Source organism: Aulostomus chinensis, chromosome 1, assembly GCF_037954235.1.
Source record: "Aulostomus chinensis isolate RoL2024-O1b breed Wild chromosome 1, RoL_Achi_v1.0, whole genome shotgun sequence".
In the NCBI taxonomy this organism is placed as follows: Eukaryota; Metazoa; Chordata; class Actinopteri; order Syngnathiformes; family Aulostomidae; genus Aulostomus; species Aulostomus chinensis.
The window spans coordinates 15,642,653-15,714,741 of NC_141320.1; the positions used below are offsets into that span (position 1 = coordinate 15,642,653).

A 72,089-nucleotide genomic window follows, 5' to 3' on the forward strand; every position below is an offset into this window, starting at 1 on the left:
GTGATGTAGTTAGAATTGCTAATGAACTCAAAATGATGCTAACAGTAATGGAGTGAAAGTTTCGAATAACCTCAAAGTGATGCTGACAGTCATGTAGTAAGTGTTGCTACGAACCTCAAAATATTGCAACAGCGATGTCGGAAGAATTGCTAATGAACTTAAAATGATGCTAACAGTAATGCAGTGATAGTTGCTAAGAAACTCAGTGATGCTTACAGTAATGTAGTAAGAGTTTCGAACAACCTCAAAGTGATGCTGACAGTAATGTAGTAAGAGTTGCTACGAACCTTAAAATAATGTAACAATAATGTAGTAAAAGTTGCTACGAACCTCAAAATATTGCGACAGTGATGTCGGAAGAATTGCTAATGATCTCAAAATGATGCGACAGTGATGTAGTAAGAATTGCTAATGAACTCAAAATGATGCTAACAGTAATGGAGTGAAAGTTTCGAATAACCTCAAAGTGATGCTGACAGTCATGTAGTAAGTGTTGCTACGAACCTCAAAATATTGCGACAGTGATGTCGGAAGAATTGCTAATGAACTCAAAATGACGCTAACAGTCATGTAGTGATAGTTGCTAATTAACTCAGTGATGGTTACAGTAATGTAGTAAGAGTTGCTACGAACCTCAAAATATTGCGACAGTGATGTCGGAAGAATTGCTAATGAACTCAAAATGATGCTAACAGTAATGTAGTGATAGTTGCTAATTAACTCAGTGATGCTTACAATAATGTAGTAAGTGTTTCGAACAACCTAAAAGTGATGCTGTCAGTCATGTAGTAACAGTTGCTTCTAACCTCAAAATGATGCTAACAGTAATGTAGTGATAGTTGCTAATAAACTCAGTGATGCTTACAGTAATGTAGTAAGTGTTTCAAACAACCTCAAAGTGATGCTGACAGTCATGTAGTAAGAGTTGCTCCTCACCTCAATTTTATGCTACAATGATGTCTATGAATTGCTAATAAACTCAAAATGACGCTAACAGTAATGTCGTGATAGTTGCTAATAAACTCAAAATGATGCTAAAAGTAATGTAGTGATAGTTGCTAATGAACTCAAAGTGATGCTGAAAGTCATGTAGTAAGAGTTGCTCCTAACCTCAATTTAATGCTACAGTGATGTCTATGAATTGCTAATAAACTCAAAATGATGCTAACAGTAATGTAGTGATAGTTGCTAATAAACTCAAAGTGATGCTGACAGTAATGTAGTAAGAGTTGCTACGAAACTTTAAATAATGCAACAGTAATGTAGTAAAAGTTGCTACGAACCTCAAAATAATGCGACAGTGATGTCAGAAGAATTGCGAAAGATCTCAAAATGATGCGACAGTGATTTAGTAAGAATTGCTAATGAACACAAAATGATGCTAGCAGTTATGGAGTGAACGTTTTGAATAACCTCAAAGTGATGCTGACAGTAATGTAGTGATAGTTGCTAATTAACTCAAAGTGATGCTGATCGTAATATAGTAAGTGTTTCGAACAACTTCAAAGTGATGCTGACAGTCATGTAGTAAGAGTTGCTAATGAAGTCAATTTAATGCTACAGTGATGTCGTAAGAATTGCTAATAAACTCAAAATGATGCTAACAGTAATGTCGTGATAGTTGCTAATAACCTCAAAGTGATGCTGACAGTAATGTAGTAAGAGTTGCTACGAACCTCAAAATAATGTCACAGTGATGTCAGAAGAATTGCTAATGATCTCAAAATGATGCGACAGTGATGTAGTAAGAATTGCAAATGAACTCAAAATGATGGTAACAGTAATGGAGTGAAAGTTGCGAGTAACCTAAAAATGATGCTGAGAGTTATCTAGTAAGATAATAACCTAAACCTAATAACCTCAAAATGATGACAGTAATTTAATAAGAGCTGCTAAAAACCTCAAAATAATGCTACAGTTATGTAGGAAGAATTGTTAATGAATTCAAAAATGATGCTGACAGTGATGTAGTAAGAATTGATAATAAACTCAAAATGATGCTGACAGTGATGTAGTAAGAGTTGCTAATGATCCCAAAATGATGCTAACAGTAATGTAGAAAGAGTTGAAACTAGAACAACAAACTGTCCTCTGATGGTTGGACAGGTTGCTTTGGTCCGTCCTCTCACTCATCATTAAAAGCCCTTATTACTCATCATTCATCCAATCTGACACTCACGTCTGCAGTGGGGAATCCCCAGCAACCCGCGGCCCACATGGAGCAGTCTCGGCCAATCACATGGGGCCTGCAGCGGCACCGACCACCAAATGACTTTCAGGTGTCACTCTCAGCTCCAACCTCATGGCAGGCACAAGGCAGGGCGCCATTGGTGAAGAGAGCCCAAGAGACACAGCTGAGCTGAGACAGAATGGAGACGAAGGACAGGAGGGACGACAGAGAAAAAGGAAACGTTAGCGAGACATTTTAGGAAAATTAGTTTAGTGGGGAAACGGTTCTTAGCCAAACTTGCTAAATGGAAGGACAACAAAAAAACAAAGATCTTAACAAGAAAATTTGCACAAAATGAAACCCTGCAAGAGAAAGTAAATCAAGAACTAAATATTCTTGAGGCTCAGGTCTTTAGTTCCAATGCTTGTAAATGACATCTGAATGCATTCACAACCCAAATCTGAGCAGACAGAAGCGTCCCAGTCAGGCCCAGTTTAGTTCCTCTAGAACATTCAGGGATACAGAACAGGGACCAACTCAGGCTGAGAGACACCGACTTGACATGAAAGCTGTTGAGGCCACAGTTGCTGATGAAGTGGTCAGATTTCTCCAGTGGTTCTTGGTTCAGGGAGCTGGAGCTGGAGCTGCTCTCAGGCACCACCAGGACGTGATCCTGGAGAGACAGAAGGAAGAAGTCCAGGCCTGACAGAGGAGAAGGAGGCACAGAGTAGAAACAGCAGATACATGTGGGGAAAGGGAGAGGGTATCAGTCCAGCAGAGGAGCAGGAAACCTACCACCACAGGGCTCTGCCTGCACAAACCTGCAGGTGAGGAGGACCTGGTGGTCCGGCACATCCAGAATGATCTGGTTTTCAGACACCGGCACGTTTCGGCAGCCATAAGCGTGGGGACAGAAGGAGGCGTTGGCGTGGCCTGAAAGACACAAACAACCATCTCCATTTTAATGTTTCTGAAACAGCCGGAGCAGGAAAGCTAAGATGAATCAAAGATCCTCCACCCTGCCAGATCCGACCCTGGTAATGTAGACCTGCACAGGGTGGGTGGGGTGGAGCGGCTGGTGGTGGTGGAGGATGAAGACGTATCTGCCCAAAGCCTGGACACGGTGGAGTCCACCGCAGCGTTCTGAGTAGAAGGATGAGAGCGATGTTCAATGGTACATGTTTTCTTTGCTGAACCGCCGATGTTTCCAATCACGAATCTCAGTCATGAGATTTGAACATCATGGAGGAGTTCAAAAGTGTCAAACTGGGCCGGTCTCCATTTTATGAGTCCAGAGACCGAGGATAAAACTACAAGTCCCTGGTTCAGATTTGACTCGTCTGAATCCAAACACAGCAGTGTTCTTCCACCAGGCCAGAGGAGTTGATCATGATAACAAGATATCTTCATGCTACTACAACACACAAACTCATCACCAGAAAAGACTTCATGGTGGAACAACAAATCTCCTCCCAATGGGAAAAACATTGAGTTGAACAATCAACTTTTCCATGATGACATGGAGAGCTTGGCAGCAGCAGCAGGCTTCCATTGGGGGCTGATATGCCAGCTCCACTTAGCCTTCTTTGGAATGGTTTCACCTGGAGTGATGCTGTTATTGAGACCTTTTATCTGGAACAACACCACCTGCATGGAGACTGAGGACTTCAACAGATGCAGATGTTGACCCAGAATAAATCTAAATATTCCAGATGTGTTAAATCAATCCAGCAGCAGTGGTGGGAGCGTCGTAAACTCACTCACTCAGCAGCCGTCAGCCTCCGTACCTGCACGGAGTCCAGCCTGATGTGGTCTCTGTTGTCTGCTCCCAGAGGTGGTCTGTCACCTCTGAACCAGGGGGCTCATCTCTCTGGTGGGAGGTCAGTGGAGGAGCTGCAGCGGGGGAGGCCAGGATGGGCTCCTGTAGGAGGAGCTCTAGCCCTCCTTCAGCACCAGCCAGTGGGAGGGAGTTTGGAAACGTGAGGGGACACAGGAGGAGCTACAGGGGGAGGGAAGGTGGATCAGAACCCTTCTAACAAGAGCGCTGAGGGGACACAGGAGGAGCTACAGGGGGAGGGAAGGTGGATCAGAACCCTTCTAACAAGAGCGCTGAGGGGACACAGGAGGAGCTACAGGGGGAGGGAAGGTGGATCAGAACCCTTCTAACAAGAGCGCTGAGGGGACACAGGAGGAGCTACAGGGGGAGGGAAGGTGGATCAGAACCCTTCTAACAAGAGCGCTGAGGGGACACAGGAGGAGCTACAGGGGGAGGGAAGGTGGATCAGAACCCTTCTAACAAGAGTGCTGAGGGGACACAGGAGGAGCTACAGGGGGAGGGAAGGTGGATCAGAACCCTTCTAACAAGAGTGCTGTCCCACTAATGTTCCTCACCAGAATCCTCCTGTCAGGGGGGAACCGTCCATGGGTGCTGATGCAGCGGACTGAAGGTTCAACGTAGTCCATGCTGAACTGGTCTTTAGGCCAGCAGAAAAAAAAGACAAAAAGGGGAGAATTTTAACAAAAGTATGCAAATGAGCTGAAGATCAAAATACAAAAAGTAAATCAAGGTTTTTTTCAAATGATTGCCAGCTATTTAGCTAAGAGAAGGACAAATGTCAATCAAGATGTCAGAATGGAACGATCCCACTGGCTTCTGGTCAAGGGAACCATGGAGATGCTAACTTCCTGTTGGACTATCAGGTTGTCTCATCCCTGACATGCTAACTTCCTGTTGGACTATCAGGGTGTCTCATCCCTGACATGCTAACTTCCTGTTGGACGATAAGCGTGTCTCATCCCCGACATGCTAACTTCCTGTTGGACGATAAGCGTGTCTCATCCCCGACATGCTAACTTCCTGTTGGACGATAAGCGTGTCTCATCCCCGACATGCTAACTTCCTGTTGGACGATAAGCGTGTCTCATCCCCGACATGCTAACTTCCTGTTGGACGATAAGCGTGTCTCATCCCCGACATGCTAACTTCCTGTTGGACGATAAGCGTGTCTCATCCCCGACATGCTAACTTCCTGTTGGACGATAAGCGTGTCTCATCCCCGACATGCTAACTTCCTGTTGGACGATAAGCGTGTCTCATCCCTGACATGCTAACTTCCTGTTGGACGATAAGCGTGTCTCATCCCTGACATGCTAACTTCCTGTTGGACGATAAAGCCTGATTTAAGCCTGATTTATGCTTCTGTGTCGAGTAGTATTCGTACCTCCGCCGTCGACGCAGACCGTACGCCGTAGCCTGAAACGCGCCTCCAAAAAATCCTGCTTACGCATCGCGTCGACGCGTGGTGACGTCAACGTCGAGGACTGTGATTGGTCCCGCTCAGAACGTTATGTCCGGTTCAGCCGCGGCACAGCAACACCACCATTTTCAAAGTTTCTGTGGTGAAGGCTCCAAGAAAAAATGGACCAAGCTGAAGAAAGGATGATCGAGGAGGTGCTCAAGTACGACCACCTCTACAACTCCTCTTCGCGGCACTACAAAGACTGACAAATGGCCAACAATTGTTGTCTGTGACCGGAAGAAAACCGAGGAATCCGACAAGAGCCCCGTAAACAATACAAAGACAAAGCCACACCCCCTAGCGGCTTGGCGGTGAAGAGCAGAGCAACGCGTTCCCTCGACGCAGAATAAACCAGGCTTTTCAGTCTCACCTGTTTTACGCCCCCGTGCCAGATAAGGACCCCATCGGGCTGTGCCACTCTGGAGGGAGCGGTCTCACAGTCAGTCAGCGGAACCATGCGGATCCGGGCCGGAGCTGTGGGAAGGAGCGCCAATTGTATCGGCTTGTTGTTTTCTGGACTGCAGCAGAACAGGAGCAGCCGGGACTGGAATGTAGACGTAGGTTATCTTGAAGTTGACTCAGTTATGGTGAACGATATTGTGGTTCAACACTTTAATGAGCTTTAAGGCAAACATATTTCATGAGGAAACAACGCCGGAATTGGACGGATTTCAGCGGCACACAACAACGTATCCGATACACCTCATTGGAAACCTGGTGGTCTAAGACTAAGAAACACCAGTCACCATGAAGAAAGGAACTTTTAGCTGAGTACTCATGTTCTTTTCTGCAGGTTGAATGTGGCATTTGTTGGACAGAAGCGTCTCATCTCAACAAAAGCACCTCTTCAGTGCTGAGGCATGATGGGGCCAGGCATGAGAATGAAGTCCCAGATCCACCAGGATGAACTCAGGTGTACAGCCACTCTCCAACTGACTCACAGTTGCTTCATTGATCATTAATTCCTATTCATTTCTTCTCTCCTTCATCTTTAACCATCCAGCTTCCAGGAAGCAGATGCTGGATGAGGCTCTGCTGAATTTGATCCTGAAGGACTGCCAGCCCCTCAGCACTGTTGAGAGGGAAGGGTTCAGGGAACTGGTTCAGGTCCTTGAGCCTCATATGTTTGCCAACCAGAAAGGTTTGTGTGGAAATGATCTAAAGCAGTCCTTGATATCTCCAGTTTATTTCATCTTTAATTTCAAGCATCATTTTCAAGATTTTAGCAACTCTCACTACATCACTGTAGCATCGTTTTGAGGTTTTTAGCAACTCTTACTACATCACTGGAGCATCATTTTGAGGTTCGTAGCAACTCTCACTTTATCACTGTAGCATAATTTTGAGATTTTTAGCAACTCTTACTACATTACTGTCAGCATCATTTTGAGATTACTATCAACTCTCACCACATCACTGTAGCATCATTTCTTAGGTTCATAGCAACTCTCACAACATCACTTTAGCATCATTTTGAGTTTAATAGCAACTCTCATTACATCACTGTAGCATCATTTCTTAGGTTAGTAGAAACTCTCACTACATCACTTTAGCATCATTTTGAGGTCTTTAGCAACTCTCACTACATCACTGTAGCATCATTTCTTAGGTTAGTAGAAACCCTCATTACATCACTGTAGCATCATTTTGAGGTTTGTAGCAACTCTCACCACATCACTGGAGCATCATTTTATCCTTGAGATTGGGGACCAATAATTTTATTGTCCATTTTGGGGACATGTACTGTACACACACACACACACACAGATTTATGAAAGTCTCTTTCAGGTGCCTGAAATTCCTTTGGGGACTAAAGTCTAGAAAAGTAATTTCAACATTTGTGTGTACTTTGTTTATTGATGATAAGATTTACACCGACCAAGTCAGCCATATTGGCACCACAATCCAATTGGCATGTCAGTAAACATCACCCAATAAACCCAGGTCTTCTGTCTAAATGTATGTCACTGAAACATACTGTATTGTATTGCCTCACACTTACAGCATACAAGGATGCATGGCGTGGGTGGAACTGCCTGAATCTCTTCTGCAATGGAAGTTTGGTCAACCGTGTGGAACATTCCTGCACGATCCCCTTTGAGTGGGAAAGTAGCATCAACACAGCACCACGTGGTCCACCAGCAGCTTGGATTTCTGCTCCTCGTCTTGTAGTTCCACTTGACTTCTCCAAGGAAAGAGACTGCAAATAGTCAAGAACTCTGGGAAATTTGGTGGCTGTGGCCTCCTCAAATTCCACATTGATGTGGACACCAGTTCAAAGTTTGAAGTGCAGTTATCAACTCTGCACTGAAGTTGTTTCGTTAAAGGATAAATGATTTCCATTGTCCAATGATTATTTTACATTCCAATCCTCTAAAGTGATGGACTGATACTGTCAATATGCAGAAATTCTCTATTGTTCAAAGTACAGATTCTGTGTTTATACATGGTTGTAGTTTTTATACTTGGAGAAACCAGAATCTAACAGGAAATCACTGTAGAAAGTTGGCTCAGTTTCATAAAGTAACAACTAAATAGCTTCAATTGACAGTGATTGACCTTAAACTTGGCTATTTTAATGCACTATGCTTGCTTTTCCACTGTCAAATGAACTTTTTAATGGGAAATTCCTGCTCATAGACTGGTTTGTTTCATACATGAACCAGTAAGAGCCCTGAACTTAGAGAAGAACCTGAAAGGTCCTTGTTCTTCATGTGTTTTTCCATGATGGGCCTGTTTTCCTGCAGTTGAATGCACATTTATCAACACTAAATGGACTGTAATTTAATGAGTCCGGCCTGTGAAACCTGCTGTGTATTTTTACAGTTTATTCCATGTAATTTTGTGGAACAGTTCATTACTGTAATTTGACGGTATTCGTCTGGAAACTCTGCTGCCAGACTTTTTAATGTTTTTTTTAATAGTTTTTTTTCTTGACAGTGTACACAGAGGTCTGGTGGTTGAGCCGGGGCATTTTTACAAGCTGCTACCCAAAATGAACGCATTTCTTCATTCAAAAGACAAAACGGCCCCAGAGCTGATTGACCCAGAATGGAAATGGCACCTCGCATTTTGTGTTTGTGCCCCACAACATTGTCTGGCAGACAGTTGACCTGTCAATCACACACAGAGTCCCGCCCCCACACAGCTGAGAAACGCAGCTCTGAGCAGCTGCCTCAGTCACACAGAAGATAGACGCGTTTCCTGGTTGGTGAGTGCAGACACAACTTCTCTGAGTGCAGGATTCACTTCTCTCATTGCTGTTTGTTCACTGTTGAGGTTTTATTCCTCCACCAACCTGCTTCTGTCTGGAAAGAAACAAATAACTGGAGTGCTGTACATCAACAGACGTGGAGTTTGGACACGGACGAATGAAGTTTGGCTTTTTGTTTCTTCCATCAGATCAGAGCTGATAGGAAAAACAATCAGGTGGTTTTATTAAACCAGCAGTGAGCTGGACTTCAGCCCAGGTCCACAGTCCCACTGTCAGTTCACTTCAACATGAACGAACAAAATCCAACCCTCACCTGGCCTGGAAATAAATAACAATTACATAACAACTCCTTTATTTCTCTCCTGTTCAGGTCCAGTTGGACTCCATCCATCGTCATCTTCCGCTTATTCCTTACTATTAAGGGTCGCGGGGGGGCTGGAGCCTATCCCAGCATCTACGGGCAAGAGGCGGGGTACACCCTGTTCAGGTCCCAGTTGGACTCACTCATCTCTATTTGGTAGGATTTCACTTCATGAGTTCAGAAGCATCTTCACATGAGACGCTGGTTCCTCACATTGATTGATAGTTGAATTCTGTGTTTGATGTCTGAATTCTGTGTTTGATGTCGGAATTCTGTCTTTGATCTCTGAATTCTGTCTTTGATCCCTGGGCTCTGAGCATTGATCTCCTGCTTCAGTCTTTGATCTTTGACTGATTCTAAACTCATCAAAGGATCACATCAGCATCTTGGTCCAGACTCCAGATGGTGGTTTTACCAAGTGCACCACAGTCCTTGTTGCTGTCTGCTGTTGGGTCACAGCAAAGTAAGGAAACAGCCTGACGGTCCTCAGGAGGAAATTCAACAGCCTCCAAAGATGGAGGTGAATCTAGACCCTCTCATGTTGGCCATCCTTGATGAACTTGGGCGGTACTCTGGTGCAGGGATGAGGTCATGGAGCTGATCTGGGAGCAGTCCTGATGTTAAATGCTGTGATGAAGGACAGTGTGGAGGCAAAATGGACAAAATGTGTTAACATAAAATAAAATTGTAAACCTGTTTGAAGTCTTATTTTGTGTCTGATGGCCATTTTTGAAATCACTCATGATTTTTTTGACTGAACGTCCTGGATCCTGTGGTGCCTGATGAGGAGACAACTTGAGTACAGAGTTGGAGAAGAGGGTTTTTGGAGGGGGGATGATTTTTGCAGTGCTACAAGTCAATAAAATGTCATCATGTTTCAAAATGTCCTCACTAAGATGGTTATTAATCCCTCATTCTCAGCTGCTACAGCCTTGAAAGAAACCCTTTGACTGGTGGATCTAACAAAGATCAGATGTTGTCTCCTCTAGAACATCAACAGCTTAACGTTGTGGGCAGGACTCCTACCTGAGCAGGGAGACCCCAATGGATTTCTAGTCCTGATAGGGAGAGGGAGCCTCCTGGGTCACGGAGTGGGGAACCTGATAGGGAGTGGGACGATCCGCCCATTGTGGGTGATTGACAGGGCAGGTTTGATCTATGTTTTCATTTTCAAAAGTAATTTTGAACATTTGTGGACAGTTCGCCCACCTTGAACATGTAGAAGATGTCTTCTGATAGTGAATCAACTGTTGTCACATTTAAGGATCACTTTAGCTGACAAGATGAAGGCTACACAGGACCAGCTGGAGATGCCGGGGATTGAACCCAGGGCCTCACACATGCTCAGCATGCGCTCTACCACTGAGCTACACCCCCTCTGGTAGAGTCACTGTTTAACTGGTGAATGAATTTCCAGTTGATTTTAGGAAACCTAGAAGTTCCTCAGGTGCCATCAATCTTAAGTCACTCCTTCACTTTGTGTGTGGTTCAAAGTCAGTGGTTTCATCAGAGCTCAACAACAGAACAAGCTGAAGTCTTCTGGAGAACGAGGGCACCGATCCCACCACCTCTCACATGCTAAGCTAGCGCTCTACCATTGAGCTCCTTCCTCTGCTCAGCAACATAACAGATAATGCAGGTTGACCTTCAGGCTGCTGGGAGGTCAACACCTGAAATATTTCCAGGATTCTGTCGTGTTGGTAGAAACAGTTTGAGGAAAGAAAACCCTCAAACATGATGATGTCATTATTGAAGGCTTTACTGCTCCTAACCTTTGCTTGTTCTTCTGTGGTTGTGAGAGGTTCTGAGTGATGAATGGAAACTGAAGGTTTAGGCATCAGTTCAAAGTAGCAGGAGCTTAAGGGGACATTTCAGATTTGTTGAAGTTGAGTCCGACTGCCTTCTTGTTCATGACGATGGTGATGTCAGAGTTCTTGCTCAGAACGATCCATGCTGTTCCTCCTATTAGTTCTGGAAAGTTGGAGCAAAACGTCATGCAGGGTCACAAGGTCACGTGTTTTGTGTTATCAGCAGATTTAATCTATAGAGTGAGTGACGTGTGGTGTGTTTGTCAGCTTAAAGACCAAAGTTGTTGACGTACAACTTCATTTTAATGAGTGAAACTGAAAATTAAGAGAAGAGTGACAACAAAAATGGAGTCAAGAAGTCGTCTTCAAAACACACACACACACACACACACACACACACACACACACACACACACACACACACACACACACACACACACTCACATAGTCATATACACTCTTCTCTTTATGTTGCCCCCTGCTGGACAATAGGTTTAAGGTTCATGTGGAAAAAAAGCAGACAATAAATACGACTGAACTATTATTGAAATGCCGGCGACTTCATTCGATCTGAAAGTTCATTGTTGACCAAACAGACACTGATACAACAGGCTTAAAGTCTACCTCCATCGGCTAAAGATGCCCCTGGATCATAAAGCACAGCTCGACTGCTGGCTAACATGCAGGCGTGGGCCCATCACTGAAATCAGCAGTCATGAAAAACTGTGCTAGGCCTCCAGACCCAAGCTTGAAGAGGTTTGAAAACTGGACCCAGGAGAATTTTAACTGAAAACCCCTGCTCTAGAGGATCTGAGGGATGCATGACTGCCCTCTGTTGACCCGTTTAATACAGGAATATCTGAGAAGTACTGAGGACGGCAAAGGGTGCTGATTGGCCAGCAGCCCCACACAGGTCAAAGGTCACCCCCACGGCGGACCAGTTTATTATAATAGTCACGACACCATCCGTTACAGTTGGGTTGGGTTCAGGCTCTTCAGCGCTTCTTATTTTTCCGTGAGCTCCTCCAGCTGCTGGTCCGTCTCTCCTCTTTTCTTTCTCTTCTGCTTACTTTTTTGTTTCTTTGTTCTTTAACTTTAAACAGAACTTCTCCTCTCCCCCTTTTCACGGTCACAATACTGTTGACCTCCCGTGAGCCTTGAATCTCCATCCTGACCAGCGGAGAGAAGCCCCCTTGTGCCTGAGAAGAGCATCGCGGATCCCAGTGGGAGCCACGGTCGTTGAGATGGAGGCTTGGTAGGCCGTCCCCCCACCAGGTCGTTGGAGAGGTTCCGTACATTGATGAGAACAATCCAGCTGAGAACGTGAGCAGGTCCTGTTGGTTGTCGTGCTGTCACAGTAACAAAGACCAGTGCTGCATCTGTTCAGGCCTCAACTCCTGTCTCACTGCCAGCTCCACCTGACTCCTCAGACTCTGCTCAACCTCCATTCAGTAGTTTTCTTTGTTTGGAGGTCACTGACCCTTCATCCTGAACACCTTCTCACCTGCTACCTTTGCCGTCCACTTGAGTCTCAGATAAATCTTATGATTCATGTCTGATCCTCCATGTGCCTTCATTGCTTTACTGGTATTATTCCTCTGTCTTACACGCTTCCTTGTTTGTATTCAATCCTCTTAAAATTCCAGGAAGTGTTTCAACTGGTTTTTATATTTGTATGTAAGTCTCTGACCCTCAAAGAACCCACTGATAAGCTGGAACCTGAGACTGAGCGTTTCTCATTGGACTCTAAATCACAACCAGCGGTGCCCTGAGTAACAACTGTGTTAGCATCCTAAAGCTACATCATCACCACCAGCTGATCAAGTCACTACTCTGTACACAAGTCACTGTAACCTAGCAAAGTTGAACCTAGAGGAAAAGTACAGTTGAAGCCAGATGCAAACAGATGTTGATGTTTACTCTGTAGTCCTGGCAGCAAGTGTCCTTGGAGACGTCACTCCAGACACTCGCAGAGTTGACAGAGATGGTTTGACACAACTCATGATGTTACTGCACTGCAACAGTAACGGACCATCGATGGCATCGCGGTGATGGAGGAGGACAAAGAATTCTGTCATCAAGTTTTGTTCATGTTTTGTAAATGTTCTTCTTGATCTCAGAATTTAGTCTTTGATGTCACAGTGCCAGAACGGACCAAAGCTGCCTGTGTCAGAGGAAGCAGAATGACATCAGCATCAGGACATTCAGAGCCTTCAGAAACGTGGTGATGGTTTCACCAAAGAGGGACCAGTTCAGTAAATGTGGTCAGGCTTCTGAGAGTCTGGGTTCAAGATGGAGTTCGGGGTTTTAGCGACTCAGAAAAACTGTTTGTGGCTCAGAAAGCAGAGGAGGGCTGATGAAGAGACCTCAGCCTGACTTCACAATGACTGTCATCAAGGAGGAGGAGGTAGTAGACATCACATGGGGGGGGGGGGGTAGAGCAGCAAGAAGAGAGAGAGGAGGAACAACTTGATTGAATAAAACAAAGACAAACAATCAAAGAGAGTCAGAGCAGAGGAGCGGCCCTGAGTCACAGTGAATGGTGGAGTTTGATGATCCATCATTCATCTCCTTTAAATGCTGTCAGGGAGGGAGAGCGGTCTGCTGGTGGTGGTGTTCATTCCTCAGTGGGAGCCTCTATGGTTGATGTTCTACTGCCCTCTGGTGGTGAGGCAGTGGGGATGCAGGTGATCTGCTGGTCTGGTTGAACGTGAGTGGACAGAAATCTTGTTGAGGTGACTGGGAGTTCCTGACTGTGGTGAGCTGCCTTGCTTCTCCTCAGGTCTTCATGGTGGCTTTCTGCTGGACTGTTGTTGAAGGGAACATGGCATCCTATCATTTTCAGCTCTGACATCTGGACAGTGGACAGATGTGACATCATCATGGTCTCACTGCCTGCTTTGTTCATGGATCAATGGAACGTTGTGTTGGAACCTTTATTGTAGAACTGCTATGAGCTGAGATCTCAGTGTTGTTGGAACAACGCAGCTCCACATGGGACTGATGTGATGAAGAGGTTTTTATTGAGCTGAAGCTGGAGAGCAACAATCAAAATGGAGCAGCAAACATAATGTCTGGTCTCTCTCTCTTCTCTTCCCCACCTCTCTGTCTCCTCTCCTCCCTAACCTCCATCTCTCTCCAGCCCTTTTTAGACAGAAAATGTGCCAAATTTGCCGTCTTGTCTGTGTGAAATTGAGGCGTAATATTCCTCTTTTTGAAAAGACACCCCTTGGTGGGCATCAACACTTGATGTGATGTGCAGCTCACACAACCTCAGTCATTGACAACGCAATGACTGAGGTTGGCAGAGCGGGGCAACAACAGACTCTTGAACTGAAACCCAAGATGGAAACCATCTTGGAGCAGTTGGCCGCTTTGCAAAGAGGAGAGTGATGTTGAAGACCAGAAATTTAACTTTACAATTTGGATTGGACTGAAAGAGAAGACAGATTGGAATGTGTGCTCCTCCGCCCAAACCCACAGCTTCCTTATCGGCTGCCCCATTGTTTATCCTCCAGGAGAACTCCTTCTGCCTTGGTGACGTAAATGGCGTGTACTATCCTCCCCTCCCCTTCCCCCGTGTGTTCCTGACCCCTGCCTCTTCCCTCTCCACCTCCCTTGGGGTGGCAGCGCCGACCTTGTAGTCTGGCTGCAGGCCTCACTCTCACTTGCCTCCATTGGGACAACGGACTGTTCAAGTTCAGCGTACATACACAACAAATGTATATGTGCTGTCGTTAATTCTGAAGTGTACCATTATTACGATTAAACTGTGCATTCAGGGAACATTAAAGTGGTTTCAATCGTATTCATCAGGTTGATTTCAGTTTGTAGACGTTAATGATAAATCTTCTATACAACCCAAAGTTAAACACGGTGTTCCTCAAGGTTCAGTGCTGGGGCCAATACTCTTCACTTTATGTATGCTTCCTTTAGGTCATATTATTGGGAAACAGTCCATAAATTTCCATTGTTACACAGATGATACTCAATTATATTTATCAAAAAAGCTGGATGAAGGCCAGCAGTTGTCTAAAACTCCATGTATGAGTTCCATCTAGGCTGGACTTTTGTAATTCTTTATTATCAGGCTGCACCAACAAGTGATTAAAGACTTGACAGCTGCACATGTATTGACAGGAACCAGGAAGAGAAACCATCGTAACAATAACATACACTCATGTAAGATAGTCTGAAGAGTTTAGTGTAGTGTTTATGGCACTGCATTTTGTGTCGCCACCCAAAATGTTGCAGTTCCTGCCCACAGCCGCGGCCGGGATTGGCTGTACCGGGGGTGCTGGCTCTCACGTCGGGTGGCTGACAGGCATCGCTTCTCGGCCTTTTGGCTGAGATCAAGTGTAGTATCTGTTCTTATCAGTTTAATATCTGGTACGTTCCCCATCCGGGAACCATATATTAAATTGCTTTTTGGAACAGGGAGATGGAACGGGAGCTTGCTCCGTCCTTTCCACGCATCAACCTGGTATTGCAGTGTTTCCAGGAGTGGTGCAATGCCCCGCATTTCTCGTCGGAAATAAAACAAGCCTCCGCCAGACACTCGCTCACCTGCTCCACCCAAAGCCGGACCAGGGTTCTCCTCCTGCACTGCAGCTTTTCCTCAGCCTGCAGCCGCAATGGCCTTCCAGGAACAGTGCGGGCCCCTCCCCTTTTGTCAGGAGCAAATCCCGTGCTCTTCAGGCCAACTCTCGAGTGCTGCACATGAGGCCGGGGCTGGATTTCCGCCCGCGCTGCCGCTGGGCGTCAAGTTGTGGCTCCGTTTGCACTCCAGATAAGGATGGAGGTCCGCTGACGGCACTGCTCTCGGAGCCTTTCCCAAAAGGCTTTGGAATGCACTCTGAAAGACCTGAACCTTCAATGTGCCTGAGCTTCCCGGGCTTGGGATATCCGACATCCGGCATCGTTGTGAGAAACAAAGGGGGCTGCGCACGCGGCAGATTGGCACAAGGTAGGAAAGATCAGGCGCTGTGTCGGCCTCCCTGCCTGTCAGTCAGAAGGCTGTGTCCCTGGAGCTCATGTCTGTTCCTAAGCTCAGCGAGTCATACTTACCTGGCAGGGGAGATACCATGATCAGCAAGGTGGTTCTCCCCGGGTGAGGCTCAGCCATTGCACTGGGGCTGTGCTGACCCTGGTGAATTCCCCAAATGTGGGAATCTCAACTGCATAATTTCTGACAGTGGGGGACTGCGTCCGCGCTCTCCCCTGTGATCGTGTGAAAAAAGGAAAGAAAGAAAGAAAGGCCGACCACGGCGGCAACAACAACAACGGTGACCGCCTGTCCCGGCCAGTTGGCGGTCTCCTCTTGTGCTGGCCAGCCTGAGGAGACCGCGGAGGACGTAGCCTCGATGAGCTCCCAGTATCTCTCACACCTTCCAGCCCTAAATGAAGAGGGCAGGGTTTCTGCCACATTTAGTTGAGGGTCATGGTATCTGACAAGCCCTGGGCTCAGGACAATACATCCACGGCTCGTCTTCGCAGTAAGTGGAATGATACCAGAGAATTCATGCGTGGGAGGAGATCAACTTGGAAAACCCAGACTCCAGGATGAGTCGCTGGCTTGTGGCTTTGAACACCGCTTTGTTTTACTTTGAGTCGCCCCACTAGCATAGCAGGGTGAAGGCACCGATTGCCTTTGCTTTGGATAGCAGTGGGGACAACCAGTGTGCCAGATGTAGTGTTTATGGCACTGCATTTTGTGTCGCCACCCAAAATGTTGCAGTTCCTGCCCACAGCCGCGGCCGGGATTGGCTGTACCGGGGGTGCTGGCTCTCACGTCGGGTGGCTGACAGGCATCGCTTCTCGGCCTTTTGGCTCAGATCAAGTGTAGTATCTGTTCTTATCAGTTTAATATCTGGTACGTTCCCTATCCGGGAACCATATATTAAATTGCTTTTTGGAACAGGGAGATGGAACGGGAGCTTGCTCCGTCCTTTCCACGCATCAACCTGGTATTGCAGTGTTTCCAGGAGTGGTGCAATGCCCCGCATTTCTCGTCGGAAATAAAACAAGCCTCCGCCAGACACTCGCTCACCTGCTCCACCCAAAGCCGGACCAGGGTTCTCCTCCTGCACTGCAGCTTTTCCTCAGCCTGCAGCCGCAATGGCCTTCCAGGAACAGTGCGGGCCCCTCCCCTTTTGTCAGGAGCAAATCCCGTGCTCTTCAGGCCAACTCTCGAGTGCTGCACATGAGGCCGGGGCTGGATTTCCGCCCGCGCTGCCGCTGGGCGTCAAGTTGTGGCTCCGTTTGCACTCCAGATAAGGATGGAGGTCCGCTGACGGCACTGCTCTCGGAGCCTTTCCCAAAAGGCTTTGGAATGCACTCTGAAAGACCTGAACCTTCAATGTGCCTGAGCTTCCCGGGCTTGGGATATCCGACATCCGGCATCGTTGTGAGAAACAAAGGGGGCTGCGCACGCGGCAGATTGGCACAAGGTAGGAAAGATCAGGCGCTGTGTCGGCCTCCCTGCCTGTCAGTCAGAAGGCTGTGTCCCTGGAGCTCATGTCTGTTCCTAAGCTCAGCGAGTCATACTTACCTGGCAGGGGAGATACCATGATCAGCAAGGTGGTTCTCCCCGGGTGAGGCTCAGCCATTGCACTGGGGCTGTGCTGACCCTGGTGAATTCCCCAAATGTGGGAATCTCAACTGCATAATTTCTGACAGTGGGGGACTGCGTCCGCGCTCTTCCCTGTGATCGTGTGAAAAAAGGAAAGAAAGAAAGAAAGAAAGGCCGACCACGGCGGTGGCAACAACAACGGTGACCGCCTGTCCCGGCCAGTTGGCGGTCTCCTCTTGTGCTGGCCAGCCTGAGGAGACCGTGGAGGACGTAGCCTCGATGAGCTCCCAGTATCTCTCACACCTTCCAGCCCTAAATGAAGAGGGCAGGGTTTCTGCCACATTTAGTTGAGGGTCATGGTATCTGACAAGCCCTGGGCTCAGGACAATACATCCACGGCTCGTCTTCGCAGTGAGTGGAATGATACCAGAGAATTCATGCGTGGGAGGAGATCAACTTGGAAAACCCCGACTCTCAATTCTGACGACATCACTGTCGCATCATTTTGAGATCATTAGCAATTCTTCTTACATCACTGTCGCATTATTTTTAGTTTCATAGCAACTCTTACTACATTACTGTGTCATTATTTTAAGGTTTTTAGCAACTCTTCATAAATTACTGTCAGCATCACTTTGAGTTTATTAGCAACTATCACTACATTACTGTCAGCATCATTCTTGAATTCATTAGCAATTCTTACTACATCACTGTCACATCATGTTGATATCATTAGCAATTCTTACGACATCACCGTAGTATTATTTTGAGGTTAGTAGCAACTCTTACTACATGACTGTCAGCTTCACTTTGAGGTTGTTCAAAACACTTACTACGTTACTGTAAGCATAACTGAGTTTATTAGCAACCATCACGACATGACTGTCAGCATCACTTTGAGTTCATTAACAATTCTTCCGACATCACTGTAGCATTATTTTGAGGTTATTAGCAACTCTTACTACATTACTCTCAGCATCATTTTTAGGTTACTCGCAACTCTAACCAGGTGACTGTCAGCATCACTTTGAGGTTATTCGAAACTTTCACTACATCACTGTCGCATCATTTTGAGATCATTAGCAATTCTTCTGACATCACTGTCGCATTATTTTGAGGTTCGTAGCAACTCTTACTACATGACTGTCAGCATCACTTTGAGGTTATTCGAAACTTTCACTACATTACAGTTAGCATCATTTTGAGTTCCTTAGCAGTTCTTCCGACATCACTGTCGCATTATTTTGAGGTTCGTAGCAACTCTTACTACATGACTGTCAGCATCACTTTGAGGTTGTTCGAAACTCTTTCTACATTACTGTAAGCATCACTGAGTTTATTAGCAACTATCGCTACATTACTGTTGGCATTATTTTGAGTTCATTAGCAATTCTTACTACATGACCGTCACATCATTTTGATATCATTAGCAATTCTTACAACATCACTGTAGCATCATTTTGAGATCATTTGCAGCTCTTACTAGATTTCCGTCAGCATCATTTTGAGTTTATTAGCAATTCTTCCGACATCGCTGTCGCATTATTTTGAGTTTTGTAGCAATTCTTATTATATGACTGTCAGCATCACTTTGAGGTAGTTCGAAACACTTACTACATTACTGTTAGCATCATTTTGCGTTTATTAGCAATTCTTATGACAACAGTGTAGCATCATTTTAATGTTAGTTTCAACTCTTCCTACATTACCGTCAGCATCATTTTTAGTTTTTTAGCATCTCTTACTACATCACTGTAGCATCATTTTGAGTTCATTAGCAACTCTTCCGACATCACTGTCGCATTATTTTGAGTTTAGTAGCAACTCTTACTACATGACTGTCAGCATCATTTTGAGGGAGTTTGAAACTCTTACTACATTATTGTAAGTGTCACTGAGTTTATTAGCAACTATCACTACGTTACTGTTAGCATCATTTTGAGTTCATTAGAAATTCTTCTGAAATCACTGTCGCATTATTTTGAGGTAATTAGCAACTCTTAATACATTACTGTCCGCCTCACTTTGAGGTTATTCGAAACTTTCACTACATTACTGTTAGCATCATTTTGAATTTATTAGCAGCTCTTACTAGATTACCGTCGCATCATTTTGAGATCATGAGCAATTCTTCCGACATCACAGTCGCATTATTTTGTGGTTTTTAGCAACTCTTACTACATGACTGTAAGCATCACTGAGTTTATTAGCAACTATCACTACATTACTGTTTGCATCGTTTTGAGTTTATTAGCAATTCTTACGACATCACTGTCGCATCATTTTGAGATCATTAGCAATTCTTCTGAAATCACTGTCGCATTACTTTGAGGTTCGAAGCAACTCTTACTACATTACTGTCAGCATCACTTTGAGGTTAATCGAAACTCTAACCACATGACTGTCAGCATCACTTAGTTTATTAGCAACTATCACTACATTACTGTTAGCATCATTTTGAGTTCATTAGCAATGTGGGGCTTTGATTGGGAATTGTAAGAAAAATCACTGAATGAACAACACAAACACAGACTGTGTCTGAAATTCCACACCTGCACCCGAAACCAGTGTGGAATCAATTGTATCCACTGTCAATCCTGATTCTGGAGAAATTTCTTTGTGTGTTTTGATGGACGCGAGCCAAGCAGAAATTTCCCACAATGCAATAGAGCGGCGTTTGGTCAGTGTTGAGCAGGCGTCAGTCTGACAATGATGTCATATTATTGTGTCATCACTTGACCAGACCCAAAAGTAGGCTCAGGTATCAGTTTCTTCTCAATGCTAATGTCTGCTAGCTTAGTCTGCTACTTTGATGGCTCTGCCTGCTCAAAGGTCCAGACCCCTGGATGTGGTGGTTCCTACCTGAACGTAGATTCTGTCAGCTCATGTTGTTAAATCAACTCACCAGGAACACCAGTAGATTTCAATGGACTGACAATGAGTCTCATTGAATGGGTGTCTCGTCCAATGAGAAACAATCAGTCTCAGGTTGAAGCTCATCAATGAGGTCTTGTGGATCAGTGGCTTGCATGAATGAATGAGTTGGAAGACTTCTTGGAAATTAAAGAGGATTTAATACAATTAAGAAAACACTTAAGACAGAGTGATAATTCCAGCAGAGTAATTAAGGCCCATATTGAGTAGCAGGTATGAATTAGCCTGGATTTATCTGAGCTTCAAGTAGACGGCTAAGAGGCAGGTGGAAAGGTGTGTAGGATGAACGATGGTGACCTCCAACCAAATGAAGAGGACTGAGTGGAGGCTGACCAGCTCTACGGAGTCAGGCGGAGTTTGACAGCGAGACAGGAGTCCAGGCCTGAATCGGTGAAAACCAACGTAACCGGCTTACGTTCTCAGCTGGATTCTCCCATCGATGTACGACGCCTCTCCAACGAACTGGTGGGAGGACGGCCTCCAAAGCCTCCACCTCGTCGACCGTGGCTCCCGCTGAGATTCGCTCGATGAAGAAGGGAAGCGCGTTGATTGGCTACCCTCTGGTCTCAGGCTGCTGGCTGCCTGGACTAAGCTGCTCTTCTCCAACACAAAGGTGGCTTCTCTCTCTTCAAGGCTCACAGGAGGTCAAGAGTGTAGCGACCGTGAGCCGAGATCGATGATGAATTACAAAAATAGAAAATCAAAAAATAAATTAGAGGAATAGAAAAGAAAAGGGGGGGGGGGCGGACCAGCTGCTCTACGAGCTCACACACAAAGGGCAGAAACAAGAAGCACTGAAGAGAGCGCCAGCAGTGGATGGTGCCACCACTGTTACAGTAAACTGGTCCGCCTCAGAGCAGTGACCTTTGACCTGTGAGGGGTTGTTGGCCAATCAGCACACTTTGCTGTCTTCAGTCCTTCTCAGATATCAACAATTGAAGCTGGTTGAACAGACAGCAATCATCATCACTCAGAGACATCACCTGGAGAGGAAGACTGCTCCGAGTTCTGACAATGACAGTGAAGAGGCAAGGAGAGCTGGACAACCACAGACAGTGAAACATTCGGAACATCATGTTGATACACGTGTGTGTGTGTGTGTGTGTGTGTGTGTGTGTGTGTGTGTGTGTGTGTGTGTGTGTGTGTCAGAATCGGAATCAGAATCTTTTATTTTCGTTGTAGGGGGGGGGGGGTACAGTGACAATAGTTAGAGCGCTCTTCCAGAGCCACCGTGCACCACAGAATGCAGATACAAAGAAAAGATAGAAAAGATAAAAGCAAGATAAAAGACACTGTTAGAACAGAAAGATCCATCAACCCACCAACCAGAGGTGTGTCTGGTACAGATGTGGAATTATTGGCTCACACAATGTTGAGGACACTGGAAGAAGACAAACAAAAAAGGCTGGTGTGATCCAGACCTTCATCAAAAATGGTCCTGGAGAACTGTTCAATGTGTCAGGACTTCTGTCCATTGTCTTCTGCTTATCCTGTTCAGGGTCATGAGGGGGTGGAGCCTATCCCAGCAGCTTTTGGGCGACAGGCCGTGTTCACCCTGGACAGGTCACCAGTCCATCACAGGGCCAACACATCCACAGACAAACATTCCAAGCCAGACTCAGGAGGATCTCTCCACCCTACAGACTGTAAAGGAACCATCAAAGATGGCAGTTGGAGTTCTGTGGATCTGTGCTGGATTCCTCGTCCTCACGGACCAGAAGTCTGTCTGAAATACTGCTCTGATTGATGATCTTTTCATGAATCTGGAAAAGCTTCTAAAATGAAAGGAAAACAATCCTATCTTCTTCATGTCTCAAGCCAAATCAAACCAAGAGTTCTTTTATCATATTTTTTTAACCGGACGTCTGCTTTGACTGGTTGGTTGTTGAAAGAGAGCAGGACAGGACAGACAGCAGAAGACAAATATAGAGAAGGAAAGACAAAAGACAGAGAGAAAGGAGGGAGAGAATGACAAAAAGATGAGCAGAGAGAAAGACAGAGGGACAGGGGGATGGAAGACAGACACACAACCAACAACAGCAGCAGCAATAATAGAAAACTAGCTGCCAATGATAACGTCTCCTGGTCGCTGAAGCAATCAACTTCATAATAGGAGGATTGAAGAGCCAGGAAATAAAATATTAGCACAATACTGATGTGAATGTTCGTGCAATACTGAGAACACTGATATGTAGACGACTAGTAGGGGCGGCACGGTGGTGCAAGAAGACAAACAAAAAAGGCTGGTGTGATCCAGACCTTCATCAAAAATGGTCCTGGAGAACTGTTCAATGTGTCAGGACTTCAGAAGCTCCAATCCTCTCTAAGGTCCAGTGAGAGTGGAAGAGATTATAAATGAGAGAAGCAGGGCCCTCACTCAGAACTGAACCAGCTCAGTTGGGAGAGCCTTAGACTGAAGATCTAAAGGTCCCTGGTCCGATCCCAGGTTTCAGCAGAGGAGCAGCATTGACTTTACTTTCCAGTGGAGGAACTGCAGACATGAAGGAAACGAACATCTTGTCCTGTGCATTCTTGTGACATTCAGGACATTTTTGGAGCCTCTTGTTGGATTTTGCCACAGAGAATCAGAGCCAATCAAAAGCATGGAGGACTTTAACATGGAGGACTGAACAAGTCAAGAAAGCATCAGTTTGACCTTCACAGGTGTTTCTGTTCCTGTCTCAATGCTGTAGAAAGAGCCTGAGGAGCTCAGAGGGTAGAGCATCAGACTTTTAATGTGAGGGTCCAGGGTTCAAGTCCCTGTTCAGGTGCTGTGGAGGTTCCAGTGTTTGACAACATGGTACTGGATGAAGTTTAGTGTTGAACAAACTGTCAACATTAAAAGTAGAAGTGTTCTTGTCTCGCCACTGTGAGACAGTCGCTAGAAAACTGACCAACAATAATTTCATGTGGCATGCAATTAACAAAAGACCTACATTGATGGTCGAGGGGGGCTGGAGCCTATCCCAGCATCTACAGGCCAGAGGCGGGGTTCACCCTGGACAGGTCACCAGTCCATCACAGGGTCAGCATACAGAGACGAACAACCATTCACACTCACATTCATACCTACGGTCAATTTAGAGTGTCCAATCAGCCTCGTCCCCAATTACACGTCTTTGGACGGTGGGAAGGAACCGGAGTACCCGGAGAGAACCCACGCATTCATGGGGAGAACATGCAGGCTCTACACAGAAAGATTCCCCACCCGAGCCTGGACTCAAACCCAGAACCTTCTTGCTGTGAGGCCACAGTGCTCACCACTGCACCACCATGCAGCCATGCTCTCTTCTACTTTCCTCAATTGTGTTTCTTTCATGTCCTCCTGAGATCAAAGACAGAATTCTAGCTACTGTCAAAGCCCTGATGACATCGTCAGGAATTCTGACTTTGATCTGGAGACTCTTGCTTTAATCTGAATTTGACCTGACTAATGTTTTAGTTTAGGTTGCATGATACCGACCACCTCATTTCTCCTGATGGACTGGTGACCTGTCCAGGGTGAACCCTGCCTCTTGAACAATGTCACCTGGGATCGCCCCCCCCCCCCCCCCCCATGACCCCATACCCCCTTCCCTCATGTGACTCTTTCATGCGGGCCACTCAAAACAAAAACATGGCCGCCGCTCCTGTCATTTTTGGAGGAAAGTGCCTTCTTCCAAGATAGTTTTGATTTAATAAAGCATTCTGATGACATTTCTAGAGAGAAATATGCATTTTGTTTTCATAATCTTTGCTCAGTTCTTGTGTTTAATCTTTGGTTTGTTCGTTATTACGATGAATCTTTCACCTCTCGGAAGAGAGTCGTTACAGTGTCACGTTTCTGCTGTTGCTATGTTGGTTGCTAAGGACGCCATTACGGACGAGTGTCATTTCAAGATAGGTTTGATTTTTAAAAAGCATTTTAAGGACATTTCTGGCGAGAAATATAAATTTTATTTCCATAATATTCGCTGTTCAATAAAGAATAATATGAAATGGAATTTAGTGCCCCAGGAATTACAAACATCTGCTTCCGTGGAAGTCGGCCCCGTTCTTCTGTGAGAAAATCCGGTAGTTGTCGCTCACTTCGAGGAAAAAAAACAAATATTTTTAATACTTTATCTTTTGATTAATAAGACAATCTACAAATTCATTTAATTTCTGGATGTTTATTCTACCTACGAAGTCCATTTGTCACCATTATAGATCGACCAATCAGCATTAAGAATATAAACAATGACTCAAACTAATGGCGGTCTGCTGACGTCACATCCGTCACAGAGGCTAACTCCTGCACTCAGAGGTGGCCTTTTAGTTCCATCACTTCACGCTATATTTACAGATTTATGATTGAGGGGAACAAACCACTCTGATGTCTGGGTTCATCAAGGATATCATTAAAGAAGTCCTAACTATCTGACCAGTTAAATTGATCCTAACTGTTCTTCAGATGTTGTGCTGGTAATGTCATGTAGTTTCTTTTCCAATGTAACTTTGTCGTTCTGATGTGTGTATTTTTACTGCTCCAACAAAGCTGTTCCTCTTCTGGGGAAATCAATCATTCAGGCAATCAATAACTGAGTGTCTCTGATGCTGTACTGTAGTATTGCAGTACAACAACACTCTGATCCTTCCTTTTCAAATGTTTTTATTGTGTTTCTCTTATCAGGTGTTCAAAATGATGACAATAAAAATCAATAATTGATATTCAGCTTTGTTTCAACAATAATAACTGATCAGAAATGAGGCCTGATGGCTGCAATAGCAGCTTTGTGCTGTTCAGTGACTCCTGCTATAAAAAGGAGTCAAGGCGGTCTTAAAGATGTGAAAATGTTCCAAAGATCCTTCTTCATGTTGGTCCTGAACAAGATTGGTGACAGGCCTTTTTTCAAAGGAGCTCCAAAAGGCTCACTTAACCCTTTGAGGCCTGGCTGAGACACGAGGCCTGTTGACCTTTGACCCTGTTGCTCTTTTGCTCTCATTTGGCCTCTACAGTGGATACAGACCTGAAACTTTATGAAATCCTAATCTGGTGGAATAATTCTAGAACCCCCTCCCAAACAGGAAGTGGCTTCAGGAAGGAGGTGGGGCTTCAAAATTTTAAATATTGGTTTCTGGCAGAGGTGTGAACTCCTCCCAGAAAGCTCATCTCATTTGGAGCAACTTTGACCAGTTATGATGCTTAATTTAAAGACTTTACTGGACTTTGCCACACCCTTTACGGACAGCAGAAAGGACTTAGGGGGGTCAAACCACCACAGATGTGATCCTTATGGAGGACAGAACAACACACTCAAATTTCAACTTCCTAGGTTCAAAGAGAAAAAACTATCCCCTTGTGAAACTGGGAAAAATCAGGGTCTGGGACTTCTGCACTCCGAGAGCCTTTTGGAGCAGAATTGAGGATCAAATCTGGGTTCTGGTGTTTGTACTTGGGCTACATCCACCAAACTTTACACACATAGTGTGATGCCCCAGAGTAGCATGTGCTGGGAATTTCAGCCATCTGGGTGCTAAGGGGCCCAAGCACGGTCCCGGGGCATCCACTAACCCTAAGGGGCTCCTCAAAGTCTGGCCCCTCTTCCCTGGTTTCATTTGAGCTGAAGCCACCAAAAGTCACACCAATGGTTGATGTCAGTGAGAGGACTGATTCTGACATTTTCAGCCATCCAGAAGTTACAGAGCTGAAACACAAGACCCCAAAGCCCCTTCCATGTTTGTTGCCAGAGATATCGTAGTCATGACTGTGCACCTCCTTTATGAAGAAAAACAAAACAACTACTGCTTTGGGGCTTGTGTTCAGCGTTATTATATTATTAGTATGATATTATATTATGTGTGTAAAGTTTGGTGGATGTAGCCGGATGGGCCGGTGTGAGCAGGCATTTCAAAATATATATTTCTGGTAAAAACGCAGAAACAGCGGTTAGTTTGTTTTTGTGTTAAAATGAGAAACAGACCCATCCAGTTGTAGTGCCACCACTCAGCGGCCACCTTGCAGTCAGAAGCCATGAAGAATGTTGCCCAGTAAGAGGAAGGAGAAAGGAGGAGCCGAAAAAGAGACACTCACGAGAAGAAAAGCAGACGAATTTCCAAAACTCGACGTGTTCTTCCAGGGCTGGACTGGGAAGAAGAGACGTCAGGTGTTGGAACATGTAGTGGAAGAAGAAGGTCTCTGTGAGTAGTGAAAGAGTATCACTCTTTTAACATGGTTACTGTCTTCCATGTAGAATACTGCACTTTATTTTAATTTTTGAAACTTCAAAATGTGCGCATACATCCTCTGGTATGGCGTGTGCTTACACATATCGTGTAAATAACCATGGAGGGCTGCCAGGGATGAGAAATGCCAGGGCCATTTTTTGGTCCCAGTCCAGCCCTGCTTCTTAACCTGCTCACGGTGTCCTGTCAGCTGTCTTCCCTCAAGGAGGTGGCCAGTCTTGCTCTGGAGCAGTTTCAAAAATAGGCCTCAGCACACTGCCTCTGTGCCATGCCTCTCTCATGCTCCTCTACTCTTTGGTGCACATGCCTCCAGTCTGTCAGGCCTCTAATGAAGACACTTGGATCACTGGGCTTGCTAAAAGCAGGGCAAACAAAACAAAACAAAGCATGACGTTGACCACAATAAGTCAGCCATTTCCACGTCGTGCCGTCCGTTCTAACGAAGAGCCTCTGGACAACAGGGTTTATGGAATCTTGTTGAGGATGAAACTTTAAAAAATCAGTCCTCTGTGTGGAAGAAGGGCGACTAAAATAGTCTCCAACTGTCTGATCTGACTCCTCCACTTCAATTGCAACAGCATGGCTTGACTAAGAGAAAGAGAGAGAGCTGAGAGATTTCATTGGACGAGCCCAATGTCCTTCAAGAAAATCAACCAATGGGCCGCGTTTCGCGTCTCCGATACCGTTACGGTCGATTAAAAACTATACACTTTTGAAAAAAAAATTATGACAGTTATGGGCCGGCCCAAAGATGTGCATCGGCCAGATGGCCAGTCCAGCCCTGGGTTCACCCTTGATGGGTCACCAGTCCATCCCAGGACCAACACACAAAGACAGACAACCATTCACACTCACAGTCATTTAGAGTGTTCAGGTAACCACTACCCTCTTGATGTCTTTGGACTTTGGGAGGAAGCTGGAGTACCAGAGAGAACCCACACAGAGACAGGGAGAACCTGCAGGAGGGGTGGAGATCGATGAGTCCTGGAGACGTTCAATAATGTCCACAACTTTGGCACCAGGAAGACAGCAGGTGATGGCTCCTGGGAGTTCAACAGACCTGATGATTGAACCACCAATCACAAGGATTTCAGCCTCCATTGTAAACAGAGAGTTTAGATGAGAGAGAACCTGCTGTCAGCCTCACCAGTCAGGGCAGTGGCAGAGGCAGCAGAGTTGAATGAAGCAGGACCACCTGGCAGGTCTCAGCTGGAGGTGATGACATCACTGGCCTCAGTCCTCACCAGTGCTCTGCCTAGCAACAGGGACGATGGAGAGAAACCAGTAGAAGCGCTCTGAGAGTTGGAGACAGCAGGAGAGAGACCACGACAGTGTCACCCATGGGAAACTGTTGGATCCACTCAGGACCGGCTGGACAGACACAGATCAAAGACAGAATTGATGATGTCATCAGGAGGCTTTGATGGTGTCTTTATTTGTACCTAGAATTCTGTCTTTGATCTCAGGAGGACATGAAAGAAACCCAATAGAGGAAAGTAGAGGAGAACATTCAGCTTAATTAGAAACACTTGAACTGTTGAACAGTAGAATTTGTTTGAAACAGTTTACAACACTGAGTGACAGGATTGAAGAGGGAAGAGTTTTGTGTTTTCAGTTTAATTCTAACTTTAAACTGGGCATGAACATTTTTAGACGTTCATATTCTAACATACAGAGGAAGTCATGACATTCCCTTTTTTTAACCTGTCCTGTTCAGGAAATGGAAATTTAGCTGCTATGTTGAATCAGAAAAACCTTTTGAAGTCTACTTTTGCTTCAGTCAGAAAGTAGACTGTTGTTTACTCTCACAATGGTTGGTGATTGTGGAGGAAGACAAAATCCTTATGAACCTCTTTTTAACAGACACACATTTCTAAAGACACTGGTTCATTTTATTTTTCTTCTTTTAGCAGAGGATGGTTTGATCCATCGACCTCTGGGTTATGGGCCCAGCACGCTTCCTCTGCACCACTCTGCTCTACCATTGATGGTGCCAGGAGGCCTAAAAACACAAAACACCAATTCAATCCAGGACCTTGGAGCCTGAACTGAAACTCCATCACACGGTGGCTCTGCTGGGGCTCCCACAGGTGAGTGAGGCTGAGCTCCAGTCTGCTCTGAGGAGTCAGCAGACATCTGCACCACTCAGAGGTTTGGTTGGTGTCTTTGACAAAATCCCAATAAACTAAAATCCTGTTGAATCAGGAAGTTCTAGTTGAACTCTCACCCACGTCACATGACCAAGAAAACCTCCTCTTTCATTCAGACCAGAACAGACAAACATAGAAACATTGTTTCAGCTTCTGATCAAACAATAACATGTTCTTGTTTGTTTGCCATGTTCTATTAATCAGACTGATGATCTCTGGATGTTCTAGGAGGTAAGTCTGTTTCTGATGAAGCCTGTTTGTTCTGGGGGGGTTAAGATGGTGGGGCTGTTTCAGTTCTAGTGCTGAAGGCTTTCACCATGACAGTCAGACTCTCCTCTGTCCTTCATGGTCCCTCAAATGTGCAGTGTGGACCTCACACACTGAATTTAGCCTGAAAACTCTTCGTGAAAAGCAGGTGCCTCAGAGTCTCTGTGGCGCAATCGGTCAGCGCGCTCGGCTGTTAACCGAGAGGCTGGTGGTTCGAGCCCACCCAGGGACGATGAACAGGCTCTACTGGTGCTTAGGAGTCGCTGTGTTAATGATCTGAATGTGGAGGAGGCCTGCTGGCTGTGGGTAAAGTGGGGGCTCAGAGTTTGTGGAGTCGGCTCTGGAGTGAAGGGGGTCACTGTTTGGTTCTCAGATGCTCCAGCTCAGGTTAGTGAGGTGGTGGAGAAACCAGTGAGAGCTCTGCCAGCTGGAGCCTCTTGGGTCCCGGGAGGCTTCACTCCTGGAGGTGGAAATGGTGAGGAGTTTTAAAATCTGCTCCTCTTTCACGCTGACTTGTTTTCTTGGGTTCCCTCTTTTATTCATGTGTGATTTTAGTCTCAGCTCTCTAAACCTGAATGGAGCCAGAACCCATTTTAAAAGAGCTGCTCTTTTAAACTCCTGGAGATCAAGAGGATCCTGCCATGTTTGTCCAGGAGACCCACAGCACAACAGTCAGTGAATGGGGATGCAGGCAGGCTTTTAATGGGGGTCATTTGAAGTCCCAAGTCCAGTTGGAGCAGAGGCTGGAGTTTGATTCTCCAGGAGTTTTTGTTGTTGTTTTTTTCACCAGTTTCTTTTGATTTGGAGGAAATCATTCCAGGTGTTTGAAAGAAGGTGAGAGCAACTTTGGAAAATGTTCAACTGGTGTTTTTAAATGTCTTTGCACCAACAAATGGTGGACAGGACAGCTTTTGAAACATTTTAATGCCACTGTTCAACAGTGAATCTGCTGGTTTCCTGTTTTTAGGAGCTGATGGGAGCTGCACAGAGAAGCTCTTTGAGACAGGAACCATTCAGAGCTCCACCCTGCTTCTTCCAGCAGGATCCACAGATCCACCAACACACCAGCTGTTTGATGAGTGGAGGCTTTTGACCAGGATTCCTAGACAGCACAGCTGGACTCACGCAACAGCTAACTTGTTAGCACCGACTAGACAGGAGCGCTTCTATGGTTTTACTCAGTGGTTCAATGTTTTTAAGAGATGTCCCATTCAGCCTGTGGGTTTGAGTGATCACTCTTCAGTCTCCTGTTCTGTTTTATTAAAATATTCATTTAAAAGCTCCTGAGAGAGAGAGAGAGAGAGAGAGAGAGAGAGAGAGAGAGGGAGAGAGAGAGAGAGACAGAGAGGGAGAGAGACAGAGAGAGACAGAGAGAGGGAGAGAGGGAGAAAGGGAGAGAGAGAGAGAGAGAGAGAGAGAGGATCAAACTGATCTCAAACTTGACTTCAAAATTCTGATTATAATCATTTTTACTCCTTGATAGATTCATCACTACAGTGTCATAGAGGGTCCATTACTATTGCAGTATATTAAAGAATATAAGAACGAGGTTGCCATCCATGGAAATATAGTATTTCATGTATTGCAGTATATTTTCAAAGATATGACACTTTAATGTGAGACTTTAATGTCTGTCTTTGATCTCTAAACTCTGACTCTGATGTCATTGGTGGTGACTGAACTCTACCCCCTGACAGACTGAAGGCTCCTATTGGTGATGTCATCATAAATATATGAAGGTCTTTTTTCAATGGTATAACATTAAAGCTCATCTTAGTAAAACAATCAAGTTACCTGAACTAAATTCTTTAAAAAAATGACTGTCACTGACTTAAATAAATCAAATCTACTTCAAAGTACCTTCTGTAGTCATAAGTCAGCCATTTTAAGTGTACTTGTAGTTCCAGAACATTCCAAGAGGAGATGATATGAATCATGTTGTTAGATGAACTCTGTTCCTCTGCTTTGATGTTGGTGGACTGAGGGGAGTTTGCCTGAACCTGCTTGGACCTGCTGGCTCCTGCTCAGTCCCTCACTCAGCCTCACTCAGCCTCAGCAGCACCGCTCCACTGAGGATTGATTCAGGTGCCTAGCAACCAAATAGGAGGAGAGCTGAACCTTCTTGCTGGGAGGCCACAGTGCTGACCACTGCACCATTGTGTCCCCTGAAAATGCCACCATGTTGTTGGGATTTTCTGTAACAGCAAGGACACATGAACACAGCAGCTTCTTCACAGGGCTGGTGGCACAATGGATAACGCGTCTGACTACGGATCAGAAGATTCTAGGTTCAACTCCTGGCCAGCTCGCTTTAAACTTTATACTGAGAAGATGAAGTGAGAACCAGTGAACAAAGTCACTGAAGTCCTCCCAGGTTTCCTCCTTGTCTGCTGGAAACATGAACACATGAATGATCCTGCTACCTCTCATGTTAAGCTGCACTTGACAGTGACAGCAGGAGAACAAAAATCCCAGTGTGTCATCAACATTTCCTGTCAATCAATGATAGAAGCTGTTGAATTTCTGTATCAGAACAAGGAGAAAGGAGCCCCAATGAAAGAGTGATGGTTCTTGATTATGATTTTGTTCTTCACTCCTACACCAGAGAGTGAAAGTGTGGGCTGGCTGGGAGCAACTGCCTGCTTCAGAGTGGGAGGAGCCTCAGGACTTTAGTTCTGATAGAGGTTTTCACTTCATAACAGGTGTCCTGTAAGATAGTTTTTGTGTCTGTTTTCAGGTTGCTGCAACAAAAATGACTTGGCACTCTAAGTTATGTTCAGCTTTTTTTACCACTAGAACATGTCTATTTAAACACTGTAGATTGCAGCACTGCCACTTTTCAAAGTAGCCCACTCCCATGCCTCCATGTTGATTGGATGTGCACATTTCAGACACTCAGTGCACTGAGGACTCATCTGTCAAGATATCACACTCAGGAACAAAACAGCAGTGAAGGGAAAGTGAGGATCTTCTGACTTTCAAGTGTCCTTGACGCCCATTTGAGCAACCATTTTCAGAGTCTGGACTCCTCAGTCACATAAGATCCCACTTAAAAAAGCATGAGACAGTGGATGCCCATACAGAGGTTGTGACGACAGCACAAATGTATCCTCTTCATTTAACTCCATAAAAGTAGAGTGCACCAAGGGAGTCTTGCTTCAGACTTTCCTAGTGACATTGTCTCTGAGCACACTCAGAATCTCCATCCTACCAGCTCTAGTGTCTCTCTTGATTCAGATGAAGAGCGTCCAGTTCACAGCACACAAATGCAGGATGATGAGCAGTGGGATACTTCAGACTGAAAAATCAGCTCAAACTCAATGCATCTTCTTTGTTTCTAAAGATGCAGGCTCTCCTTCATGTGTGCTTTTTTGTCCTTTGCACAATGCAGGTGTGTGCAGAGGTTCAACACATCACTAACCAGAACCTTCCCAATACTTTCTGTGCCCAACTTGATGGCCACACTCCTGGTTTAATGCCCTCATTGAGGCAGAAAGCTTCCAGAACGGGCAAAACTGCAAACGCCTTGGCTGGCTCAAAGTCCTTGATACACAGGTGGTTCTACGTTTCACAGGTGAAGTCTTTGTGTCATGTTGAGAATTTAAAGGTTCAAATAAGTGTTTGAATTTCACAAATGCAGCAGATAAGTCAGCAGGTTACTGGTGGAATTATGAGCAGATATTATTGTGGTACCTAATAGAATGTGTTGACTGGCATTGGGTTTGATTAGTAAACTTGTCCCAGTATTTCCACTGTCTTAATCTTCCTAGGAATGACATGATGTCCATACAAGGCGTGTCACTGTTCTCCATGCCCTTCCTGTGTATCTGCGTGAGGAAGTGTCAGGGTTTTTCAGAACATGTGTGGTACGTCCCAGTTTAGAAATATCAAGCCTGTAGTACTGTAAATAACCTGTTCATGTTTTCATTTCATTTACTGATGTATCAAGAAAACACACATGAACATTTCTCAAACATTTGGCAGGATGTTTAGAAACCTTAAGCCTCTTTCCAAATCCATCCTTTGAGACCCTTCAGGACATTTTGTCCTCTCAAAACAACTGCTCTAAAAATGTATGAGATCAAGATTTTTTCAGATTTTTCTTCACAGCTCTTTCAGTCAAACTCTGCTCTTTCCAAAAATACTAAATATTATGTTTTTTCTTTGGTTTTTCATATTTTTAATGATATGGATGAGCAAGACCTGGGGGATGCGTCAGTGGTCCTCCTTCCAACCGTGAATGACGATGCCACAAGCCCAGTTCACCACCACCCATCGAAACTTTCCCTCATCCTAGAGGGTGATGTGGTGGTCGACCTCCCCAGGCTTGCTGATGCCTTTCTGGTAATGTTGGGCCAGACTGATGCTCCACATCTCTCCTATCAGAAGGGACTGACCAAGACCTTTGAGTTCAAACAGAAAATCTTGCTTGGTCTGGAAACTCTAAGCTGTCACCAAAGCTCCAGACTCTCAAAAATGAACTCATCTTCCATGTGTACCTCTAGATCTGAAAAGGAGCTGTGGATCTGAGGGCTCACCCTGTCAGAGCCCAGTCCACACCAACCCATGACGTGGTCCATGGGGACTATTGTTCAACTGTTGATGGTCAAGCTGCTGCTCTACAGTATTCAACTGGTTTTCAGACAAATGGCACAAAGTTGTGAATGTAATTTCCATTTTCTTGTTGTTGAACTGACATGCAAAGTGTTTACACGATGACATTTTGTTTCTACAAGATGGAGTTTGGGGAAAGAATCTGGCCTCAAAGTTTCAGGCTGTTTTACTGAAGTGAAGTAATTCCCTACCAAGTAGCAAACAGTGTTACAGAGACTTTATTATCACCAGGATGGGATGTTGGGACAGTGAGAATTTTGCTTTGAGTTTGTATTTCTTTTCTAGTGCATCCTGAAGTTACTAGATTTGAACCTGACAGCCAAAGGAAGGCTACACACTGTTCCTTGTGTATGTAGGGTTTTGACAATTGTTTCCATTGCTGCACTGCAAGTTGACAACCAGATGGCCCAAATTGTGCCTTTGTAATTGTTGACTTTCAAATATGATTTAAATGTCATTTCATGCTCCAAGGCACAGGTGAGGGTAAATCATTGTCTAAACTCAAAGGCTAATGCTGGATTCACAGTTTGAAGAGTTTCCACTACTACTTTTGAGTCAAGAGTACTTGATATGTTTAAGGCTATCAGTTGCCACAAATATTTGACTGTAAGTGTGAAGGTAAATGATTTGGAGTTGAAGCAAGTCAATGTTTTGGAGTCGTGTGTAATCAGAAGATTGAAAGAAAAACGAATAAATGTTAAGTTCATTGAACATGAAATCCTGAGTTTTCATACTTGAAATGATTCCGTTATCTGGAGTTATTGCAATGAGAAAGATGAATGAATTATTTCAGTACTGTTGACTGACAATTTTTGAGTTGGCCTCATCAGTAATTCAATTTAAGAGTAATTTAAAAGTAGATCAAATATCAACTCCAAATATTTAATCTTTGATAAACTCAAATGTTTGACTTTATGAACTCAAAAAAAATGTGGCAACTGATTGCCTCACTTTTTTTGAGTTCTGCAAACATATTCAGGTTTACAGTGTGGATCTGTGGAAAGGGTTTTTTCAAGAATGGCCCCCAAATGGAGGGACAGCAGGAACAGGAGCTCCATGGAGCTCAAAGGAGGGATCCCTCTCAGCTTGGAGCAGTCCTGCTCAGAGTTCTACAACAGGGCTTTGAAAGACCAGGAGTTCCCCAGAGCTGCAAGGAGGAACAAGAAGGAGACTTGGAAAAAGAAGGGAGGGAAACCTGTTGATGTGTTATGAACTTAAGTCACATGAAGTTCTCCATTTATTGAGTTTATACTTTAAAAGTTCATTGTGCAGTTCAGTGTTGCACAATAAAGACTGTGTTTATTGGTGATAAAGCATTTCAAGCTTTAAGTCGGAGGAATTGCTTTCTTGATCACCCTTGACTAAAAACACCGACAAAATAAAACACACCTCTGCTGTGGGCACCCACCTCATGGGAGTCAGGCCCCTGGTGGTCATGGCCCCCAGGAGCCGTGCTGGGCATCCCTGATTTTCATTTCTGAAAGGTGGCAACCTGATAGCAAACAAACTCATCCTCTGAACTAGGAGTCTCAGTTGAGACTCCATCTGAAACCAAAGACTTTGGATGAATGACTATCAACCCCCATTCTTTGTTGGACTAAAAGTTAATTTGTTAGCAGTTAGCTAAGGCAAGGCAAGGCAATTTTATTTGTAGAGCCCGTTTTCACCAACAGTTTGTCTCAAGGGCTTCACATGGCATGATAACAACATCCTCTGCCCTTAGACCCTTACATCGACTGAGGAAAAACTCCATAGAAAACCCTTTTAATAGGGAAAAAAGGTAGCTAAGCTACCTGTGGTCAACTACTGATTGAAAAAAGGTCCAGAGGCCAACAGCAAAATATTCAAATCATCCAGTCACATGACTGAAGTCATCCAGTCACGTGACTGAAGTCATCCATTCATGTCAGTGATGTCACTTGGCAGGACTGTCACTGCCGTCTCATTCCAGAAAAGAATCCAGACTCCACCTGTGGCTCCATGATAACTGATGGACCTCTGGTTGGAGGCTGGACGATGATGTTTGGACTGGAAGGAAAACTCCTTGTCCAAATTCCATTGTGTTCAAGTTTAAAGTCCCAAAATAAGAAGTAGCTGAATCTGACAGGTGGAGGTTTGGAACTACAAGATGGTGATGTTTCCTTGACTTGATGCTCTGACTGTCAGGGTGGATGACAGCTTCTTTCTGCTGCTGCATCTGAGTGGCTATGATTGGAGCTTTTACCCTCCAAGGTTGTTTGGTTCCAGGGGAAATTCTAAAATTCTAGTCCCCAACCTTGGCTGTTCTGAAACTCTTCTCCTGAATCACTCCTGAGCTGCAGCAAGAACAAATACCAGTGCCAACCAGATCAACTTAATGGCTGCTAACAGCCTCAGACACTTGATTTCCATCAATCTGGAGCCAAGAAGGCCCTCACCTGTGGTTCTCCTCCAGGAGGGTCCAGGTTCTGCCATTGTGGCTCCTGGTGCCACTGCCAGAGAGCCTCAGCTGCACACTGCAACATTTCAACAGGAGATTGACATTCCTTCAAATGTCCTGACATCTGATTCCAATGGTTCTGTTCCATATTTATATTTTAAAATGAATCACACAATGAAAGCTGCCACAGCTGCTTTAAGAGAGAGAACAAGCGAAGAGATCTGAAACCAGTAAAATATGCTTTTCTGTGTGCAAACTAGTGAGGGGCATGGAAGGATATTTTACCACCACTACAGAACCCAGACTTTAGTCATGTGATGAGATGGCGACTCTGATTATGAAGTTAATGGACAAAATGTGACTTGAAAGAAAACACATTAAAAAATACGAACTAAACTAAATAAATAAATAAAGAAGCAGCACAAATAACATTTTCCTCTGCACAAATTTACTGGTATGAGACTGTATTTTTGGTTAATGAGTAGATGAAAGAGTGTCACATATATATTATATACATGTGATACATGAACATGGCTTTGGACAAAAGCTCAATGAAACTGTAGGATTGTAGAATTATTTAAACGTTCCAAGTGGACTGTTTCAGGTTTCTAGAAGACGCTTCAGCTCTCATCCAAGAGGCGTCTTCAGTTTTCTTCACTGATGGGAGGATTTATGGCTCTAAGGGGGCGGGACCTTCTCCAGAGGTGATTGACACATGTGAGCTCTGGGTGTCAGAGTTGTTTTGGTCAGGTTGTGAAAGGGAAGTTGACTCAACTGGTATCTGTGTCAGTTAAAAGCCTCACAGTAATTCCATAATCTAGGAGCAGAAACTAGAGACACTTGCGACGAGGATGGGATTCGAACCCACGCGTGCAGAGCACAATGGATTAGCAGTCCATCGCCTTAACCACTCGGCCACCTGCTACGACCTAAACATGGCGGCACCACTCAGACACCCTAGAAGATTGGTGGTGAAGCACGACCTCTGCCAGAGCAAGTGCTGCTTTCTCTGAGCCTTTTAAACAGCTGAACTCTTTGGAGCCCATTTGTCAGAAATGGACCCAGCAGGAGCCACTGAACACAACTCTGACATCATCAGGCTTCTTCCCAGCAGCTTGGTGCTCCAGAAGGAAGAATCCAGACCATCGCTACATCATCAGAGTGAACACCAGCTGATGTTGACCAGTTTAACAAGCCTTTGACTGCTAAATGACATCCAAGCTCAGATTCTCTTGTCCTGGTAGAACAAGTCAATGTTGAAGAAGATGAGAGCACCAGTCTCTTTCATCCAATGCTGGAACAGCGTTAGACTGAAGGTCTGAAGGTCCCTGGTCTGGTCCAGGTTTCAACAGGGGACCAGCATCAGCCAGCATTTAAATGTGGAAAGCAGCGGAGGTGAAGCCCACATCAAGGAAACAAGCCTCCTATCACTGTCCTGTGCTGAGTTTCTTTAAAAAAAAGTGAGACAAACTCAAGAGTTTCTGTTTCCTGTGTTGGACTTTGGCTCAGAGAATCAGAGCCAATCAGAAGCTTGTTGGTCTTGGATGCTGGTCATCAGGAGCAATGAGGGGCTCAGTGTCTTGCTCAAGGACACTTCAACATGGTCACCAGCTGAAGTGAGAACTGAACCAGAAACTCTGCTAGACGGCCACTCTGCCTCCAGGCCGTGCCCCCCGAACCTGAATCATCATGATGTCATTATTTGTTGCTTTAATTCACCAAATGTGTGACGTGGTGAGTTTGTCAGGAGTTTAAAGACCAAAGTTGTGAACACACAGAGAAGTAAACCTGTCAAAGCTGCTTCACTTGATGAGTGAAACTGAGGAACTGATAGAAGAGCAACAAAGAAAATGGAGTCAGAAGGTCGTCTTCTTCACTGCTCAGTCACAACACTGACACACACACACACACACACACACACACACACACACACAAATAGTTTGTCTTTGAGAGAGGACAAAAAAATATTTGACTGTGCTGACATGAACTTTCATTGTCTAATTTCAGTCTCCTACAAAAGTGTGTGAATGTGGTCGTTGTGGCCGAGTGGTGAAGGCGATGGACTAGAAATCCATTGGGGTCTCCCTGCTCAGGTTGGAGTCCTGCCAACAACGTTAAACTGTTGACAATTTAAATTTGACTAATTTTTCCTCCACACTGTCCTTCATCACAGCATTTAACATCAGGACTGCTCCCAGATCAGCTCCATGACCTCATCCCTGCACCAGAGTCCCACCCAAGTTCATCAAAAACGGCCAAGCATAAATATATAATATGTATATAATGTGAACACACCTGTACAGGTGCGTTAATGTGCTTAATAATAGAGAATGAGTGAAGGGTTTGTTCAGAGTGGAGTGCAGTACCACAGTCAGGCCAGCAGGTGGGGCTTTCGTTGGTGCTGTCTACCTAATTGCGGTATCTGTGCTCTGCCAGCAGAGGTCGTGCTTCACCACCAATCTTCTAGGGTGTCTGAGTGGTGCCGCCATGTTTAGGTCGTAGCAGGAGGACATAGGTTGGTACTTGGCAGTTCGGACGTAGCGAAAGTCATGTTATGAATGGAGGGCTGAGTTGGAGCAGAGGGGGCAGGATCCTGGGGGTGGACTGTCTTTAGGAGGCTGAGGTGTCTGGTGGTCTTGGTGGACCCTCTGCATCTCAAGCTGAGACCACAGAGTCCTGTGTTCTTGAGTCATTGTCTATAGTCTCTGTTGTTGGAGAGCTCAGTGTGGTCCCTGATGGTCTAGTGGCTAGGATTTGGTGCTTTCACCGCTGCGGCCCGGGTTCGATTCCCGGTCAGGGAATGAGTTAGTTAGAGGTTGAGGAAGAGGTGATCAGGTGGTCCACATGATGGTGGAGGTGATGAACTGTGAATCCATCATGGCTCCACTCTCACCCCCATTGTAGTGTTCTTGGTTCACTCTGCCATGGCCCCATGTTGAAGGGTGACTGTCTCATTCAGGTTCAACCCTTTGTTAGACTCTATTAAGTCACTGACTCTCAAACTCTGTCATCCTCCTTAGTAGCTTTGGTCATTGATGATGTGCAATGGTTCGTGGGGGTGGAGCCTATCCCTCAGGTGAGGGGCGGGGTTTATCCTGGACAGGTCACCAGTCCATGGCAGGGCCAACACATAGAGACAGATTGATTATAAAAATGTTCATCCCCAGTTTGAAGTTAGAGACAGGATTTAAGTGTGGAAGGTTTTTGTATCTTCAATTTAATTCTGAGTGTTGTAAACTGTTTCTAACAAACTCTACTGTTGAACAGTCAAAATGTTTTCTAACCAAGCTGAATGCTCTCATATACTTTTTAAAGTTGAGTTTCTTTCATGTCCTCCTGAGATCAAAGAGAGAATTCTAGGTACAAATAAATACACTATCAAAGCCCTGATGACATCATCATCAATTCTGACTTTGATCTGGAGGCTCTTGCTTCAAATAAAAACCGTTGTTCCATGGAAAGATTTGCATATAAACAAACACACACACACACACACACACACACACACACACACACACACACACACACACACACACACACACACACACACACACACTCCCAGTCACTAACCCATATTGTCACCACTTAAGCACCACTGGAGTATTGAAAGAGATTCCACATGTTGGTCAACCAGAGGAGCTCCAACTGGTGAAGGTCATCCAACCCTGCATGAAGGTCAACCTCCACCATCTGCTGCTCCTTAGCAGGGACTGAGCTCCAATGGTAGAGTGCTAGCTTAGCATGTGAGAGGTAGAGGGATCCATGCCCTCATTCTCCAGAATACTTCAGCTTGTTCTGTTGATCAGAGGAGCTGCTGGGTGATGAATGCTGATGTTTGTCCACTGGTGTGATAAAGTGTCCCCTGTTACTGAGATGTGGATGAACACCTGCTCAGGTCAAAGCTGCAATCAAACCAGGGACTCTGAACCTCCCACACAGTGAAGGAGTTTGTCCTGCAGGTTGATGGACGCTTTGGAATTCCTTCAACATTGATTACTTTCCTGTCTCCTGCTGAGTCAGCATCCAGAACCTGGTCAAGAGGAGGCTGAGAGCTCAGGAGGTGATGTGACGGCTGGTTGGACAACTCAGCAGCCAGAGCTTCCAGTCTGAGACCCCAGCTCCACACCATGGAGAGCCTCCTGGATGATGTCCTCAAGCAGCGTCCCTGTTTGTCTCCTTGCTGCAGCTGGACGCCCCTCCCAGCTCTGAGAGTCCAGCAGTGTTGCTCTCTGTCCATCTGATGTCCGTCCTCTCCTGTGTTTGTCCGTTGAGGAGAAGGGAGACGGATTTCTCTTCCTCTCTTCTCTCCAGACGACCTTCTTCCTATGTCAAACTACTTTGCTCTGCTCAAAGATCAAACTGATCCAGTGGCTATGGGTGCCTCCACCTCTCTGGACCAGCCGGTCCTGAGTGAACACCTGCTCAGGTCAAAGCTGCAATGAAGTCAATTCATAACCCTAATTTTTTGAAGTACTGCAGTTACTACAAGATAAGAAGTACATGGATGATGAAGCCTCTTCAAAACATTCAAGCAAGTCCAGTTGCTTTTATCCTTTCAACACAAATCTGATCCAGGATCAGTGAGCTCATTGATCTGAGGACTTCACTTTGAAAACCTCTGTTTCAGACAGGCTGTCGTCTTCCTCCTCAGATGCTGAAACTGTCAGACCTAAAAAAATGTCTGGACAATCATGGATGAGATTCACCTCCAGTGGGCATTTAACAAAACACCTCTGTGTTGTTCAATGCAGTTGACATGAAGGGAGTTCAGTGGTCAGGCTTGTTTTATGAAGTAGGTGTGGTTTGATGTGAGGAAACAGGGGATGAGCACTGGTTACCTGATAACCACTGGTTACCTGATAACCACTGGTTACTTCAAAAAATTGTGGCAACAAAGTGACACGTGAAATAATTGAATAGATTTGAAGTACTACAATTTTAATTAAAAAGTATTGAAAACATGAACTAAACTTAAACAAAAAAATAAGTACATGCTCATAAAAACAACAGTTAAAATGTGTTGGATTTAGTAATCACATGCCAAATTTGTGGTGATGTAGCCTTTTACACGGCTTTTGCATCTTCAGAGACCTGTCACATGACCCTTGTGTAACTGTGACTTTTTGTTGTTCATGCCAACTGCACGACTGAAGAGTTAGGATCTATTATACATTCTCAGTTACACAAGGGTCATGTGACAGGTCTCTGAAGATGCAAAAGCCGTGTAAAAGGCTACATCACCACAAATGACAACAACTGGATCTGTCCTTGGAAAGGGGGGCTCTTGGACAGTGCCATCCCATGGCACAGAAGCATTCACAACCTTGTATTGTCAACACAGACAAAAAACAACGTATTAACAGTTATTATGCACTGCAAGAAAAAATACGCTGCGGAAATTCAAACTTTTTGACATTTTACCTTAATGACTACCTTCACTGAAACTCCAGCATTGAACAAAGTCTTGTTGATCAATTTTGACAGTAAGAGTGAGAGTCCTTTGTTGACCTGCAATGGTCCTTCTTGTTAAGCCAGTAGCTTACTCCTGAGGCGGTCCACTTTTGGGGACAGCTTTGAACTATCCAGCTCGAGGAGAAGCTTCTGGAATACTTCAAACGTGTACCTGAGCTCCTTTGGATAGGCAAGATTCACAGCAAATGCCAACCCAACGAGCAGGGAACAAGCCCTTGGAAAGTTACCCAGATCAGTCAGAACTCTCACACCCTCGACCACAATACCGATGTCCTCAGGACCCCCAGACATATTGGTCTTGAGGTTGTAGATCTTCAGGCTTTTAACAGCAAGGCCCAGCGACACAGTGTCACCATCAGCATCCTGTCATAGAGACAGCATTGTGTATATCAGACAGTACAGCCAAAGGAGAAGGTCCCATCTCACAAATTGCCTCCAGCAGTTCGGTTTGTCATGGCTGTTGCTTGTGATGCACCCTATTTACATAAAATAAATCTGAGCTAATGTACTTACAAAACGTGCATAAAAAATACACCAGGTAAGTTGAATAGGATCCAATCAGTTCACCAACAAATCAAAACAATTCACTAACACCAGAAACTATGGTTACAGTTGTAAATATCTGTCAATGAAATCAATCCATTACTATATCATTTCTGCCAGGCACTGTACTGATGAATATCTTATTCTACCTTCGCTAGCACAGGCTGGTCACCTGACAACCAATCTCTATGTGTCACTGAAAGTTCATTCCTGAAGCTTGAAGTCATCCACAGCAACTGGTTCAACTCTACTTTCCATGACTTATTTAAGAAGTTGCCCGAATCTACGTAAAAATGTCTGTGTATTCACAAAGCAGCTCTTTGGCTAGTTTTTAGGGACAAACTATTAAAAGTAAATAAGACTGATAAAATACAGTTGTTAGTTAAAGCATTTCTTGGGAAAAAGAACAAGTAAACTACTGATAACTTTTCAATTCTGCCAGTTGGTGGAATCAGATTGAGATAGAAAGCTCTTAACAGTTAACACCTCCTATTTCTGCAGTAGTGCTTAAAAACATCCTTGATGGAAAACAAAAAGTTAGCACACGTACACCGAGGACTTGAACTTGAAAGACTACATAGAACTACAAAAACTCATTAGCTTACCGAGAATAAGCGGGAGAAATATAGTTATGACTATTTTGTGATTTGACCTTTCCAAGACGTACCAGGAGAGGGAGGTGAGAGCGATCACATTCTTTATATTTCAACGTGTACTTCAACTTACAACATCCTACTCTTTAAAGAGCTGATCTGTAGACTCCCTGAGGTACAGCATCAAACATCGAATGACAACATCTCTGGTCATGTTGATGTCGGGGTTGCTTGGAGCCTGAAATGACAAAAATAAACATTATTCAGGTCCATGGTTTAAAAAAGAACCCACTGACATAAAAGCTGTTAAAGCTGCATTGTTTTTAACACCAAGTGGTTTATTTTACTGTCAGACAAGCCCCTGTCAAGGATCCGTCTCAGGCACCAGTCTACTGAAACACTAAAAAACACTCATTCTTGCATGCAATTACTTCATACTCCATTTGTACAGACAATCACAGGCTAGCATTACCTCCTATAGATCCAAGTAACGATATTTAAGATCACAAAATTCCCAAAATAGAATATTAGCAAATGTAATACTCACTGAAGAACACCTGGAGTAGGATAGCCTGCAACCTCAAAACCATGCTTCCGCCCTTGGACTGGAAGAGGTTCATAAGTCGGGGACTTTATTCATCCAGCTTGGACATGAACTTCGGTTCAAGGTGGACCACTGTGATTCTGTGACACTCTTCCTGGATCTGAAAGACAAATCATGAAATTGGCTTTAAAACCACACATATTACAAACATACATACTGTTCTGACGACATTTTTCAAAAGCAAGCAGAAAAACAATTGATAATCATTTTACATCATTTATGGCCTCCATGTTTTCTGATTGTTTACCTTCTGGGTTAAATTGTCAGATTATACAGTTAAACGGGTCGTATTATGAAAAATTCTCTTTTCCAGTGCTCGTGTTTACATATTTGGGTCTGCAACACAGAGACTGATAGAACAACTCTGTCAGTTTGGTATGGTTGCTCTGTACTCTTGTGATTAACAGAGCCATTCAGATTTGAGGCTCCACTTGCCGTCATGAGGGGCTTCGTAGAATTTGTAACCACAACTCCATATTTTGTTCCTGGCAGGAAGCAGCCTGAAATGGGTGGAGGAACATTGCTGAACTCTGGTTAAGGTAAGAGGTTTGACATTTCCGATGCACCGTATTTTCCGCACTATAAGGATTATAAGACGCACCTTCAATGAATGGCCTGTTTTACAACTGTTTTCAAATACAGGGCACACCGCATTATAAGAGCATAGAATATCAACGACTGTCGTGGCTGGGGATGCGTTATGCATCCACTAGATGGAGCTGTGCTCAAGGGAATGTCAACAAAACAGTCAGCTAAGTCAGTCAGTCAAACTTTATTAATAGAATACAAAGCAACGTTCTGACAACTGCGTTCACTCCCAAAACAAGTCAGTGCATTCACAACACGGTACCGTGCGTACCGGTAGCTGCTGACTGGTAGCCTTGAGTTTGAACTCTGCGTCGTAAGCGCGTCTCTTGAAAGGTGCCATTTTGGGGTCTTTATACACACACAAGTGGTGTGAGACCAGAATTCTCCTGTACTGTTTTTACCACTGTTACTTCGGCCACGCCCCCTGACTACGGTATCTATAATTAACCAATGTTGATCCATAAATAAGACGCGTCAGATAATAAGGCGCACTGTCGGTTTTTGAGAAAATTAAGGGCTTTTAGGTGCGCCTTATAGTGCGGAAAATACGGTACTCTAAGCAGCTGGCCAATCACAGAAGAGTGGGCTTCTCAGCGAATGTTAGTGAATGCATCGTGAATACATCAATATTAAACTGGGAAAGGAACATAATATGACCCTTTTAATTAAATGTTTTGGTTAGCATACTGTAATCTTCAGTGTTCCTCTACTATTTACATTTTTCCAAGTAATACATTAAAAAATATTTTATTCATTTCAAAATTTGATCTTGAAAATGTAATTTAGAAAATAGATGACAGTAATGCAACGTACATTTTGTATCCAAGAGCCAAAAGCAGAACCACAAGTGCAATCCTTCACGATGGGCAAGGAATATTTCTGATTAGCATGCACTTGTAACTCTCTTGAGGTGGCTCAAATAGAGCCCGCCATCTGGCTTTGATGTCCTCTATGCTGGGTGACAGGTTGATGATTTCATTTCTTCTGTGTGCAAATGCTTTGGCCATTTTTTCTTTTACCAATGCGTTATTGTCCTTTTTCTTTACTTCAGTAAGCAACTGAATCCTCTCTTGCCCTTGGCTTTCTTCATCTTCTCCGGCTGGGTAAGGAGGGAGGTAGTTAACCTCTGCCTTTCGAGGCTTTTTTACATTTTTTGCAGACTTCTGGTCTGCGGGAGCCTTGCGTTTCTGTGCACTGCACAACACCTCAGGAACACCATAGCCTCGGAGTTTGGTGCGATAATTTGCCATCTTATATTTGATGCTTTGTTGCCAGCCACAGTAACCTCCAAAGGAGCCGGGTTCCTTGAGACAAGGATATTTCTTAACAAGTGCTTCAGCAACATCCCCTATGTGTGACCCTGATGGATAGGCTGTATATCTATAGACAGTTTCAGCCAGCTTCTCAATTGTGTCAGACTTGATCCTCGAGGTAGTCAGAAGTGTTCCATCCTTCTTGAAGAATTCAGTGGCTCTTTCAAGGTACATCTCAGTTTCGTACGCAAACTGTGGAATGGGGAACTGTTTTGGCCATGGTTGACAACGTTCTGGTGTACTTCGCCCTGACAGTTGACAGGCTAATGGTGTCCTGTGAAGATGATGTTCCAGGAGATGACACTGCATCAGCTGCAGTTGACTCTGCATAGCATGCAGACTCAGAGTCAGTTAACTGCTGAACAAAGGAACTGTTCAAACTTTCCTCAACTGGAAGCAAGTTCAGAACAAGGGGGGCAGTGTGAACAACCTTTATGGTGTCTTTGTGTTTAATCTGACCACTGTTATGGAGAGTAAAGTAATCTTCAAATTCCAAGTCCAAATACTGAAGACTGAAAGGTCTCCTTCACAATAGTTTGCAGCTCATTCACAGTGGGTGGGATTCCTGATGGAAGGACCAACTTCTCAGTTCGATCATTGATGATTACTCAGAGCTTTGCCTCCATCTCTGCCGTCCTGACAATAATAGACAAAAGTTCAGTGGCATTCCAAGCAGAAGCTTATACAGTGGATGAACCCAAACATAGAGTGAACTATGTCATGAAGAACCTGGAGAGTTCCACCAGAATAAATAGAGTTCAAAATATTTACATAATTGATGCCAAGAGAATTGTAGTGGTAAATAATTTAGAATTGATTTTCAAATTATTAGATATTTTCTATTCTCTTTTTAATTTGTAATTAAAAATTATAATTACATCCTTTATATAATCACTTTAAATGTATGTCTAACTTTACTTTTAATCATTTATGCTCATCATATTCAATGTCACAATGCATTTGTTTCCTGCAATACACTGGTTTTCCATCATGATTAATGAGATTTAAAGACAACTCCCTTGAATGAAAGGTTGTCAGCAGGACGCCAAAATGAAGTCCAGCCACCAATGAGGAAAAACTGTCGACCTTTCGTGTTGCCGTAAATGTTGAGTCGTGTGTCCAATCAGAATTCATACTGCTACAGTGTGTGTTGGACCGATTTAAGCAACCAACGGCCATATTTTCCTAATATTCTACCTCTAGAACAATGAATCTTAAGATTTTTCTCACAGTTGCTCCTGTTATGTAGAAGATCTCTGTCCCCACATCTGAGCAGCAGCATCCAATGGAAGTAGTGGTTCTACCACTGTTTAATGTATTTACATCTCAAACCACAGACAACAGCAAACAGTTACTCAAATATGCAACCAGGTGTTTGTTTAGCTGGAGGAGGCAGACATCTTGGAGAAATGAGTAAAAATAACCGCAGTGTAGTTTGATAGTCTTGAGGTGTGTTCAAGTACCAGAAAAGGCTCCGCCAAAAACATGTTCCTGCTAGATGTTGAAGTCCACGGACATTTGTTCTTACGAAGAAGTCGTTTATCAAACTTTGAAAGAAAAAATGTTTGTCGCACAGCCTTTTCTGGTAGCGTTTTCTTTTTTAACATTATTTCTTTATTGAGGAGAAGCAAACTCAGTCTTACAGAACAGAAATTCGTCAAATAATTTAAACATCTTCATGTCATCCCCCCCTTTTTTTTTCAAACACAGTAGTGAGTAGTTCTTAAGCTCCACTGCATTTTCCAAGAACAGAAAAGAAAAATAAACAAAAACAATAACAAAACCAAGAACTATTTACAGATGTGCTGAGGGTAACAGATAAGACAAAGAAACATAACCAGTGGGGAGAGGAGTGCCCAAATCTAAAACCTTGAACTTGTGCTCCACTTCAGCGCAGAGGAGCCAGCCAAGTCACACAAAATCTGACGTTAGTGGGGCGATGTGTGTTATCCACTTATTCCAAATAGTATAAAATTTTTCTTCTTGTGTTCGAATCTGATAGGTGATTTTTTCCATTTTGAAAATTTCCAATATAATCCCATGCCATTCTCCCAGCTTGGGCGGAATTGCGTTTAGCCATCTCCTGGTAATTGATTTTTTGGTGGCTGCCAATAAGATTTGTATCAGTTTGATGTCACTCGACTGGCTCAAGCATTCAACCCTTCCAAAAAACATTGTCATAAAATCAAATGGTATACGGTTGTTAAATACTGAACATATCGATCTATGAACACTTTCCCAAAAAACTGCTAATTTTAGGGCATTCCCAAAAAATGTGGAAGTGGCCAGCCCTTCCCGCGCCACATTGTCTCCAGCATGGCCCTTCTTGGCCTCTATACGTCTCTTGATATGGAGTCCTGAAATATCTAACAACATTCTTCCAGCAGTGTTCTCTCCAGTCCGCAGAGCACGTCGTGGTAGACTGAAATTTCCAGATCCCCTCCCACATCTCTTCTGAGATCACTATCCCAGCGTCCTTTTCCCACCTTTCTTTAACATATAATGTAGAGCCATTCTCAGCCTTTAAAAAGGCATTATACAATGCAGATATAGACTTACATGGTAGTGACGTCTGTGATGATTTTAATAGGCGATAAAACTCAGATTCAGCTTCTGTCAAGTTATTGTAATTACATTCTTGATTGATATAGTGACGCACTTGGAGATATCGGAAAAATTCAGACCTTTCCAGGCCACATTTTTCCTGTAGCAACTGAAAACTGTTGAAAACTGTTGAAAACTGTTGAAAACTGAAAACTCAGAATGTTGTTTTTATCTAAGCATGTGACATAGTTAGTGAACCCTTTCCCTATCCAGGTTTGAAACCTAATGTCTCCTCTGTTAGGGATAAAGTCTGTGTCGTAGGCAGGCCATCTGAAAAGTCTTACCAATTTTTGAATTTTGCATGAGTTAATTATCCTTTCCCATACTCCTAGCGTGCAACCTATCCAGGGATTGTCAAACCAGTCTGCTTTAAGCACCAAATTTGGATCTCCAATAACGGCCTGCAGAGGATACCCCCTAACCATACAGGATTCCAATTCCTTCCATCTAGATCTGTACCCCTCGTTGCTCCAGTATAGTAAGGGCGTTAGTTGTGCAGCATCATGGTATTTCCTCCAGTTTGGAAGAGCCAAGCGCCCCTTATCTTTTCTCAACTGAAGAGTGCTAAATTTGATTCTCGGTTTTTTCCCTTGCCATATAAGATCAATTTATCCCATTCCCTAAATTGGTTCTCCTCCACTTTTATTGGCAAATTTCTAAATAAGAAGAGCAACCGGGGAAGTACATTCATTTTAATTGCACTTATTCTCGAAATCAAGCTTAAGAAGGGAATTAAGTTCCACCTGTGTAAGTCTGATTTAATTTTTATTGATATAGGGTCAAAATTTGCCTGGGATAACTTTGATGGGTCCTTTGATACGTTTATACCCAAATATTTAATGTGATCATTCTCCCATAATAATTCGTATTTCTCCCGCATCGCCTGTGGAGCCTGAAAAGCCAGGTACTTGGCTGATTTGCCACCTGCTTCGTAATACTTTTGCCTTAAGAAAAGAAAATTCTTCTGTGTTTCCTGGGAGTAAATGTTATTAATTTCAGCCTGAATATTTTTAATTACTTGCTTTAGAGTATGATTACCACCTCCGCCAACTGTAAATGTTTTAATTTGTCTTCTAAAGTCAATAGCTTCTGTCGTTTAACTTTTTTCAAATGAGCAGTCAAAGATATAAGTTTCCCTCTCATCACTGCCTTTAAAGTGTCCCATAATATTGCTGGGGATATTTCCTCAGAATTGTTTAATTCCATAAATTCTTGAATATCTTTCTTTATCTTCGCCACTATTGTTGGCTTGTTCAATATATATGAATTTAAATCGCCAGAGGCTTGCTCTTTTCTTTCTCCCGAGGTGTATTGACATAGAAACTGGGCTATGATCAGACAAGTCTATTGTTTCAATATCGCAGCTCCGTACTCTGAACCCATCGACTGTAAACATAACAAAATAGTCCAACCGTATGCAGCGTGAGGGCAACTATAAAGTGTATACTCTCTGTCGTCAGGATGCAGCTCTCTCCACACATCGATCAATCCCAGTTCTCCCATGAGCGCGTTCACCTTCCTACTAATAGGATTATTCAAACCTGTCGTGGCAGAAGAGTCCATGTTGGACAATTTTATGTTAAAGTCTCCCCCACAAATGACCACTCCCTGTGAATTCACCATTAAGTCCAGAATACGTCTGTATAAGGGCCAATCGCTTCCCGGTGGTATATACACATTTATAATGGTCACCAATGTACCCTCTATCTTGCCTGTATTACTCACAAACCTCCCCTCTCCATCCATCACTTCAGAAATGTGTTCGTAATTGATTGCACTTGAAATTAGGGTTGCAACTCCTTTTTCATGACTGGTCCCATCAGCTGACGAGAACACGTGTTGAACTCCCATCCTTTTAAGTTTCAGATGCTCAGCCTGACTCATATGTGTCTCTTGAAGCAGAGCAAACTGCGCCTTCTCCCTTTTCAACTTTGTTTGTATTTTATGTCTTTTAATAGGATTCAAAACCCCATTTACATTGAAAGTAATTATTTTGACTGGATCCCCCTGCATGTTATATACAGTAGGCATTTTATGGCACCCCTTCTCCTCATACATGTAAACCAAAACCCCTCAGCACCTGGGGAAGCAGAAACAAACTCAAAATTATTAACAATAGTGCAATCAAACACTAACAACGTCACCCTGATGAACTTGTGTTCCGGCTGTGGTCTTCCCCAGCCGACCAGCCTCCCATCCGAGGGATAGCCTCCATAACCTAACCGTGTTAGAGGGCCCTCCATACCGATGACAACCTAAAGAAAAGTCTCGATCTCTCTTTAAACATGATAGCATATTAGCGTCTGTGTCGGTGCAAAAACCTCCTTTTTGCCTTCCTCGCTGTCCAATTCAGAAGAGATGCTCCTTTTCACTCCACGTCGCATCTTCTAAACGCCTGCAGTTTTTCTTTATATCCCGGAGCTCCGCTTTGCCGTGTGGTCTGCCTTCCACCTCTCGCCTTCTGCCACGACCCCCTCTGGATCCTCTCCCACAGTGATGCTGGTTCCTTGAAAACCTTGACCGGGAGCCCCCGGTTCGCCAGGTCTGCCGTCGCCTCTTCCACCGTAGTGTAGATCCTCACCCCGTCGGCATGGTGGATTTTCAAGCGGGCTGGATACAATGTCTGGAACCGAATGTCATTCTCCTTCAGGACCCTGCGCGACTCCGCATACTCCTTCCTCTTGACAAGAATTTCAGGTGGATAGTCATGGTCAATATTGACTTTCTGGTTTTGCCACACAAAACCTCTCTTCTGCCAGGCAAGCTTCACCACTTCTTCTTTATCCGTAAAGTTGAGGAAATTGACCACTATGGATCTCGGTGGTCTATCTTTGTCGGGCAGTGGCGCCAACGCACGATGAGCTCTCTGTATTTGTAAGACTCTTCCGTCAGGGATGCCCAGATTTTCCCGCAGCAGTTTCTCAACAAACGGAATCATAGGGCCCGGAGGCTCCGAACCCTCCTTCATGCCGTAAATGCGGATGTTTGATCTTCTCCCGTAGCCCTCCAGAGCCGTTATTCTCTGCTGGAGAGCACCTCGTTCACCTGCTGCAGCCCATCCTCGTTAGCCGATATCCTAGCCTCGGCATCAGTTAGCCTGGAGTTCGTTTTATCAAGTTCTCCTTTAATTTCCTGCAACTGACGTTTGTTGTCTTGCCTGAAGTCACGTAGTTCTCTCAGGATCGTGGCGAGACCAACCGTCTCCTCCTCCTCCCTGTCCTCCTCAGCCCAGGCGGTCGTAGCAGGCGGCGGCGAACGGACTGCTTCCTTGACTGCGGCTCCCACAGTAGCTTTAGCGGTAGCTCCCGGCTGCCGCTGCTTGCTTTCTCCAACGGCAGGCTTGTTAGACGTCGGCTTCAGCGCTCTAGTTTTCCTGTCTTTGGCTGCACCAGACGCCATCCTCACCCCGCGATGACTTTAATTGGCTTAACTTCTCAGTTTTATACTTCTTAGGGGCAAAAGTTTAGTTCGTAATCGAGCAAGCTTTCCTAAAGCGGCCATCTCCGGCTCTGACTGGAACTTCCGCTCCGAGAGTTGCTACTAATTTCATAATGATGCTGAAGTTATGTAAGGACAGTTGCGACGAACCTAAGAAATGATGCTACAGTGATGTAATGAGAGTTGCTACGAACCTAAAAAATGATGCTACAGTGATGTGGTGAGAGTTGCGACGAACCTAAAAAATGATGCGACAGTGATGTAATGAGAGTTGCTACGAACCCAAGAAATGATGCGATAGTGATGAGGTGAGAGTTGCTACTAATCAAAGAAATGATGCCACAGTGATGTGGTGACAGTTGCTACTAATCTCAAAATGATGCTCAAGTGATGTAATGAGAGTTGCTACTAACCTAAGAAATGATGCTACGGTGATGTGATGAGAGTTGCGACGACGCTCAAAATCATGCTAAAGTGATGTAATGAGAGTTGCTACAAACTAAAGAAATGATGCTACAGTGATGTGGTGAGAGTTGTTTAAAACCTCAAAATGATGCTCCAGTGATGTGGTGAGAGTTGCTTAAAAGCTGAAAATGATGCTAAAATGATGTAATGAGAGTTGCTACTAACCTCAAAATGATGCTACAGTGATGTAATGAGAGTTGCTACTAACCTCAAAATGATGCTGAAAGTAATGTAGTGAGAGTTACTACTAATTTCAAAATGATGCGAAAGTAATGTAATGAATGTCGCTACTAACCTAAGAAATGATGCTACAGTGATGTAATGAGAGTTGCTACGAACCTCAAAATGATGCTACAGTGATGTAGTGAGAGTTGCGACTAACCTCAAAATGATGGTCCAGTGATGTCGTAAGGTTTGCTACTAACCTAAGAAATTATGCTCCAGTGATGTGGTGAGAGTTGCTTAAAACCTCAAAATGATGTTACAGTGATGTCATGAGAGTTGCTACAAACCTAATAAATGATGCGAAAGTGATGAGGTGAGAGTTGCTACTAATCTCAAAATAATGCCAAAGTGATGTAATCACATTTGCAACGAATCTCAAAATGATGCTAAAGTGATGTAATGAGAGTTGCTACGAACCTAAGAAATGGTGCTACAGTGATGTAGTGAGAGTTTCTACGAATCTCAAAATGATGCTGAAATTAATGTAGTGAGAGTTGCAACGAAACTCAAAATCATGCCACAGTGATGTGGTGATATTTGCTACGAACCTAAAAAAGATGCTGACAGTGATGTAGTGAGAGTTGCTACGAACCTCAAAATGATGTTCCAGTGATGTGGTGACAGTTGCTACTAATCTCAAAATGATGCTAAAGTGATGTGGTGAGAGTTGTTTAAAACCTCAAAATGATGCAACAGTGATGTAGTGAGAGTTGCGACTAACCTCAAAATGATGCTGAAGTGATGTAATGAGAGTTGCTCCTAATTTCAAACTGATGCGAAAGTGATGAAATGAAAGTTGCTACGAACCTCAAAATGATGCTACAGTGACTTCATGAGAGTTGCTCCTCACCTAAGAAATGATGGTCCAGTGATGTGGTGAGAGTTGCTTAAAACCTGAAAATGATGCTAAAATGATGTAATGAGAGTTGCTACAAACCTAAGAAAATAAAACTACAGTGATGTGATGAGAGTTGCTACTCACATAAGAAATGATGCTACAGTGATGTGATGAGAGTTGCTACTAACATAAGAAATGATGATACAGTGATGTAGTGAGAGTTGCTACGAACTTCAAAATGATGCTAAAGTCATGTAGTGAGAGTTGCTGCTCACCTCAAAATGATGCTACAGTGATGTAGTGAGAGTTGCTACTCATCTCAAAATGATGCTTACAGTGATGCAATGAGAGTTTCTTCAAACCTAAGAAATTATGCTACAGTGATGTAATGAGAGTTTCTTCAAACCTAAGAAATGATGCTACAGTGATGTGGTGAGAGTTGCTACGGTGCTCAAAATCATGCCAAGGTGATGTAATGAGAGTTGCTACAAACCAAAGAAATGATGCTACAGTGATGTGGTGAGAGTTGCTTAAAACCTGAAAATGATGCTAAAATGATGTAATGAGAGTTGCTACGAACCTAAAAATGATGGTGCAGTGATGTCGTAAGAGTTGCTACGAACCTGAGAAATGATGCTGACAGTAATGTAGTGAGAGTTGCTACTAACCTCAAAATGATGCTGACAGTAATGTATTCAGAGTTTCTGCTTACCTCATAATAAGGCTGCAGTGATGTAGTGACAGATTCTACTCCTCTCAAAATGATGCTACAGTGATGTAATGAGAGTTGCTACTAATTTCAACATGATGCTGACAGCGATGTCGTGACAGTTGCGACTAACCTCAAAATGATGCTGAAGTGATGTAATGAGAGTTGCTCCTAATTTCAAACTGATGCGAAAGTGATGTAATGAGAGTTGCTCCTAATTTCAAACTGATGCGAAAGTGATGAAATGAGAGTTGCTATTAACCTCAAAATGAAGACACAGTCATGTAGTGAGAGTTGCTACTAACCTCAAAATGATGCTGACAGTAATGTAGTGAGAGTTACTACTAATTTCAAAATGATGCTAAAGTAATGTAATGAATGTCGCTACTAACCTAAGAAATGATGCTACAGTGATGTAGTGAGAGTTGCTACTAATTGCATTACGATGCTAAAGTTATGGAAGGACAGTTGCTACGAACCTAATAAATGATGCTACAATGATGTAGTGAGTGTTGCTACTAATCTCAAAATGATACTGAGGTGATATAATGGGTTTCTTCTAACCTAAGAAATTATGCTACAGTGATGTGGTGAGAGCTGCTACTATGCTAAAATGATGTTGACAGTATTATAGTGAGAGTTGCGACTAACCTCAAAATGATGCTACAGTGATGTAGTGAGAGTTGCGACTAACCTCAAAATGATGCTGACTGTGATGTAGTGAGAGTTGCTAAGAACCTCAAAATGATGCTACAGTGATGTAGTGAGAGTTGCGACGAACCTCAAAATGATGCTACAGTGATGTAGTGAGAGTTGCGACAAACCTCAAAATGATGGTCCAGTGATGTGGTCAGAGTTGCTACGATGCTCAAAATGATGCTAAAGTGATGTAATGAAAGTTGCTACTAACCTAAGAAATAATGCTCCAGTTATGTGGTGAGAGTTGCTTAAAACCTCAAAATGATGTTACAGTCATGTAGTGAGAGTTGCTACTCACCTCAAAATGATGCTTACAGTGATGTAATGAGAGTTGCTACAAACCTAATAAATGATGCTCCAGTGATGTAATGAGAGTTGCTACGAACCCAAGAAATGATGCGAAAGTGATGAGGTGAGAGTTGCTACTAATCTCAAAATAATGCCAAAGTGATGTAATCACATTTGCAACGAATCTCAAAATGATGCTAAAGTGATGTAATGAGAGTTGCTACGAACCTAAGAAATGGTGCTACAGTGATGTAGTGAGAGTTTCTACGAATCTCAAAATGATGCTAAAATTAATGTAGTGAGAGTTGCAACGAAACTCAAAATCATGCCACAGTGATGTGGTGATATTTGCTACGAACCTAAAAAAGATGCTGACAGTGATGTAGTGAGAGTTGCTACGAACCTCAAAATGATGTTCCAGTGATGTGGTGACAGTTGCTACTAATCTCAAAATGATGCTAAAGTGATGTGGTGAGAGTTGTTTAAAACCTCAAAATGATGCTACAGTGATGTAGTGAGAGTTGCTACGAACCTAAAAATGATGGTGCAGTGATGTCGTAAGAGTTGCTACTAACCTCAGAAATGATGCTACAGTGATGTGGTGAGAGTTGCTACTAACCTCAGAAATGATGCTACAGTGATGTAGTGAGAGTTGCTACTAATTTCAAAATGATGCTAAAGTGATTTAATGAGAGTTGCTCCGAACTTAAGAAATGATACTACAGTGATGTGGTGAGAGTTGCAACGAACCTGAGAAATGATGCTGACAGTAATGTAGTGAGAGTTGCGACTAACCTGAAAATGATGCTGAAGTGATGTAATGAGAGTTGCTCCTAATTTCAAAGTGATGCGAAAGTGATGAAATGAAAGTTGCTACGAACCTCAAAATGATGCGACAGTGACTTCATGGGAGTTGCTCCTTACCTAAGAAATGATGGTCCAGTGATGTGGTGAGAGTTGCTTAAAACCTGAAAATGATGCTAAAATGATGTAATGAGAGTTGCTACGAACCTAAGAAAATAAAACTACAGTGATGTGATGAGAGTTGCTACTAACATAAGAAATGATGCTCCAGTGATGTAATGAGAGTTGCTACTAACATAAGAAATGATGCTACAGTGATGTGATGAGAGTTGCGACTAACATAAGAAATGATGATACAGTGATGTAGTGAGAGTTGCTACGAACTTCAAAATGATGCTAAAGTCATGTAGTGAGAGTTGCTGCTCACCTCAAAATGATGGTGCAGTGATGTCGGAAGAGTTGCTACTAACCTCAGAAATGATGCTACAGTGATGTAATGAGAGTTGCTACTAACCTCAGAAATGATGCTACAGTGATGTAGTGAGAGTTGCTACTCATCTCAAAATGATGCTTGCAGTGATGCAATGAGAGTTTCTTCAAACCTAAGAAATTATGCTACAGTGATGTGGTGAGAGTTGCTACGATGCTCAAAATCATGCCAAAGTGATGTAATGAGAGTTGCTACAAACCAAAGAAATGATGCTACAGTGATGTAATGAGAGTTGCTACAAACCAAAGAAATGATACTACAGTGATTTCGTGAGAGTTGCTTAAAACCTGAAAATGATGCTAAAATGATGTAATGAGAGTTGCTACGAACCTAAAAATGATGGTGCAGTGATGTCGTAAGAGTTGCTACTAACCTCAGAAATGATGCTACAGTGATGTAATGAGAGTTGCTACTAACCTCAGAAATGATGCTACAGTGATGTAGTGAGAGTTGCTACTAATTTCAAAATGATGCTAAAGTGATTTAATGAGAGTTGCTACGAACTTAAGAAATGATACTACAGTGATGTGATGAGAGTTGCTACGAACCTGAGAAATGATGCTGACAGTAATGTAGTGAGAGTTGCTACTAACCTCAAAATGATGCTGACAGTAATGTATTCAGAGTTTCTGCTTACCTCATAATAAGGCTGCAGTGATGTAGTGACAGATTCTACTCCTCTCAAAATGATGCTACAGTGATGTAATGAGAGTTGCTACTAATTTCAACATGATGCTGACAGCGATGTTGTGACAGTTGCGACTAACCTCAAAATGATGCTGAAGTGATGTAATGAGAGTTGCTCCTAATTTCAAACTGATGCGAAAGTGATGTAATGAGAGTTGCTCCTAATTTCAAACTGATGCGAAAGTGATGAAATGAGAGTTGCTATTAACCTCAAAATGAAGACACAGTCATGTAGTGAGAGTTGCTACTAACCTCAAAATGATGCTGACAGTAATGTAGTGAGAGTTACTACTAATTTCAAAATGATGCTAAAGTAATGTAATGAATGTCGCTACTAACCTAATAAATGATGCTACAGTGATGTAGTGAGAGTTGCTACTAATCTCAAAATGATACTGAGGTGATATAATGGGTTTCTTCTAACCTAAGAAATTATGCTACAGTGATGTGGTGAGAGCTGCTACTATGCTAAAATGATGTTGACAGTATTATAGTGAGAGTAGCGACTAACCTCAAAATGATGCTACAGTGATGTAGTGAGAGTTGCGACTAACCTCAAAATGATGCTGACAGTGATGTAGTGAGAGTTGCTAAGAACCTCAAAATGATGCTACAGTGATGTAGTGAGAGTTGCTACGAACCTCAAAATGATGCTACAGTGATGTAGTGAGAGTTGCGACAAACCTCAAAATGATGGTCCAGTGATGTCGTAAGGTTTGCTACTAACCTAAGAAATGATGCTCCAGTGATGTGGTGAGAGTTGCTTAAAACCTCAAAATGATGTTACAGTGATGTAATGAGAGTTGCTACGAACCCAAGAAATGATGCGAAAGTGATGAGGTGAGAGTTGCTACTAATCTCAAAATAATGCCAATGTGATGTAATCACATTTGCAACGAATCTCAAAATGATGCTAAAGTGATGTAATGAGAGTTGCTACTAACCTAAGAAATAATGCTCCAGTGATGTAGTGAGAGTTGCGACAAACCTCAAAATGATGTTACAGTGATGTCGTAAGGTTTGCTACTAACCTAAGAAATGATGCTCCAGTGATGTGGTGAGAGTTGCTACGATGCTCAAAATGATGCTAAAGTGATGTCATGAAAGTTGCTACTAACCTAAGAAATAATGCTCCAGTGATGTGGAGAGAGTTGCTTAAAACCTCAAAATGATGTTACAGTCATGTAGTGAGAGTTGCTACTCACCTCAAAATGATGCTTACAGTGATGTAATGAGAGTTGCTACAAACCTAATAAATGATGCTACAGTGATGTAATGAGAGTTGCTACGAACCCAAGAAATGATGCGAAAGTGATGAGGTGAGAGTTGCTACTAATCTCAAAATAATGCCAATGTGATGTAATCACATTTGCAACGAATCTCAAAATGATGCTAAAGTGATGTAATGAGAGTTGCTACGAACCTCAGAAATGGTGCTACAGTGATGTCGTGAGAGTTTCTACGAATCTCAAAATAATGCTGAAATTAATGGAGTGAGAGTTGCAACCAAACTCAAAATCATGCCACAGTGATGTGGTGATATTTGCTACGAACCTAAAAAAGATGCTGACAGTGATGTAGTGAGAGTTGCTACGAACCTCAAAATGATGTTCCAGTGATGTGGTGACAGTTGCTACTAATCTCAAAATGATGCTAAAGTGATGTGGTGAGAGTTGTTTAAAACCTCAAAATGATGCTACAGTGATGTAGTGAGAGTTGCTACGAACCTAAAAATGATGGTGCAGTGATGTCGTAAGAGTTGCTACTAACCTCAGAAATGATGCTACAGTGATGTAGTGAGAGTTGCTACTAATTTCAAAATGATGCTAAAGTGATTTAATGAGAGTTGCTACGAACTTAAGAAATGATACTACAGTGATGTGATGAGAGTTGCTACGAACCTCAAAATGATGCTACAGTGATGTAATGAGAGTTGCTCCTAATTTCAAACTGATGCGAAAGTGATGAAATGAGAGTTGCTACGAACCTCAAAATGATGCGACAGTGACTTCATGAGAGTTGCTCCTTCCCTAAGAAATGATGGTCCAGTGATGTGGTGAGAGTTGCTTAAAACCTGAAAATGATGCTAAAATTATGTAATGAGAGTTGCTACGAACCTAAGAAAATAAAACTACAGTGATGTGATGAGAGTTGCTACTAACATAAGAAATGATGATACAGTGATGGAATGAGAGTTGCTACGAACCTCAAAATGATGCTACAGTGATGTAGTGAGAGTTGCGACTAACCTCAAAATGATGGTCCAGTGATGTCGTAAGGTTTGCTACTAACCTAAGAAATTATGCTCCAGTGATGTGGTGAGAGTTGCTTAAAACCTCAAAATGATGTTACAGTGATGTCATGAGAGTTGCTACAAACCTAATAAATGATGCGAAAGTGATGAGGTGAGAGTTGCTACTAATCTCAAAATAATGCCAAAGTGATGTAATCACATTTGCAACGAATCTCAAAATGATGCTAAAGTGATGTAATGAGAGTTGCTACGAACCTAAGAAATGGTGCTACAGTGATGTAGTGAGAGTTTCTACGAATCTCAAAATGATGCTGAAATTAATGTAGTGAGAGTTGCAACGAAACTCAAAATCATGCCACAGTGATGTGGTGATATTTGCTACGAACCTAAAAAAGATGCTGACAGTGATGTAGTGAGAGTTGCTACGAACCTCAAAATGATGTTCCAGTGATGTGGTGACAGTTGCTACTAATCTCAAAATGATGCTAAAGTGATGTGGTGAGAGTTGTTTAAAACCTCAAAATGATGCAACAGTGATGTAGTGAGAGTTGCGACTAACCTCAAAATGATGCTGAAGTGATGTAATGAGAGTTGCTCCTAATTTCAAACTGATGCGAAAGTGATGAAATGAAAGTTGCTACGAACCTCAAAATGATGCTACAGTGACTTCATGAGAGTTGCTCCTCACCTAAGAAATGATGGTCCAGTGATGTGGTGAGAGTTGCTTAAAACCTGAAAATGATGCTAAAATGATGTAATGAGAGTTGCTACAAACCTAAGAAAATAAAACTACAGTGATGTGATGAGAGTTGCTACTCACATAAGAAATGATGCTACAGTGATGTGATGAGAGTTGCTACTAACATAAGAAATGATGATACAGTGATGTAGTGAGAGTTGCTACGAACTTCAAAATGATGCTAAAGTCATGTAGTGAGAGTTGCTGCTCACCTCAAAATGATGCTACAGTGATGTAGTGAGAGTTGCTACTCATCTCAAAATGATGCTTACAGTGATGCAATGAGAGTTTCTTCAAACCTAAGAAATTATGCTACAGTGATGTAATGAGAGTTTCTTCAAACCTAAGAAATGATGCTACAGTGATGTGGTGAGAGTTGCTACGGTGCTCAAAATCATGCCAAGGTGATGTAATGAGAGTTGCTACAAACCAAAGAAATGATGCTACAGTGATGTGGTGAGAGTTGCTTAAAACCTGAAAATGATGCTAAAATGATGTAATGAGAGTTGCTACGAACCTAAAAATGATGGTGCAGTGATGTCGTAAGAGTTGCTACGAACCTGAGAAATGATGCTGACAGTAATGTAGTGAGAGTTGCTACTAACCTCAAAATGATGCTGACAGTAATGTATTCAGAGTTTCTGCTTACCTCATAATAAGGCTGCAGTGATGTAGTGACAGATTCTACTCCTCTCAAAATGATGCTACAGTGATGTAATGAGAGTTGCTACTAATTTCAACATGATGCTGACAGCGATGTTGTGACAGTTGCGACTAACCTCAAAATGATGCTGAAGTGATGTAATGAGAGTTGCTCCTAATTTCAAACTGATGCGAAAGTGATGTAATGAGAGTTGCTCCTAATTTCAAACTGATGCGAAAGTGATGAAATGAGAGTTGCTATTAACCTCAAAATGAAGACACAGTCATGTAGTGAGAGTTGCTACTAACCTCAAAATGATGCTGACAGTAATGTAGTGAGAGTTACTACTAATTTCAAAATGATGCTAAAGTAATGTAATGAATGTCGCTACTAACCTAATAAATGATGCTACAGTGATGTAGTGAGAGTTGCTACTAATCTCAAAATGATACTGAGGTGATATAATGGGTTTCTTCTAACCTAAGAAATTATGCTACAGTGATGTGGTGAGAGCTGCTACTATGCTAAAATGATGTTGACAGTATTATAGTGAGAGTAGCGACTAACCTCAAAATGATGCTACAGTGATGTAGTGAGAGTTGCGACTAACCTCAAAATGATGCTGACAGTGATGTAGTGAGAGTTGCTAAGAACCTCAAAATGATGCTACAGTGATGTAGTGAGAGTTGCTACGAACCTCAAAATGATGCTACAGTGATGTAGTGAGAGTTGCGACAAACCTCAAAATGATGGTCCAGTGATGTCGTAAGGTTTGCTACTAACCTAAGAAATGATGCTCCAGTGATGTGGTGAGAGTTGCTTAAAACCTCAAAATGATGTTACAGTGATGTAATGAGAGTTGCTACAAACCTAATAAATGATGCTCCAGTGATGTAATGAGAGTTGCTACGAACCCAAGAAATGATGCGAAAGTGATGAGGTGAGAGTTGCTACTAATCTCAAAATAATGCCAATGTGATGTAATCACATTTGCAACGAATCTCAAAATGATGCTAAAGTGATGTAATGAGAGTTGCTACTAACCTAAGAAATAATGCTCCAGTGATGTAGTGAGAGTTGCGACAAACCTCAAAATGATGTTACAGTGATGTCGTAAGGTTTGCTACTAACCTAAGAAATGATGCTCCAGTGATGTGGTGAGAGTTGCTACGATGCTCAAAATGATGCTAAAGTGATGTCATGAAAGTTGCTACTAACCTAAGAAATAATGCTCCAGTGATGTGGAGAGAGTTGCTTAAAACCTCAAAATGATGTTACAGTCATGTAGTGAGAGTTGCTACTCACCTCAAAATGATGCTTACAGTGATGTAATGAGAGTTGCTACAAACCTAATAAATGATGCTACAGTGATGTAATGAGAGTTGCTACGAACCCAAGAAATGATGCGAAAGTGATGAGGTGAGAGTTGCTACTAATCTCAAAATAATGCCAATGTGATGTAATCACATTTGCAACGAATCTCAAAATGATGCTAAAGTGATGTAATGAGAGTTGCTACGAACCTCAGAAATGGTGCTACAGTGATGTCGTGAGAGTTTCTACGAATCTCAAAATAATGCTGAAATTAATGTAGTGAGAGTTGCAACCAAACTCAAAATCATGCCACAGTGATGTGGTGATATTTGCTACGAACCTAAAAAAGATGCTGACAGTGATGTAGTGAGAGTTGCTACGAACCTCAAAATGATGCTACAGTGATGTGGTGACAGTTGCTACTAATCTCAAAATGATGCTAAAGTGATGTGGTGAGAGTTGTTTAAAACCTCAAAATGATGCTACAGTGATGTAGTGAGAGTTGCTACGAACCTAAAAATGATGGTGCAGTGATGTCGTAAGAGTTGCTACTAACCTCAGAAATGATGCTACAGTGATGTAGTGAGAGTTGCTACTAATTTCAAAATGATGCTAAAGTGATTTAATGAGAGTTGCTACGAACTTAAGAAATGATACTACAGTGATGTGATGAGAGTTGCTACGAACCTCAAAATGATGCTACAGTGATGTAATGAGAGTTGCTCCTAATTTCAAACTGATGCGAAAGTGATGAAATGAGAGTTGCTACGAACCTCAAAATGATGCGACAGTGACTTCATGAGAGTTGCTCCTTCCCTAAGAAATGATGGTCCAGTGATGTGGTGAGAGTTGCTTAAAACCTGAAAATGATGCTAAAATTATGTAATGAGAGTTGCTACGAACCTAAGAAAATAAAACTACAGTGATGTGATGAGAGTTGCTACTAACATAAGAAATGATGATACAGTGATGGAATGAGAGTTGCTACGAACCAAAGAAATGATGCGAAAGTGATGAGGTGAGAGTTGCTACTATTCTCAAAATTATGCTAAAGTGATGTAATGAGAGTTGCTACGAACCTAAGAAATGATGCTACAGTGATGTGATGAGAGTTGCTACGATGCTCAAAATCATGCCAAAGTGATGTAATGAGAGTTGCTACAAACCAAAGAAATGGTGCTACAGTGATGTAGTGAGAGTTGCTACGAATCTCAAAATGATGCGAAAGTGTTGTAATAAGAGCTGCAACAAACCTAAGACATGATGCTACAGTGATGTGATGAGAGTTGCTACAATGCTCTAAATGATGCTAAAGTCATGTAGTGAGAGTTGCTACGAATCTCAAAATGATGCTAAAGTGATGTAATGAGAGTTGCTACGAACCTAAGAAATGATGCTACAGTGATGTGGTGAGAGTTGTTTAAAACCTCAAAATGATGCTACAGTGATGTAGTGAGAGTTGCTAATAAACTCAGTGATACTTTCAGTAATGTAGTAAGAGTTTCGAACAACCTCAGAGTGATGCTGATAGTCATGTAGTAAGTGTTTCGAACAACTTCAAAGTGATGCTGACAGTCATGTAGTAAGAATTGCTAATGAACTCAATTTAATGCTACAGTGATGTCGTAAGAATTGCTAATAAACTCAAAATGATGCGAACAGTAATGTAGTCATAGTTGCTAATAAACTCAAAGTGATGCTGACAGTAATGTAGTAAGAGTTGCTATGAACCTTCAAATAATGCAACAATAATGTAGGAAGAGTTGCGACGAAACTTAAAATAATGTGACAGTGATTTCAGAAGTATTGCTCATGATCTCAAAATGATGCGACACTGATGTAGTAAGAATTGCTAATGAACTCAAATGATGCTAAAAGTAATGGAGTGAAAGTTTCGAATAACCTCAAAGTGATGCTGACAGTCATGTAGTAAGAGTTGCTACGAACCTTAAAATATTGCGACAGTGATGTCGGAAGAATTGCCATTGAACTCAAAATGATGCTAACAGTAATGTAGTGATAGTTGCCTATCAACTCAGTGATGCTTACAGTAATGTAGTAAGTGTTTCGAATAACCTCAAAGTGAAGCTGACAGTCATGTAGTAAGAGTTGCTACGAACCTCAAGATAATGCGACAGTGATGTCGTAAGAATTGCTAATAAACTCAAAATGATGCTAACAGTAATGTCGTGATAGTTGCAAATCAACTCAGTGATGCTTCCAGTAATGTATTCAGTTTTTCGAAAAACCTCAAAGTGATGCTGACAGTCATGTCATAAGTGTTGCTACGAACCTCAAAATATTGCGACAGTGATGTCGGAAGAATTGCTTCTAACCTCAAAATGATGCTAACAGTAATGGAGTGATAGTTTCGAATCACCTCAAACTGATGATGACAGTCATGTCATAAGTGTTGCTACGAACCTCAAAATATTGCGACAGTGATGTCGGAAGAATTGCTTCTAACCTGAAAATGATGCTAACAGTAATGTAGTGATAGTTGCTAATCAACTCAGTGATGCTTACAGTAATGTAGTAAGAGTTTCGAATAACCTCAAAGTGATGCTGAAAGTCATTTAGTAACAGTTGCTTCTAACCTCAAAATGATGCTAACAGTAATGTAGTGATCGTTGCTAATCAACTCAGTGATGCTTACAGTAATGTAGTAAGTGTTTCGAACAACCTCAAAGTGACGCTGACAGTAATGTAGTAAAAGTTGCTACGAACCTCAAAATATTGCGACAGTGATGTCGGAAGAATTGCTAATGAACTCAAAATGATGCTAACAGTAATGTAGTGATAGTTGCTAATAAACTCAGTGATGCTTATAGTAATGTAGTAAGTGTTTCGAACATCCTCAAAGTGATGCTGACAGTCATGTAGTAAGAGTTGCTACGAACCTCAAAATAATGCAACAGTGATATCAGAAGAATTGCTAAAGATCTCAAAATGATGCGACAGTGATTTAGTAAGTGTTACTAATGAACTCAAAATGATGCTAACAGTAATGGAATGAAAGTTTCGAATAACCTCAAAGTGATGCTGACAGTCATGTAGTAAGAGTTGCTACGAACTTCAAGATAATGCGACAGTGATGTAGTAAGAATTGCTAATAAACTCAAAATGATGCTAACAGTAATGTAGTGATAGTTGCTAATAAACTCAAAGTGATGCTGAATGTAATGTCGTAAAAATTGCTATGACCCTTTAAATGATGCAACAATAACGTAGTAAGAGTTGCTACGAACCTCAAAATAATGTGACAGTGATGTCATAAGAATTGCTATTGATCTCAAAATGATGCGACCGTGATGTCGTAAGAATTGCTAATGAATTCAAAATGATGCTAAATGTAATGTACTGAAAGTTTCGAATAACCTCAAAGTGATGCTGACAGTCATGTAGTAAGTGTTGCAACGAACCTCAATATGTTGCGACAGTGATGTCGAAAGAATTGCTTCTAACCTCAAAATGATGCTAACAGTAATGTTGTGATAGTTGCTAATAAACTCAGTGACGCTTACAGTAATGTAGTAAGAGTTTCGAACAACCTCAAAGTGATGCTGACAGTCATGTAGTAAGTGTTTCAAACAACTTCAAAGTGATGCTGACAGTCATGTAGTAAGAATTGCTAATGAACTCAGTTTAATGCTACAGTGATGTCGTAAGAATTGCAAATAAACTCAAAATGATGCTAACAGTAATGTAGTGATAGTTGCTAATAAACTCAAAGTGATGCTGAATGTAATGTAGTAAGAATGGCTACGAACCTCAAAATAATGCGACAGTAATGTAGTAAAAGTTGCTACGAACCTCAAAATATTGCGACAGTGATGTCGGAAGAATTGCCAATGAACTCAAAATGATGCTAACAGTAATGGAGTGAGTGTTTCGAACAACCTCAAAGTGATGCTGACAGTCATGTAGTAAGAGTTGCTACAAACCTCAAAATAATGCGACAGTGATGTCGGAAGAATTGCTAATGTTCTCAAAATGATGCGACAGTGATGTAGTAAGAATTGCTAATGAACTAAAAATGATGCTAACAGTAATGTTGTGGTAGGTGCGAATCAACTCAGTGATGCTTCCAGTAATGTTGTAAGAGTTGCTATGAACCTTTAAATAATGCAAGAATAATGTAGTAAGAGTTGCTACGAACCTCAAAATAATGTGACAGTGATGTCAGAAGAATTGCTAATGATCTCAAAATGATGCGACCGTGATGTAGTAAGAATTGCTAATGAACTCAAAATGATGCTAACAGTAATGTAGTGATAGTTGCTAATAAACTCAGTGATGCTTATCGTAATGTAGTAAGTGTTTCGAACAACCTCAAAGTGATGCTGACAGTCATGTAGTAAGAGTTGCTACGAACCTCAAAATAATGCAACAGTGATATCAGAAGAATTGCTAATGAACTCAAAATGATGCTAACAGAAATGGAATGAAAGTTTCGAATAACCTCAAAGTGATGCTGACAGTCATGTAGTAAGAGTTGCTACGAACTTCAAGATAATGCGACAGTGATGTAGTAAGAATTGCTAATAAACTCAAAATGATGCTAACAGTAATGTAGTGATAGTTGCTAATAAACTCAAAGTGATGCTGAATGTAATGTAGTAAAAATTGCTATGACCCTTTAAATGATGCAACAATAACCTAGTAAGAGTTGCTACGAACCTCAAAATAATGTGACAGTGATGTCATAAGAATTGCTATTGATCTCAAAATGATGCGACCGTGATGTCGTAAGAATTGCGAATGAATTCAAAATGATGCTAACAGTAATGTACTGAAAGTTTCGAATAACCTCAAAGTGATGCTGACAGTCATGTAGTAAGTGTTGCTACGAACCTAAATATGTTGCGACAGTGATGTCGGAAGAATTGCTTCTAACCTCAAAATGATGCTAACAGTAATGTAGTAATAGTTGCTAATAAACTCAGTGACGCTTACAGTAATGTAGTAAGAGTTTCGAACAACCTCAAAGTGATGCTGACAGTCATGTAGTAAGTGTTTCAAACAACTTCAAAGTGATGCTGACAGTCATGTAGTAAGAATTGCTAATGAACTCAATTTAATGCTACAGTGATGTCGTAAGAATTGCAAATAAACTCAAATGGATGCGAAATGTAATGTAGTGATAGTTGCTAATAAACTCAAAGTGATGCTGAATGTAATGTAGTAAGAATGGCTACGAACCTCAAAATAATGCGACAGTAATGTAGTAAAAGTTGCTACGAACCTCAAAATATTGCGACAGTGATTTCGGAAGAATTGCCAATGAACTCAAAATGATGCTAACTGTAATGTAGTGATAGTTGTTAATCAACTCAGTGATGCTTACAGTAATGTAGTAAGTGTTTCGAACAACCTCAAAGTGATGCTGACAGTCATGTAGTAAGAGTTGCTACAAACCTCAAAATAATGCGACAGTGATGTCGGAAGAATTGCTAATGTTCTCAAAATGATGCGACAGTGATGTAGTAAGAATTGCTAATGAACTAAAAATGATGCTTACAGTAATGTAGTGATAGTTGTGAATCAACTCAGTGATGCTTCCAGTAATGTTGTAAGAGTTGCTATGAACCTTTAAATAATGCAAGAATAATGTAGTAAGAGTTGCTACGAACCTCAAAATATTGCAACAGTGACGTCAGAAGAATTGCTAAAGATCTCAAAATGATGCGACAGTGATGTCAGAAGAATTGACAATGATCTCAAATGATGCTAACAGTAATGGAGTGAAACTTTCGAATAACCTCAAAGTGATGCTGACAGTCATGTAGTAAGTGTTGCTACAAGCCTCAAAATAATACGAAAGTAATGTAGTAAGAGTTGCTAATGAACTCAATTCAATGCTACAGTGATGTCGTGAGAATTGCTCATGAACTCAAAATGATGCTAACAGTAATGTAGTGATAGTTGCTAATAAACTCAAAGTGATGCTGACAGTAATGTAGTAAGAGTTGCTAGGAACCTTAAAATAATGCAACAATAATGTAGTAAGAGTTGCTAATGAACTCAATTCAATGCTACAGTGATGTCGTGAGAATTGTTCATAAACTCAAAATGATGCGAACAGTAATGTAGTGATAGTTGCTAATCAACTCAGTGATGCTTACAGTAATGTAGTAAGTGTTTCGAACAACCTCAAAGTGATGCTGACAGTCATGTACTAAGAGTTGCTACGAACCTCAAAATAATGCGACAGTAATGTAGTAAAAGTTGCTACGAACCTCAAAATATTGCGACAGTGATGTCGGAAGAATTGCTAATGAACTCAAAATGATGCTAAAAGTAATGTAGTGATAGTTGCTAATCAAGTCAGTAATGCTTTCAGTAATGTAGTAAGTGTTTCGCAGAACCTCAAAGTGATGCTGACAGTCATGTAGTAAGAGTTGCTACGAACCTCAAAATACTGCGACAGTGATGTCAGAAGAATTGCAAAAGATCTCAAAATGATGCGACAGTGATGTCAGAAGAATTGCGAATGAACTCAAAATGATGCTCACAGTAATGTAGTGAACGTTTTGAATAACCTCAAAGTGATGCTGACAGTCATTTAGTAAGAGTTGCTAATGAACTCATGTCAATGCTACAGTGATGTCGTGAGAATTGCTCATTAACTCAAAATGATGCTAACAGTAATGTAATGATAGTTGCTAATAAACTCAAAGTGATGCTGAAAGTAATGTAGTAAGAGTTGCTACGAACCTTAAAACAATGCAACAATAATGTATTAAGAGTTGCCAATGAACTCAATTCAATGCTACAGTGATGTCGTGAGAATTGCTCATAAACTCAAAATGATGCGAACAGTAATGTAGTGATAGTTGCTAATAAACTCAAAGTGATGCTGACAGTCATGTAGTAAGAGTTGCTACGAACCTCAAAATAATGTGACTGTGATGTCAGAAGAATTGCTAATGATCTCAAAATGATGCGACAGTGATTTAGTAAGAATTGCTAATGAAATCAAAATGATGCTCACAGTAATGTAGTGATAGTTGCTAATCAAGTCAGTGATGCTTCCAGTAATGTAGTAAGTGTTTCAAAAAACCTCAAAGCGATGCTGACAGTCATGTAGTAAGAGTTGCTACGGACCTCAATATAATGCGACAGTGATGTCTGAAGAATTGCTAAAGATCTCAAAATGATGCAACAGTGATGTTAGAATAATTGCTAATGATCTCAAAATGATGCGACAGTAATGTAGTGATAGTTGCTCATCAAGTCAGTGATGCTTACAGTAATGTAGTAAATGTTTCGAACAACCTCAAAGTGATGCTGTCAGTCATGTAGTAAGTGTTGCTACGAACCTCAAACTATTGCGACAGTGATGTCGGAAGAATTGCTAATGAACTCAAAATGATGCTAACAGTAATGTAGTGATAGTTGCTAATTAACTCAGTGATGCTTACAGTAATGTAGTAAGAGTTTCAAACAACCTCAAAGTGATGCTGACAGTCATGTAGTAACAGTTGCTTCTAACCTCAAAATGATGCTAACAATAATGTAGTGATAGTTGCTAATAAACTCAGTGATGCTTACAGTAATGTAGTAAGTGTTTCAAACAACCTCAAAGTGATGCTGACAGTCATGTAGTAAGAGTTGCTACTAACCTCAATTTAATGCTACAGTGATGTCTATGAATTGCTAATAAACTCAAAATGAAGCTAACAGTAATGGAGTGATAGTTGCAAATAAACTCAAAATGATGCTAAAAGTAATGTAGTGATAGTTGCTAATCAACTCAGTAATGCTTACAGTAATGTAGTAAGAGTTTCGAACAACCTCAAAGTGACGCTGACAGTCATGTAGTAAGAGTTGCTTCTAACCTCAAAATGATGCTAAAAGTAATTTAGTGATAGTTGCGAATGAACTCAAAGTGATGCTGACAGTAATGTAGTAAGAGTTGCTTCGAACCTCAAAGTAATGCGACAGTGATGTCAAAAGAACTGTTAATGATCTCAAACTGATGCGACAGTGATGTCGTAAGAATTGCTAATGAACTCAAAATGATGCTAACAGTAATGGAGTGAAAGTTTCGAAGAACCTCAAAGTGATGCTGACAGTCATGTGGTAAGATTTGCTACGAACCTCAAAATATTGCGACAGTGATGTCGGAAGAATTGCTAATGAACTCAAAATGATGCTAACAGTAATGTAGTGATAGTTGCTAATATACTCAGTGATGCTTACAGTAATGTAGTAAGTGTTTCAAAATACCTCAAAGTGATGCTGACAGTCATGTAGTAAGAGTTGCTACTAACCTCAATTTAATGCTACAGTGATGTCTATGAATTGCTAATAAACTCAAAATGACGCTAACAGTAATGTAGTGATAGTTGCTAATACACTAAAAATGATGCTAAAAGTAATGTAGTGATAGTTGCTAATAAACTCAAAGTAATGCTGACAGTAATGTAGTAAGAGTTGCTACGAACCTTAAAATAATGCAACAATAATGTAGTAAGAGTTGCTACGAACCTCAAAATAATGTGACGGTGATGTCAGAAGAATTGCTAATGATCTCAAAATGATGCGACAGTGATTTAGTAAGAATTGCTAATGAAATCAAAATGATGCTAACAGTAATGCAGTGAACGTTTCGAATAACCTCAAAGTGATGCTGACAGTCATGTACAAAGAGTTGCTACGAACCTCAAAATAATGCGACAGTAATGTAGTAAAAGTTGCTACGAACCTCAAAATATTGCGACAGTGATGTCGGAAGAATTGCGAATGAACTCAAAATGATGCTAACAGTAATGTAGTGATAGTTGCTAATCAACTCAGTGATGCTTACAGTGATGTAGTAAGTGTTTCAAACAACCTCAAAGTGATGCTGACACTCATGTAGTAAGAGTTGCTACTAACCTCAATTTAATGCTACAGTGATGTCTATGAATTGCTAATCAACTCAAAATGACGCTAACAGTAATGTAGTGATAGTTGCTAATGAACTCAAAATGATGCTAAAAGTAATGTAGTGATCGTTGCTAATCAACTCAGTGATGCTTACAGTAATGTAGTAAGTGTTTCGAACAACCTCAAAGTGACGCTGACAGTCATGTAGTAAGAGTTGCTACGAACCTCAAAATAATGTGAAAGTGATGTCAGAAGAATTGCAAAAGATCTCAAAATGATGCGACAGTGATGTAGTAAGAATTGCTAATGAACTCAAAATGATGCTCACAGTAATGGAGTAAAAGCATCGAATAACCTCAAAGTGATGCTGACAGTCATGTAGTAAGAGTTGCTACAAACCTCAAAATAATGCGACAGTAATGTAGTAAGAGTTGCTACGAACCTCAAAATAATGCGACAGTGATGTCAGTAGAATTGCTAAAGATCTCAAAAAGATGCGACAGTGACTTAGTAAGAATTGCTCAACAACTCAAAATGATGCTAACAGTAATGTAGTGATAGTTGCTAATAAACTCAAAGTGATGCGGACAGTAATGTAGTAAGAGTTGCTATGAACCTTAAAATAATGCAACAGTAATGCAGTAAGAGTTGCTACGAACCTCAAAATATTGCGACAGTGATGTCGGAAGAATTGCTCATGATCTCAAAATGATGCGACAGGGATGTAGTAAGAATTGCTAATGAACTCAAAATGATGCTAACAGTAATGGAGTGAAACTTTCGATTAACCTCAAAGTGATGCTTACAGTCATGTAGTAAGTGTTGCTACGAACCTCAAAATAATGCGACAGTAATGTAGTAAAAGTTGCTACGAACCTCAAAATATTGCGACAGTGATTTCAGAAGAATTGCTAATGATCTCAAAATGATGCGACAGTGATGTCGGAAGAATTGCTAATGAACTTAAAATGATGCTAACAGTAATGTAGTGATAGTTGCTAATCAACTCAGTGATGCTTACAGTAATGTAGTTAGAGTTTCGAACAACCTCAAAGTGATGGTGACAGTCATTTAGTAACAGTTGCTCCGAACCTCAAACTGATGCGACAGTGATGTCGGAAGAATTGCTAATGAACTCAAAAGGATGCTAACAGTAATGGAGTGAAACTTTCGAATAACCTCAAAGTGATGCTGACAGTCTTGTACAAAGGGTTGCTACGAACCTCAAAATAATGTGACAGTGATGTCGGAAGAATTGCTAATGAACTCAAAATGATGCTAACAGTAATGTAGTGATAATTGCTAATCAACTCAGTGATGCTTACAGTAATGTAGTGAGTGTTTCGAATAACCTCAAAGTGATGCTGACAGTCATGTAGTAAGAGTTGCTACGAACCTCAAAATAATGCGACAGTGATGTCGGAAGAATTGCTAATGATCTCAAAATGATGCGACAGTGATGTAGTAAGAATTGCTAATGAACTCAAAATGATGCTAACAGTAATGGAGTGAATGATTCGAATAACCTCAAAGTGATGCTGACAGTCATGTACTAAGAGTTGCTACGAACCTCAAAATATTGCGACAGTGATGTCAGAAGAATTGCTAATGAACTCAAGATGATGCAAACAGTAATGTAGTGATAGTTGCTAAGAAACTCAGTGATGCTTACAGTAATGTAGTAAGAGTTTCGAACAACCTCAAAGTGATGCTGAAAGTCATTTAGTAAGAGTTGCTCATGAACTCAATTTAATGCTACAGTGATGTCGTGAGAATTGCTCATGAACTCAAAATGATGCTAATAGTAATGTAGTGATAGTTGCTAATAAACTTATATGATGCTGACAATAATGTAGTAAGAGTTGCTACGAACCTCAAAATATTGCGACAGTGA

At 42.3% G+C, this 72,089-nt stretch overlaps 1 long non-coding RNA gene and 8 other non-coding genes across 9 annotated transcripts; 7 read left to right on the plus strand and 2 right to left on the minus strand.

Moving 5' to 3' along the window:
* Positions 1–10,349: 10,349 nt before the first annotated feature.
* trnaa-agc (transfer RNA alanine (anticodon AGC)) lies at positions 10,350–10,421 on the minus strand. The gene has a single exon. It is a non-coding gene; the product is annotated as a tRNA-Ala (tRNA).
* A 4,757-nt stretch (positions 10,422–15,178) lies between these two features.
* Positions 15,179–15,369, plus strand: LOC147270512 (U2 spliceosomal RNA). The gene has a single exon (XR_015117390.1). It is a non-coding gene; the product is annotated as a U2 spliceosomal RNA (small nuclear RNA).
* Positions 15,370–15,911: 542 nt separating this feature from the next.
* On the plus strand, positions 15,912–16,075 carry LOC147270513 (U1 spliceosomal RNA). Its single transcript, XR_015117061.1, has one exon. It is a non-coding gene; the product is annotated as a U1 spliceosomal RNA (small nuclear RNA).
* A 586-nt stretch (positions 16,076–16,661) lies between these two features.
* On the plus strand, positions 16,662–16,852 carry LOC147270514 (U2 spliceosomal RNA). Its single transcript, XR_015117268.1, has one exon. It is a non-coding gene; the product is annotated as a U2 spliceosomal RNA (small nuclear RNA).
* Positions 16,853–17,394: 542 nt separating this feature from the next.
* Positions 17,395–17,558, plus strand: LOC147270515 (U1 spliceosomal RNA). The gene has a single exon (XR_015116819.1). It is a non-coding gene; the product is annotated as a U1 spliceosomal RNA (small nuclear RNA).
* An 11,578-nt stretch (positions 17,559–29,136) lies between these two features.
* On the plus strand, positions 29,137–29,210 carry trnan-guu (transfer RNA asparagine (anticodon GUU)). The gene has a single exon. It is a non-coding gene; the product is annotated as a tRNA-Asn (tRNA).
* Positions 29,211–31,214: 2,004 nt separating this feature from the next.
* On the plus strand, positions 31,215–31,287 carry trnar-acg (transfer RNA arginine (anticodon ACG)). Its single transcript has one exon. It is a non-coding gene; the product is annotated as a tRNA-Arg (tRNA).
* A 7,453-nt stretch (positions 31,288–38,740) lies between these two features.
* On the plus strand, positions 38,741–38,812 carry trnae-uuc (transfer RNA glutamic acid (anticodon UUC)). Its single transcript has one exon. It is a non-coding gene; the product is annotated as a tRNA-Glu (tRNA).
* Positions 38,813–58,459: 19,647 nt separating this feature from the next.
* Positions 58,460–59,094, minus strand: LOC147270519 (uncharacterized). Its single transcript, XR_015112028.1, has 3 exons — positions 59,056–59,094; positions 58,881–58,936; positions 58,460–58,750 (listed from the first exon to the last, which is right to left on the minus strand). It is a non-coding gene; the product is annotated as an uncharacterized LOC147270519 (long non-coding RNA).
* Positions 59,095–72,089: the final 12,995 nt, after the last annotated feature.